At 35.2% G+C, this 56031-nt stretch overlaps 3 protein-coding genes and 1 long non-coding RNA gene across 5 annotated transcripts; 2 read left to right on the plus strand and 2 right to left on the minus strand.

The window, feature by feature from the left end:
- Window positions 1–10577: 10577 nt before the first annotated feature.
- Window positions 10578–44189, plus strand: LOC125671101 (degenerin mec-10-like). Of its 2 annotated transcripts, XM_048906560.2 has the most exons (14): window positions 10598–10986; window positions 15646–16068; window positions 19020–19055; window positions 25083–25255; window positions 26692–26772; window positions 26909–27000; window positions 39370–39533; window positions 39698–39787; window positions 40674–40800; window positions 41085–41160; window positions 41309–41366; window positions 41631–41716; window positions 41804–41879; window positions 43659–44189. In XM_048906560.2, the coding sequence occupies exons 1-14, from the start codon at window positions 10768–10770 to the stop codon at window positions 43926–43928; spliced, it is 1971 nt and encodes a 656-aa protein (XP_048762517.1). In that variant the 5' UTR covers window positions 10598–10767; the 3' UTR covers window positions 43929–44189. The 2 variants fall into 2 exon arrangements, with proteins under 2 accessions (XP_048762516.1, XP_048762517.1); XM_048906559.2 differs by lacking the exon at window positions 19020–19055 and having other exon boundaries at window positions 10578–10986.
- Window positions 29327–30563, minus strand: LOC125671107 (uncharacterized). Its single transcript, XM_048906573.2, has 5 exons — window positions 30440–30563; window positions 30070–30331; window positions 29770–29878; window positions 29610–29693; window positions 29327–29505 (listed from the first exon to the last, which is right to left on the minus strand). Exons 1-5 carry the CDS (start codon window positions 30547–30549, stop codon window positions 29351–29353), a joined length of 720 nt encoding a protein of 239 aa, XP_048762530.1. The 5' UTR covers window positions 30550–30563; the 3' UTR covers window positions 29327–29350.
- On the minus strand, window positions 30440–33730 carry LOC130046331 (zinc finger protein 862-like). Its single transcript, XM_048906572.2, has 5 exons — window positions 32892–33730; window positions 32470–32769; window positions 31731–32194; window positions 31402–31520; window positions 30440–30569 (listed from the first exon to the last, which is right to left on the minus strand). The coding sequence occupies exons 1-5, from the start codon at window positions 33430–33432 to the stop codon at window positions 30560–30562; spliced, it is 1434 nt and encodes a 477-aa protein (XP_048762529.2). The 5' UTR covers window positions 33433–33730; the 3' UTR covers window positions 30440–30559.
- On the plus strand, window positions 34284–38351 carry LOC130054106 (uncharacterized). The gene is made up of 2 exons (XR_008802378.1): window positions 34284–35992; window positions 36051–38351. It is a non-coding gene; the product is annotated as an uncharacterized LOC130054106 (long non-coding RNA).
- Window positions 44190–56031: the final 11842 nt, after the last annotated feature.

Consider the following 56031-nt stretch of genomic DNA (forward strand, 5'->3'; position numbering starts at 1 on the left):
TTCTTAAATGTAAGGAAACACTGCACTTTCCAGGATTCAACACATAAAAACCCAGTTCTCAGTATATTGCTGAGGGACACGTCATAAAAAACGCCATCCACCGTAATCCTTACCTGCAGCATGGGCTTACCTACTACACTGTTGACTTGGGAACAGTATCTCTCCAGTGCCTTGTCATATTGAAATACATCCACTTTGAAAGTGGAAGTATTAGGAAACATACATATTTGTGGGGAATTGATGGTTTAATCAATTGCTGGCATTTGGAATAATTAACCAAAATGTATGCAGAGGAATGCCCCACTCTCCAAGATCATACCCACATTGAAAATTAAATTTCCTATTCCTCAAGATATAAACATTTTTCTTGTAGTTGAAGCATTTCAAACCAGGGTATCTCAGCCACCAGATCCACATGCAAAACTCCCTTTACTCAACCAAAAAGCTGGGAAAGCTAGCTCAAAGACGGTTGAATCAATACACCATCCTTTAGCATTACCTGTTTCTGCAATATTTATGGCATGATTGAAACAAGTAACTAAACAATATGGAAATTGATGCTGTAGCAATTAATAAACCACAATACCCCAAAAATTGGGTCCAATTTAAACACAAGGCAAAGCCACACAAAATACAATCCTCTCTTAGTTTTCCCTATATATTTGGACAGTTAATGGACCTTCAATATACTCCATACAAGGCATGATTTTAGACTTTCATCGCCCCGTTTCATCATGGGGTTTCATAGGCATTGAAGCACACTCCTGTAGGACACTAAACATCTAAAATATGGGCTTCATGAACCTTTAAGGATCTTGTCAAGATAAAAAAGCACATCATCCTAATTTTGCATTTACTAGAAACCAATAGTCATGAACTCTGGCTACCCAATAAGAGCAACTTTAACTTTACAAGTAAGCTACTAACTGTACAACATGGTTTACTACGTCGCCCAGATCAGCAGATGCGAGATAACTATGCTTTTAAATTGAACTGGGACTTGTTTTATTCAATTTCTAGCAACTGAGATATTTTTATTTCATAGTCTATGAATGAAGTTGATTGACTCCTGCAAATTGAGAATCGTACTCTATATTTGGTGTCGAACATGCACCGGAGATGGCAATATTTAATAGAAATTTCAACACAAAATGTGTCCCCAATTCTAATACCTTCTTAGAATTCTAGCTCTATTACTATGCTTTTAAATTGAACTGGGACTTGTTTTATTCAATTTCTAGCAACTGAGATATTTTTATTTCATAGTCTATGAATGAAGTTGATTGACTCCTGCAAATTGAGAATCGTACTCTATATTTGGTGTCGAACATGCACCGGAGATGGCAATATTTAATAGAAATTTCAACACAAAATGTGTCCCCAATTCTAATACCTTCTTAGAATTCTAGCTCTATTACTAAACACTAACCAATGAAAGATATTAACAAGATACCATAACTGCTGTCACCACTATGGATAATATCTTGAAAAAGGTAATGTTCAACTTCTACATAACATCGTGATTATCCAATATTTAGGCAATGGAAGAAACACACATCCCAGAAAAAAGGCCCCACATCCTATATCAGACATTTGATCCAGCAGTGTCCCTGACAAATTCAAGACTGTAAAAGCAATAACCACATGATCTGATCCTTTGATACTAGACTTCTACTATGATAATATGGTTCACGGACCCCGCACATAGGGTCATACCCTCTCCTAAGGAATGTATGCTTGATCTGACCGCCATGGTGGTCTAAAGGTAGAGCGCTCGTCCCACATGCGGGAGGTCAGAGGCCCGAACCCCGGTCGCGAAAGACCCTAGTCACCAAAAATAGGCAGTAACAGCTACATCACCAAACGTTCGGCATTAGGCGCGAACGCCATAGGATAGGTCCCCGGATGCAATCTAAACAAAAAAACCTGATGTCCCGCGTCACAGCAGGCGTGGCACGCCAAAGAACCCCCATTGATCAATGGCTGCAAGAGCCGAGCACAGGCCCAAATTCAAAGCCCCCCCCCTCCCCCTGCAAAACTCTCGAGAGGGACGCCAAACAAGACACAATCAACCAATCTGCTTGATCTAAATGATTTGCAAGGGAGATTGGTCCCAACTAAGGACTTCTTAAATAGGACTTTTCTCCTACCCATTGAAATTAAATTATATCAACTATAATATCTTGGGTTGTATGGACGCAAATGGTAATCTCACTGCATCAAATAAAAAAATGCATGGCTGCGGATCTATGAATTACCAGTTCCAGCCCAACTAGATATTTTTTGAACAGATGAATATACCTGAACAATAAAAAGTCAGTAATATAAATGTTAGCATTAATTAATTAAAATATGATACAATTACATTTAAAGGGCATCAATGCACTTTGTTACGTAGGACTTATATCTTATTGTATACAATTTCATAAATAACATATATACAGTAAGGCGTAGTGCAGGAGTGCAATGTGCAGATGATACAATAATCACAATCAGTATTTCACAGACACTTAGGATGGGTTTTGAAAGGGGGGGTTGGCAGAAATATACATATATGTAATTCAAAACTCTTATCTAAACTATAGCTGACAAGCCAATAAAAAGAATTTCATGAACACGAAAATTCGCTTTCGGTTTAATTTTTTGGAAGGGTGGGAGGGTTGGGGAACCAGCCTGTCAACGAACATTTTCATTTTAAATTAAAAGTATAATTTGCAAAATATGCTTGGAGAAAAGGAAGCACATCCCCTTGGTATACGGACGGAAAGTCACAAGACAAAAAGTCACTAAATCGGTAGGACAAAAAGTCACAATGATGATTTTTGATTAGAGGCGGGTTTTCTTTTGTAAAAAAAAAAGTAGGGACATTTATGGTTATATTTCTTGGTGCGAAAATGTCTTGGACATTAAATCCCTTATCAGCCATAATACTATCATATGGATCACAATTGTGGAGCAAAGAGATGTGTTCAGTAATCTGTCTGTCGCTTGCACTACCTCCATATGCAATTGACACAAAGGAAACTAGTCCACCAGGTGTTGTACCAACAAGAACTTTGGACTTGTTAGGATTTTTATAACAAGAAAAAATTGACTGTTGTGCTTTCGAATTTGTAGGTTTTTTGATAGGACATTCTGTCCCGTCGATTATAACTCTAGTTTTAGGGTACGACCTTTTTTAAAAATCCAGACGGGGTAAAATGGCGAACTAGTTCTTGTATGGGCTAGATATTTACTTGTCGCCATTGATGTGATAAGAAATTAATCCACGTAATTATGATATTTTGAATTACTGTCTCCGATATGCCAAACATGCACGATAGCGCAAAATTTGTGGTATTTCTTCGTAATTTCATCAGCGAAAGAAAAATTGATTTGGAACATCCAACTTTACAACCTTGTTATGCATGTAAATTAGGCAATATGCCACAGGACCCAAAGTGTGTTAAATAAAATAAAACTTGTTAATACCCTCTAAACCAGTGTAAAAATGTACACCAGTAGGATCATTGTCAAAATTTTCTATACTGAACATGGGTAGTTTAGTTGTTTGAGTTTCGGGGGGGGGGGGGGGGGGGAGAGAGAGAGAGAGTGGGAGGGCTGGAGTCGTACTTCAGAATGACCGTTTCATATTTTGTCAGAACTGACTAGTGTATGGTTTATAAAAGGTGCAAATAGGTGGCGGTTTGATTTGAACTAGATAATCTAAGTGTAGTTTCAGAATTCGGGAGAGAAAAAAATGGGAAAAATAATTATTTTGAATTAATTATGAGCGTCGGTGACTGGAGTCGCACTTCAGAATGACCGTTTCATATTTTGTCAGAACTGACTAGTATATGGTCTGTAAAAGGTGCAAATAGGTGGCGGTTTGATTTGAACTAGATAATCTAAGTGTAGTTTCAGAATTCGGGAGAAAAAAATGCGAAAAATAATTATTTTGAATTAATTATGAGCGTCGGTGACTGGAGTCGCACTTCAGAATGACCGTTTCATATTTTGTCAGAACTGACTAGTGTATGGTCTGTAAAAGTTGTAAAAAGTGCAAATAGGTGGCGGTTTGATTTGAACTAGATAATCCAAGTGTAGTTTAAGAATTTGGGAGAAAAAAATGGGAAAAATAATTATTTTGAATTAATTATGAGCGTCGGTGACTGGAGTCGCACTTCAGTATGACCGTTTCATATTGTGTCAGAACTGACTAGTGTACGGTCTGTAAAAGTTGTAAAAGGTGCAAATAGGTGGCGGTTTGATTTGAACTAGATAATCTAAGTGGAGTTTCAGAACTCGGGAGGAAAAAAAATGGGAAAAATAATTATTTTGAATTAATTATGAGCGTCGGTGACTGTAGTCGTACTTCAGAATGACCGTTTCATATTTTGTCAGCTGATCCAGCTGCTGGGTCACAGTGCAGTTCAATGGCATACACATCTGTATTGTATGCCTCAGTAACAAATATTTTCACTTGGTCTGCAGTTGTTGTCAACTGTGTTATGTTTCAAGGCCATACCCTGCATACTAATCAATTAATTTCTTTACACAGGGATTTGCCCCACTCGGACCTTCGGCTAGCCATTGATGAATTGCCAACACAGCCAACCATCCTCATTGACAAGTCACCCTTTTCTTTCCAGGTTGAAAAATCATGTCCAGCATTCTTTCTTTTTCAGGATTTTCAGTCGGAGTTCATCCCAGTCTGTACTAAGTTTTAACCCAATTTCGAACACTGCTTTTCTGTTACTATAATTCAGAAAAATATACTGACATCAGCATATTTCAGTGGGGGGGGGGGTCTTCTTTTTTGTTTTACCACACCCAAACATATAAAAGATGTGGTGACTACAAATGAAGGGAAGAAAGAAAAAGAATTTCAGTCTAAAATGCATTAAAATGCACCATTTTAAATCATTCTTTTTAAATGGGTTAACCTCACCCCCAACCCCACAGTAAGGTATACATCTGCCACTGTATTTGAGTGCAACCTGATGTTATAATAGAACAGACGTAGCTCAAGAATTGCAAATTCACATGAAATTATGCTACTCTAAAGATTTCTTCGAAAAAATGTATAATTCAAATCCAACAAAAAATCAACAGACTGATTGAAATGGATCACAGATTAAAATGTATCACAATGAGGGAAATTGGGATGTTTTGGAGAATTGACAAATTCAATGCAGAAAGAATTAAAAGAATCAGTAAATGATGCCATAATACTTGCCCTTTGACCTCTAAATATCAGGTCTTACCATATAGAAATCTCATGCAAATGAGTAAGCACATTTTATAATGTAGGCTCGAGAATGTCCAATATATATGATGTTTTCTATTCGTTTTTCACAGGGTAAATAATTCATATTGTTCATTCCAAATATAACTGATTATTGCATTAGTATACATTTTTTCTAGCATGTTTTCAAAGAAATTAATTTAAACTAATTTCAAGTGTTTTGAACTACGTGAAGTAAATTACTTTAATGGAGTATGAACTTCACATCTCCATTCTTAACATTAATTCATCATAACTTATCCACATTTTCGAATATATACTGAATGTCTGATATCATCATTGAAAAACACTAGATATCTATAGATATTATGTTTACCTAGAAATGTAAACCTGAGTCGGACAAAAACAGGCACCTATCTTCTTAGTCAGGTTAGTGTTACATAACCATGATAAGTTAATTGGATTGGCTAGTTGTGCTTTGTGCTCATTTAATTACAAATGAAAATTAGTCATGGGGAATCGATTATTCTGACCACAAACTATGTCGAAAATCTGCTTTAAATTCATAACTAATTGCGCAAAAAACTAAAACTAAATACCTAAGCATTTCAACACCTATATAAAAATACTTCATTAACATAGTTGATATGAAATTAAGAAATAAGATATCATTTTTGAATGTTGTTGGAATATGACATGAAGTTGGTCACGTGATCAAATCCTATAACGCCCGAAGGGCGTTATAGTAGATTTGATCACGTACCAACTTCATGTCATATCCCAATAACATTCAAAAATGATATTTTATTTCTTATATCTATATTTTCTATTTTGACTTGTGTTCTTACCGAGCTTCCATGATTATGTAGCAGATGACCAAAATAACGATTGTAGAACACAAAATATAGTTCGTAAGAGTTTTATCGAATAAAAAATTAGGAACAATATAAAAGAGAATATAAGATAGAGATATTTAATTTAAAATGTTAAAAAAAAGACGAAGCATGTGTAAAAATAAAGGTAATTTAGAGCGTAAAGTTAACTGAAATGACAAGAAGAGCTGAGTAAACTACACCCGTGTTGTGATTTGGTCGCGATCAGCGATGGAGAAACTGGCGTCGGTCTAGCTTACTAAGTTGAAAACGCTATTGTTGATCACAGATTTCGACAGAAATTCAAAGGATCTGAGAGAATTGATGGTGGATATGATGGGTCAAGTTAACGTTAAGCTCTTAGTCAGGTTTTTGGAAAGAAACAACGGTATGTTCATCGTTAGGACTCGCGGTTGTAGCCATGCAGGAGACCATTCAAGACAGTAGGACAGATTTAGACCAAGTGCAGGTACAAATGTAGGTTGCGTCTTTTATTTACCTTCAGTGTGTGTAAAATAAAATAAAAATGAACTGACGGAGTTTTTGTTCACTTGAGAGATTTCTGTTGTAGGATTTTAATGAAGACTCGCACCGGTACCCTGACATGAACATGTAAATTTTTCGAGCCTCAAAACCAGCCTCGCTTATAATCATGCCAAGTCATAGTCGTGATGGAAGTTGCCAGGAAACAACAGGTTAACTTATCATCATGAAGTAAATACATGTAGGCTTATAACTCTGCCTACATGTTTTTGCTTCCAATATCATAGAACTTTATTTTATAAATTCGCCATGCAGAAGTTGCAGACGGTATTTAAAACTGTATAAAATGAAACAACAGAACGATATATGTTTAATGTTTCTCTTTTATAAATTGATGAAATTCTTATTTTTTACAAAATAAACTATAAATACCCTGCTGCGTTTATTTCTGTTATGATGTCATTGCAGTGGCGGATCCAGGGTTTACGAAAGGGTGTGTGTGAAAGTCAAGTATTAGCCCAAATGCTTAGCCATTTTGGGTGCCAATCTGGAATTTTACTAATCTGGAATTTTACTCACACTATATGTATTATTTAAATTTGTGACGAGAGGGGGGGGGGGTTCTAAATCCCCCACTGCATTACATAAGCAAGAAGCCAGGTGAAAATACAGGAACTGACTTTTGAAGCGGTGATTGTATTCATACGCAAGAACAAACTGATCACATGACCAAATTCATGTCACACGAAATTGAACATCAATTTCATTAGTACTGTCATATAAGAAAGTGCATTGGCAAATGTAAATATAAGGTAATTGCTTTTCGATATTAAAAATCACAATAGAGGAAATTCGAGTCACAACTTTGTTTAGAATTAAGACTGGTACAGTGTGATCATGATTTGCATTTATTCATACTAGCAATTAAATCATCGACAATATAAACAATACTATTTACTTTTTCTGTTTAAACCACTATCTTACTTTCAAGTTATTGTTACCGTAATCATAATGGAATAAATCAGTCGAGACTCGAGTACAGGACGACATTGGTGGGATGCCGATCTCGATGATTCTTGCATGTAAAATGAATAATTCTTAGTAAGTTTCTGTTGATTTTTTTCTCTAAAGAAGCTGCACTAGTTATATAATTTAATATATTAGTTAAAATACACGTCTTCTCATTAAAATATGTACATAAATGTAGTTCATATGCCGATCACAATTTCAGATGTAGAATTAAAAACCAAAGCATTTTCTGGTTTTTTAAAACAAAATAATTTAATAATACAAATTGTTTTATTGTCTTTTGTTTTTTTTCCATCACATACTCCAAAAGAATTGCTGATTATAACCATATAAAATGTTTACAATTACCTATGGGTCGAATTATGCGAGCGTCGAACAGCAGGGCTACCGCTATATTTAGAGCGACCCTGATCACCAGCGACAGCAATCACCGCTACACCGGTATTTCTATATTTGGTAAAAAGGAGTGTTGTAAAGCGGACTGACAAATTACACCTACCATTAACATCCATAGAGTAAGACTTCCAAGTGATAACATAGGCGTAGCTTGGGTTCGAATATTACCGAGGCATTTCAAATAGATGTGTTCCCAAATAAAGTAAATATAAATATTGTATTTCATATTGTATGTGGTAGTGACTAACAGTGCACCGAGGATGATGTCAAAGTATCATTTGTGACCAATAAGAAAAGTTGGATTCCATGAATTCTACTGAGGCACGCATTTGGTCAGCTCTTTGATTCACCTTAATAAGGTGAGGGACCATCTCGCGCACACATGGGATATTCAGAGGTGTGATTTTTCCTCTTTTCAGAGGGAATCCTCTGATTTGCTCAATTTTCGAAAAAATGAAACACTCTGGATTTGATCTAAAGTGGCAGAAAATGATATTTTTCCAGGTAGGGTGAGGTGTTTTCCTCCCTTTTGGACCACTTTTCCTCTGATTTCTGAGGAATTCAGTCACATCCCTGAATATTTTGCCTTAGTAGATTTATCGTTTAGACGGTACCCTTACAGCATCATATGACGGCAGCTGCATTAATGACGTCTTTCACTGCTGCCAGTGGCGGGATTCCCGCTTAAAGATTGTCCATGGTATGTGTATGCTAAAGCAGGGTGTCAAACCACGCTTATGGTCTAAAAAAAATATAGGATTTTTTTAGGGTAGTATTTAGGGCAAATATAGGTATTTTTACAACAGATTTATAGGAATAAATAGGGTTTTTATTAAAGAATTTGTATAAAAGTTTATTGTTTCTGCATAAAAAAATTCTAGCAAGCATAGTATCTTACTGGAGAAGAAATAATATTAAAAATAAACAAAGGCAAAATCCTCTCAGATGTAGACAGTTTTCCATCCAATAGACAGTTCTTATACAATCATCAGTGTTATTCTCTTCATAACAATCTAATTAATATCAATCTAGCATCAGCTCCTGGATTTTTTTTTTTTTAATGACTTATAGGGAACATATAGGAACCTTAAAGTTTATAGGAATAAATAGGGACATGATACCCTCCTGAGTAAAGATCTAGTGATATTCTAATGCTTTTCTGTCATCTGTAATTGTTTAAAAATCTGTATTTTAGGCTTCATTCCTTAATCTGCACAAAAACTGGCATGCTCTGCGCTGAGTCGTAACGTCATCAAACGTCACCATTTTCTGTCTGTCTATTTTATTATTACAGCATTCTTACATGTTCGGTAAACTGCCAAAAAATGACGCAAATTCTCAAAATGGCGTCATCTTGACTTACTTGACTTAATTCCTTCTCTCCTCGTGGAGAATAGGGCCATGAACAAGTCCTCTCCATTTACTTCTGTCCTGGGCTGATCTTGCTGCCTCTGTCCATGACCCAAAACCTAGTTCTTTCCTCTCTCTTTCTATTGTTCTTCTCCACGTTTCCTTCAGTTTTCCTCTCTTTCTTTTTCCTTCTGGTGTCCAACTAAGGGTTACATATGGATGTGTTCTTTTATCCATCCGTAGCACATGTCCAATCCACTGCCATCTGCGTGTTTTTATCATAGTGCTGATCTTTGCTACTCCTGCTATCTCTTTGGTATTTTCATTGGCCAGTAGATCTTTAAGATTTTCCTAAGACATTTGTGCTGGAAGGTATCTACAAGTTTTTCATCTCCTTTTGTCATTTTCCAGGTATCGCTGCCATACAATAACACAGCTATTATGTGGCGTCATCATAGTGCCAAAATATGATAATTTTATCGCAATCTAAGACGTCATTGCACCACACGGTACGAAAATACACTTTAAGTGGTGAAGCACCATACAGGAAGAAGAAGAGTCTGATTTATTTGATTCGTTTAATTTTTAAATATTACTCGTGTTTTCTCAGATGAAACCTTGGTTTCTTCTCTCTCTCTCTCTCTCTCTCTCTCTCTCTCTCTCTCTCTCTCTCTCTCTCTGCCGTGCGCCGTAAGACCGTACCTTGTGCACATTTCTTATTTTTGTCTATATTTTAAAACGTTATACTCAAATATGATGGATAAACACTAGCTAAAATTTTCAGCTTATTGTGTGCTTCTTTCATTAAAAATGTACTGTCCATGATTTTATGGCACAACCCTCGTTGATGTATTAATCATACACAAATAAGCCAGGTCGCAGGGATTTTTATTGTATTATGTAAGCCAGGGATAAAAGAACTTCGGTTTTGTTAATTAACTAGTTAACATAATGAAACTATGGATTTTCCCCTTTTTTTGATCATTAATGGCTGAAATCAGCATTGTGTTGTTTACTTTTCCCCCCGCTTTTAAGAGTCATTCGTTTGTTGTGATCAATCATAGTGGAGATCGCTGATAAGATAATTATAAAACGTCATCAAAACACTTTATTTTTCTTCTGGTCGTGTTTCCAATTTCTATATTTACAACTGGTAACGGTTGAGTACACAGAACAATAGAAGAATCCGGGCGTAATACAAGACTTTTAAACATATAACTAGTGCTTCTCTGAGAAGTAATCGGTCAAAAAGTGATGAGGTGTTGGCTTATAAACATTTTGGCACAAGTCGCCCTTCGTGAAATAAGAAAGCAGTGCATAGCGGATTTTCGTGCCGTAGATATTTTCCATTGAGGGACCAATGTTATTCTAGTAACACAACGAAATTGCCGGGACATCTGATTAGTAAATATGTACCCCCATAGCAATCGTAGTGGTCGAGGTGGATTACACAAGGCTGAGAGGGAGGTGGAATACACGAAACCAAGATACTCCGAGTCTCGGGACTTCCCACTCTCTGGCTATCAGGAATCTTTAAGAGGCCCTGCCTCGTCGCGGGGATCGTCTGACCAGTTTTATAGACCGTACAGCATTGAACCCCCAGCAGACTACCGGGAGATGAGGAGAGAGGTTAGTACACATGACATTTCGTAGCTTTAACTTACACAACATTACATTTTCATGAATGCTGAATTGATTTTATTCAATCGCTCATGTTTAAAATATCTCAAACATGCTTAGACTGTAGTAAACAAATGAGACCTTTTTTTTTTTTGTATCACCCATCATCCGTTCCTATAAAGCATACCATTTGGGTATGGCGATAACGCTAAATCATTGTGATTTTTAAGAGCTCAGTTTACTCAACCAAAGACATACAATGACCCGGTACAATAGACAAACGCAACCCAAGACGTATATAGAAAATATTACACTTGTGTCGCATGTGTGTCTGGTCTGCGATTTTAAGTAGTCCATTTGCACATACTGTGTAGTATGAAGGAATTAAGACATCTTAGCATGTTTTTCACTGCGAAGAAAAACGATTGATAGTATTTCATAGCTGCAAGGGTCAGTGTGCGGAAACATTTAAAGAACATGAATGTAAATTTCACATTTGTGCGTTCATCAGCGGTTATCGCGGTGTCATGTATTAAAACACACCTCATCCAGTACAAAAATATTACCTTTTCTAAAGATAATTATATCATTCACGGTAGTTCGCTCTAACAATTTCATCTGATATCCAGACTGCCAAGGTTTCTTGTCTACCTATTTCTGTATGACAAAATAAGGTCATGTTATGAAGCCTTTGGGTGAGTATACATGCGCCCGAGGTCCTTAGCCACAAAAAGTATTCAGTCCAGATTTTCATTATTACATGTAGTGTGGTGTTTGGAGCACTTTGTTTTATCCTTCATCTGCTTTATATACTCCGTTTCATATACTCTCGAGACAGTCCGGAAATTCGGACCTCATCTAGGAAACACATCTTCGGTGTCCTCGCCCCCTCTAAAAATTCTTAGTTACCAGTAGACTCTGACGCACAAGCTTCAGTTATATCATTTTACCAATATGGGGAAATATAAATTAATGCGTTTAGTAATCAAAGTACTGAAAGTACTGATGGGAGTTGATTTTATGTAGATTTGCACCGAATGCTTCTGGGATTGAGAATTATTCCAAAATACTAATAAACAAAAATAGAGACGTACATTCCAAAGTCATAAACTTATGTTGTTTCTCTATAACAATCAACGGGCAGTTATTTATGTCTACATACATATAGACACTGGTAAGTTAACACATTGTCTGGATTCTATTTTACTCTTCCAACATATTATATAGTAATACTCTTAAAATTGCTCATTTTTGTCAAAATATGTCACTACACTAGTATTCTAGCACAAGAACATGTTTGAAAAACTCCACACATAACTTAATAATTATTTGGTTTATGCTAATTTTTCATTTTTTTTTCTACAACTCCTCTTAAAGATTGACACGACTTACACAAACTAAACAATTCCCCATTGCTTGAAGTGCAAGAACTTTTACTTAAACATCAGGCATTTACGTATTCTTTATCTTTAAAATTGTGTATGGTCTTACTTAAAATTTGAAATTCAATTCCTAGAGCTCTATGCAAATCATCTAAGAAAATCTCGACGTACATAACTTCGTATGCATAAAGAATTGACAGTAAAATAGCTATATTTTATTCAATTTACAAAAATAGCCATGTGGTATTAATTTTGCACATGAACGGACAGTGATCAATTTAATAAATTCTAAAAGGAATACAAAATTAAGAGTTGGACAAACACGTAGTCTTGTACATAATATATATATACGGGTGTGACCGTTGGACCGAGCGAAGCATGATATGGTCATTGGCGTGTCCCAAGTGATAGTCATAATTCTATTCAGTACGGTAAATTAAAATTCATTTAAAAATATGTATTATTTATGAAATTCCCCTTGCGCTAAACGCCCAGTATCAAAGGGGGATATCTATGAGGATAATTACAGGATCCGCCTATTCCTTTAACGCGGAGAATATAACTCCAGCCGACGTAAATCATGAATTGTGACGTCACATTTAGCCTCGACATTTTTCTCTTTCAAATCAAACAATTATAAACAACAATAATTCCAGAATGTGAGTGTGATTGATTCTGCACAATATTAGTAATGAAAAAGTCTAATTGAATATTAATTAATAAGATATTATGGAGAGTTATTTCACCATTATGACTCTAAAAGGCAATAAAATCAATTAAGAACTTGGTCGCGGCCCACGGGAAAATGTGTATTTTTTTAAATGGAAAGTTTTTTCACTATTATTATGAATCTAAATGGCAATGAAATAATATGATCTCTCTATTTAACAAAGGAAAACTAAATTGACATTTTATTGGGTTTTTTGTTGTTTTTTTTTTTGTTTTTTTTTTTTTTTTAACATATTTTATTGTACATACATAATATACAAAAGGATCAGAAACAAGTTTAAATAACTTACGAGTTCTTCTCCTTAAATATATAACAATATATTATTGTAGAAAATTAATGTACAAAAAATATAAATTGAACATCAATTGAATCTTTTGGTTTCATGAATAAACGACTGAACATAAGAAAAAATACACTTGTTTAACTCAGAAGATAAAGCATTATTACCCCAAAGTAGAAGGTGGACATCGATAATAACTAGATCATTTAACCTCAGCAAGCTATCCATTAATTTATATCTAGCATTTGAATATTTACTGCAAATAAAGAAGAAATGATAAGCGTCTTCTTTCATACTACAAGAACATAACGGATAATCAACAATATTGCGTCTATATAGATCGTAATTCAAAATACAGGTGTGTCTAAGTTTGGTATGAATTATATTCAGAAAACGAGTACCATAGGAAAAATATGCCGGTGGTTTGGGATTGTTGATATTTTTGGAGCTAACACTCTTACAAAATTGCTTAACTGAAGTAGCTTGTCTTGATTCTAAATCAAGTGAATTCCATTTTGATAAAGCATCAGGTACAAATGATTTCTTATAAAGTTCAAGTCGGTATTTTGGTATTTTATAATTGTCTCCATAACGGAGATTGTACTTGGATGTATTGTTTATTTTTCTTGGGATCGTTTCTTGTAGATACTCAGGAACATCATTATTATGAACTCTGAATATGGTAACTAATTTAGCGGTTGTTCGTCTAAAAGACAGAGGCTCTAAGCCAGTTTCTAAATATAAAGAATCTCTAGATGCTAATATAGGAAGGCCAGTAATTATTCGCGCTGCACATAGTTGGACTTTTTCTAACAAATCACTATCATATGCATTACAACCATACATTTTATTCATTACATGTACCGAATTTCTAATTTTCATTGTTACACACGAACTGATGCTTGCTGCTTAAGAACTTGGTCGCAGCCCAAGGGAAAATGTGTATCAAAAAAACCTGAAATTTTATGGCGTGTAGTTTGATTTTCAAATTTAACTTATGACAATTTTTTTTTGAAAACAACAAAATATTTGGGTTTTTCATCAATATTTAATTTGATTCAGCATTAAATGTGACTATTCACGATATTTTCGGTTCGCTTCAATTAGAGGCTAACATCCAAATCAGTTGACGCTACTATCATTGCCAATCGTTTGTTTTCCCGATTGTGGACAGTGTGTATATGAATGTATCTTTGAATTTGAAAGGTCCACGTAAATGCTATAGAATACGCAGAAACCGCAATTTCAAAGACATCGACTTTTTTCTAGGCCCATTTTCAGTCCGCTGGGCCCGTGTTTTTGACCTGTACTGTATATTATGATCGGTGATATTCTGTCTGTAGGATTTTTTTAATAGTGTGAAATATCGGTGTTGACATTAGACTGTATTTCTAGTGATATGTTGGTCATTTTTCAATGTACATACTCAATTGACCGACGGTGGAAATGTACATTTTACAGAAACTCTGCATTTAAACGTGTAATACGTAAACAGTTCACGAACTATTTCCTTCTAGCGCTGAACATTACATCTGTTTGTAAAGAAGTGCTCAGGTCCACACCACCTTGAGCCGAGTGACTACATAGAGGAGTTGATCAAATCAACTACCAAAAATAAATGAATACAGTCGGAATGAGTTTCATAATTTCCGCCAAGATTCGATGCCATCTGCTCATCAACCTGACAGACGTGACGGTCATTTTCATCAAAAGATTGATTGTACTTGTTTAACGTCTCTCTAGAGAATGTTTCATTCATGTGGAACCTCACCAAGACAGGTGAAGGACTTCAAATTTAGGCCTTTGCTCGGCACTTACGGCCATTGAGCAGCGAGGGTTTTTTTTAGCGTGACACACCTACTCCGCTGTGATACGGGACATCCGATTTTAAATTCATCTCCGAGAACCCATGACATTCACACCTGATGCCGAGCGTTTGGCGATGGAACTGTCACTATCTGATTTAACGATTTATGTTTGTCGAGGCTGGGATTCGAACCCGGATTTCCGCATGCGGGGCAAACGCTTTTACCTCTAAACCACCGTGGCGGTTTTCATTAAAAGAATGTGGTTGACTGTTTATGTCTCGTCAAGAATTTTTTACTAATACTGAGAGGTCACCAGCTGTAGGTGAAGTACCACAAATTTAGACCTATGTTCAGCGATCAGGGCCGTAACAGTGAATTTTATTTGGGGTCAGTTTATCATATACATACATTGCGGTATTCCATGCACATGTAGTTTTTACGTCAGTTTTATGTACTGTGTGATTCTAGGATAAAGCGTCCAGCAGCAGATCTGATGAGGAGGACAATGGATCGTTTGCCAACTCCATCGAACAAAGAAAATCTCTTCGGAAGTTACTGGGGCGTTTTGCCGATAAAACGGCCATGCAGGGAGTTGGTTACATAAACTCAGCGAGATATTGGTACTCAAAAGCTCTGTGGTTGTTTCTACTGTTGGTAGCCGTTGGCTGGATGGTGTTTCATCTCATTTATTTAATAACACAATTTGTGGAGCTTCCCGTTCAAACCAAAATTTCTCTTGGATTCAACAATCTTCAGTTCCCGGCCGTCACACTGTGCAATATGAACACAGTGAAATTATCAGAACTACCGACTACCTCAGTTGCGTTGCAGAACTTCGTCGCCCTCACCGACCCCAGTAAATTCAAACCCGAGGAAAACATTCCTGGCGGGGTAAGTCTAATGATGAGAATAAGCCGCATGATCTAATAAACACACCTTTGATATGGAATCGTTCAGGGCTTCATTGTGATACTATGAATAACTTGGTTTGTAAAGCATTAGACTCTGTCCCTGTAGTCATAAGGAATTCTCGTCAAGACGACAAGCTATTACATACGCTTCAAGATGAGTTGATTTGTGGGGGTTTTCCACGAAAAATATCAAATTCGTTAATTAAATCATTCAGCAGTGAGCATGATAAAGTAGGATGACGGGACGAATAACTTGATGTCTGAAGTAACACAAATCTACATAATGATTTCATTATATGGCCACAATTGCCATCTTATGATATTTAAAAATTTGTATTTTAATCTATCTAATTATCTAAACTTAAAATGTGTCCTAAAGAAGCAGTTTCTTAATATTTCTTATCTCATAAATACATTTTAGTACGATATTATACTGTTCATGTTGAATTATTGAATCACTTTCTTCAGATCTTTATCGATAAAGAATGGGTCTCTTTAACTTTGTGATCTGGCCTTTTTTTAAATCGTAGTTATCCACACTCATATGTGTCTGTCTACCCTACTTGTTCGTTATTGGAACTCCTCATACATTTGTAAGAGTAGCAAAACTTGTTTTTGTACACGTTTGGGTATATTTTGTAGGTATATGAGAAGTTTACAAATTTTAATTTAGGTCCCGGGAATCTGAGAACGGGTCATTGCATTGACTGTTTTGTTATAGGAGTCCCTTTACAGTTACTCTAAATGGTTTAGAACTGGAACGTTTTGGTACATGTATACTGGTTTTGTTTAGCCTGTTAAGGAGATATGCTAAACCAGAGAAATTTGATATGAGTGAAAAGTGGAAGATATGTACAACAATATTTTGAAATTGAAAACTTTCAAATCTACTTTATTTAGTAAAAAATTGCAGTTTTAGGTGATAGCAATCTGAGAAAAATTTAAAACCCCTGCTGAACTCGAACCCGCGATCTACATTTCAGCAGTCGACGTGCTAACCTACTTGGCTAATAGCTGCTCACCTAGGCGATGCTTTTTTAAATGAATAGACAAATATTGCTAATATTTATATTTTCATCCATGTTTTAAAAGGACGTCAGCCATTATGACGATGAAGGGTACCCCCCTTAATGTGCAAAATGTTTCCGTATGCAGCAAATGATCTAGTTTTCCTAATGAATGACTCGAGTTAAATGTTTTCGCGGCATTGTTAATTCCAAGTAACTATACGTAAGGAATGTGAATGAAACTTGCCAGCATCATATTTGAAAGGATGCGATTAATGTCATTACATGTTTGCTTAAAATGTTGTAATTGACCTGCATTTTCTGCATGGCTGACCAGGTTTAATTTTCGGGGATCCCAGTAACTATACACGGTTAAGAAACTTGCGTACATAATATCTGTTTAGATACATTGTATCAAAGAGCCTGGCTCAAAAAGTGCCAAAAATGGCCCATGCTTAAAACAAATAAATATTACTGTAAAATACATCTAGAGACTTCAAACTTTCTCTAGCTATCTTTCATTTTTCTGATAACGCTAAAGTTTTCTTTGAAACCGGTCTTCAAAATAGCGTGTATTACAACGATTTTGTCGTTAAACGTCGCAGTTGAGATGCGAAATCTTCTAAGTTGCCGCTTCTACCATGAATAATATTTACACGGTGACACTCGTCAACAGCCCTTCACCGACAATGGTGACGTCTCCATATGAGTGAAATATTTTCGAGAGGGACGTTAAACAAGATACAATCAATCAATCATCGTCAACAGTATTGATGAAAAATTGTGCATGGCTATGCTCATGTTTCATTTGGATTCTACATGTAGAAAGGGATGCATGGTTTAATTGGATTGAAAATTAAGCTCAGTTTAAATGTAAATTTTCAGAGTGAAAAATAATTATCTTAATTATGGAAACATTAAAAATCAAATTCAGATAAAATTATGTAAGAACTTTTAATACCCCCCCCCTCCCCGCTCGTTTTACTTATGACTCACACTTCACCGTCCCCCAATTATGACATCATTAAGGTGGCTATTTACGGGATCTGCAGTTATAAATATCTTGGTCTTTTTTTAAAACATGGCTCTAGTGAATTGATCGTCACGATTTTTTTTAAAGCGCAATACTAAAGACAGCGAAAAGGAAGGAGGGCATTGAGAGGCCACGAAGTCGTGACGAAGAGAAATTTAAAAATCTGTTGAATAAAGAAACGGGGACAAGAACACAAAAGCGCTTTAAAGGCGCCACACAATGATTCCCTCTTCTCGTTCCAAACCCTATTATGAGCTGTAACGTGGCTTTAAAAGTTACATGTGTACATTGTAAACCTTTGTTATAGTTGATCATTAAAAATCTCGATGTGTTTAGTTTAAGTTAATTAGAACTGTTTGTTTTACCAGAATGTACACAGGGATTTAGATTACATCATGCGCTGTCAATATAATGTACACAAAGGTCGATTAATATCAAGGGGAAAAAATTATCGTAACTTATGAAATGTTGATCTCTTTTTATACGAGACAATATCTCGTACCTCCGAATGAACGTTCTCGTTATTATTTTTAAAAAAGAGTCTCATAATTACAAAATAATGTTAGATTAACATTTCAAATTATTACATGAAAATAATTATCAATAAACTGTCATTTTTTAAAGCATTTGACAAAATTAAAGGAGATGATTTTCTCATAACACCCATCTTTTATTGATACCATCAAATGTAGCATATTCATTGATGCGCTAAGGCACTAACGTTTTTGATCATTTATGAACCACGGTCTAATGAATTTTTTTGTGATACAAAAGAATGGAAAGGCCCATGGGCCTCTTATTGAAAACCTAGTTTATCCATTGACATAGGCAACCGTTTGTAATATTTCCACTGTATTGCAATAGACAAAACAAAAGTTGTGATTTTTGCAGCCTCCCGGACCACCTCCTGGGCCGTCTGGTAGAAAGGTAACAAACACCTTCCCTCCAGATCTCATCACGTGATCACCACTTGATCCCAACATATTAACATGTAACTTTATTAATAACCATAGTGTTGTGTTAAGGTATTCTATGTATAATTACCTATCTTTTTTATTTATTTTTTATAAATGTGTATAAATAAAGGTAGATCACTACAGTCACGGTATTCATTTGAGGGCTTTATCATTTTTTCCAAAACAATACTTTTCTACTAAAATACATGCACTGCTTAATTAATTTCCTATTGAAGTCTATGGGGAACGTGTTCAAACTTCTTACACGTGGAAAGCGTAATTTCTGCTGACGCATGTAACCTGGAGACAGACAAATTACAGAGAAATCTCTTTTGAAATGTAATTTCATAAAGTCATCATTTCTTAAAATTCGGAAAGAAATAGGAATTAAGGTTTAAAAACATATTTTGAGAATTATGATAATGTTATATCATTCATCACGTACATATAATCCACACCCATAAATAAAAGTACAGAATGTTCACAGTATTTATAGTAGTCAATGGAAAGCAGACTTGTTGTTATCAAAACATCATTTACGCTGACCATCCTCTAACTAATTATCAAATATGCGCAAAACAGGACCACTCGTAAGGATGCTGAATTCTAATGATTTCATTATTATGATAACCAACTAATGTAGTTTATTGAAACCTTGAGAAACATCTCATGATAATCAAATAACAAACAATATACTAGTCAGTAAAATCATATGACCAAATATGGAGGATGGACAAACATATGATATCTTTATGAGTTTCTTATTATGATAACAACAGTGTATGTTGAAATATAATGAATTATGCATTGAATACCTTAAGACTACCGTAACGTTTAAACGTTACATGCGTGCATGTGTAGCGGTGTGTTGTAAAGCATGTTCATACCCTCTTTAAGCATGCAGGTCACATTGTTTATTATTTCGTAGCAGACGGGGATTTGGGGTTTCAGTGCTACTTTTCAGCATCTCTCGGCATGCGGGTAACATTAATTTATCTTTTTATTTCTTATCAAAGCGGGATTTCAGGTTCCTTGATGGTGGACGTCTTCATCTATAGAGATCTTACTCTGGTGGTAGTAACTTCAATTCAAACTGGGAACAAGAAATACAAAATCCACAAACTAAACTGAAAATCAGGCTGAAGTTTGATTACTTACCGCTCAAACTACTAACACTTTTCCCATTTTTAGTGCGGGGGGATATATCCCTCAGACCGGCCTTTTATAAAGGTCCACGTGGTGTGGAGGTAACATGCTTAGAGTGGGAGTGACTGGTTTGTATTTGGCCTACACCGGAGGCGAGATTTATCTTTAAAGGTCAAGCAAACAATCTGAACTGGACATGATACTTTTTATCCCTGATAAATCTCAAAATATAATCAAATTCCATTATGAAAGTTATTATACTCAGGTTCGTAGTTAAAACCTTAAAGGGACTGATTCACTTTCTTTTAAAATATTTTTCTTTTTTGAAAATATAACTCATTTAAAATTGACAACTTAGGTAAAAGATTGTGCTACTTATCAATTCTAATTATCGAAATAAATCATTAAAGCCTGAATAACCTTGAACGTCAGGGAACATCACTGTCATTTCGCAAATTCTATGGTCGTTATAACGATCTAGTTTGCCAGTACAACCTACCATTGGGTCAAATGCTGTCTGACGTGTTTCATACCGATTGTTAGGCAATTCTTGGCACATTGATTTCGACTACGGATAACTCCGTGTATCTGATCAAGATATAGGGCTCATGGCGGGTGTGACCGGTCGACAGGGGATGCTTACTCCTCCTAGATACCTGATCCCACCTCTGGGAGATCCAGGGGTCCGTATTTGCCCAAATCTCTTGTTTTGTATTGCTTATAGGAGTTATGAAATTGATCACTGTTCGTTATCTTCGCCTATCATCCTTAACTACTCTACATTAAAACTATTTATACCTAATAAATCTAAAATAAAAATTTCAAACTATCATCGTAGTTTAAAACAATTTTCATCGGTTATCTCACGGCAATGTCTTCTTAAAGGGACTGGTTCACGTTTTATTTTGTTGGGGTTTTTTTAAAAGTATTTTTCATTTTTGAAAATATAACTTATTTAAAGTTGACAACCACAATTTAGACCTTCTTAATGTAATGATAAGAACATTAATATTTTAACCTTAGAATTAACTCTGTGTTAAGTAAACGAGACTTGAGCCTTGTCTTCGCCTACAAACAAACCAGTGAAATGTTAATTTTGTAATATAAAGCATCTTCATTTTGCACGGTCACAAATTTTAACTTATTGATGGCACATATACATCTAGAGAATGCTTGAAATATGATAGATATAATAAACTTAGATCGATAACCATTTCTTTTGAAAACTTCATAAACAATAGTACACCTCAATCGTTTATGGTGTTTGATCAATAATTTGATGGTGTTGGGCGGCAGGCTTAGCCTAAATGTTTACATAACAAATGATGAACTCTCTACAAATGAGCTTCCATCATAATGTATAACTTTATTTTTTGTGAAACCTTTTAAACACATTCGAATTTAGATTTTTATCAAGTGATAAACAAAATATGGGGGTAAATCGTGTATCAGTCCTTTTAAATTGAAACCAGTCGCATCAATAAAACGCATCGTCATTGATGTTCGCCAGCGATGCAATAAAACTGGGAATATTCTTTTCTGTCTTTCCAAAATCAATCACCTATTTGGTTAGTCGTCAAGCAGGCAACTTGTATAAATCGAGTGTTCGAGTTTCACAGTGATCTTGGGATTTTCCAGAATGATTTAAAGCTAAATTTGAAAATTCTCGGTACGTAACGTAATATCAAAACTTTACTACACCTATTTTTTATTCATGACAATTTTGATCGCTATGTTATACCGTCTTCAAACAGCAAGGGAGGAGCAAACGGCGAGGGAGGGACAAACAGCAAGGGAGGGGCAAAACGACGAGGGAGGGGCAAACAGCAAGGGAGGGGCAAACGGCAAGGGAGGGGCAAACAGCAAGGGAGGAGCAAACAGCCAGGGAGGGGCAAACGGCGAGGGAGGGGCAAACAGCAAGGGAGGGGCAAACGGCGAGGGAGGGGCAAACAGCAAGGAAGGGGCAAACGGCGAGGGAGGGGCAAACAGCAAGGGAGGGGCAAACGGCGAGGAAGGGACAAACGGCAAGGGAGGGGCAAACGGCAAGGGAGGGGCAAACAGCAAGGGAGGAGCACACAGCAAGGGAGGGGCAAACAGCAAGAGGGGGGCAAACGGCAAGGGAGGGGCAACCAGCAAGGGAGGGGCAAACGGCAAGGGAGGGGCAACCAGCAAGAGAGGAACAAACAGTAAGGGAGGGGCAAACGGCAAGGGAGGGGCAAACAGCAAGAGAGGAGCAAACAGCCAGGGAGGGGCAAACGGCGAGGGAGGGGCAAACAGCAAGGGAGGGGCAAACAGCAAGGGAGGGGCAACACACGAGAAGTACCACAAGGGCTAAAAGTGTAAAGCACAAATACGCTTGTGTGAAGGAACAAATTGCGAATATGGTATACACCAACGAAGCAAACTTGCAGACATGATAGTTCGTAGGGTCAAGAAGACGATTTTGTAGAATCTTACAGGGACTGACTCACGATTTTCCTTCAGATTTTGTTTTTCACTTTAAATGATCAAAATCTACAGTCTAATGTGTTTAGAAGGTTTCACAAAACAATTAAGGTTATTCATCATGACAGAAGCTCATTATAGAGAGTTTATCATTTGTTTTGAAAACAAAGATTGAGGTGTGTTATTGTTTACGAAGCTTTCAAATGGATATTGATCCACATATATTATATATATCATGTCTCACGTATACTTTAGGTAAAATGTGTCTTTTAAAAGTTAGAATTTTTTATTGTACAACATGAAGATGCTTTAAATTACAAAATTAAGGTTTCGCTGGTTTGTTTGTTTACATAAAAAGACGAGAGTCTTTGTTTACATAACACAGAATCAAAGCTAAAGTATTGCTCTTATCCTTACATTCAGACAGTTCAAATTGTGGTTGTCAACATTAAATGAGGTATAGTTTTAATTTTTAACATCCAAAATGAAAAACATTTCTTTTGAAAAACGTGATCCAGTCCTTTTAAGGCGAAGGAACAAATGACTGAAAAACAAATAATGTTGGTGCGAAAATAAGAGGGCGATAATAAGTATATTGGAAACAATTTAGCGAATCATAAAAGACTTGGGGTTATGGATAAAAGGACGAAAAATGGGAAAAGAGTAAATAAAACTCTATGTTGGTGTGAATCTGTGCTTCATTACGTTTATTTTCTGTAGCTTACTGCTCAAACATGGCTGGCCCAAACAGAACGATCATACTCCAGGACCGTACAGTGAACTCGTATCATCCAGTGATCATTATATCCTATAGAACATTCTGAATTGGATTAGGAAATTATTTTCAACCGCGTTTGACCTGTGGTTATTTTTCTCTTTTGTCTGATATTTTGGTTTTGCAGGAATCGATGGGAAAACTATGCTAAATAATTCCATTTTCATCAGAAAAATCTTTGCTTGTAATTTTTGTATATAGAAAAAATAGCAAAACACTGCACAGACATTCTACTGTGAGTTAGTAGACAGTGTCTCCACATATCACGCGATGTCGCGGGTCTAATTGTACTGCAGGTGTAATTTGGTATATGACGTCGCAAATGTGCGGAAAGTTTCTTACTGTTTTTCGTTTAAAAATCACGGGTCACATGCATCGACCAGGACCCAGTTGCACAAACGTTGGTTAAATTTAACTGACAGATAACGTCTAGTTATCACTATATAAATGAAAGAGTTAACGACAAGTTGACTGTTAGTTAAAGTTAACTACCTTTGTGCAATTGGGTCCAGTTGTTACAACTATTCTCAAACATTTTGAAAAATTTAAATGTATAGCATATTTTACATGATAGACACATCTAAAGCCGAGCAGCTTTGAGAATAGTTATTTTTTATCAGTTCAATTTCAAAAGTAGGAAACGGGCGTGTTTGTGACATCTTGCACGGTAAATTCATTCCTGAAATCACAATTAGTTTTATTTATCTCAGATGTATGTAAACATTTATGTATTCCTGTAATTTGATTTACAATCACTATTAAGACCAAATTAGACTTAAAAATGAATGCTGTTTTGTATGAAGTTTAATTTTTGAAGATGAACTTTTAAGAAAAACAATTTCAAAATTTTCAACTTTCATATCGAAAAACAAGTAGTTGATATTATCGTGGTTTTAATACATCGATTCCAAACAATAATTTTATCATTCCTGCCTTACAAATTAACAATATCATGATATTTGATTGAAGTGTATATATAACTACATGTATCCTTAGGATGTCATGCCGTGGGGATCCGGGTTAGAATAGGTCCTCAGTACCCCTTGCTTGTCGTAAGAGACGACTAAATGGGGCGGTCTTTCGGATGAGACCGTAAAATCCAAGGTCCCATGTCACAGCAGGTGTGGCACCATAAGGATCTCTCCTTGTTCAAAGGCCGTAAGCACCGAGTATAGGCCTAAATTTTGCAGCCCTTCACCGGCAATGGTGACATCTCTGTATCAGTGAAATATTCGCGAGAGGGAGTTAAGCAATACACAGTCAATCAATCTATAGGATTATGGGACACATAGAAGAATTCCTTCATATGCAATACAATCCTATCATGGCAACATCAGCACACGAGACACCGTCACAAAAAAGGAACACCATTACATGCTTTGCATATTCGTTTTTTAGTGTTTTCAAGTCTTAATAGTAAGTAGAGATTGTTGTGCATTTATGAACGTACCTACACGAACCCTTTTGGACACAATATGATACGTAGATCTAGATGCACGTTTTGAGTGATGGTTTTTCCATTCGCTTCGTCAACAGATGCTGTAGTATGCGCTTTAATCATTATTGTGAGGCTGCAGTATTTGTGAGACTTGATACATAGTCACTAATCTTTTGATGATTTCTTTGCTGTAGAGGAAGAAAAGGTTTATCAAAGAATTTGATAACGTAAATTTCGACAACCTGACGGATTATGGAGATTACTATGACGACCCTAGTAACAGGGATGAAGCGTTTAAGGACGCTCAGAAGGACAACCTGTATCAGGTCGAGAACACGTTCAAGAATCTCTATCTCACAATGCCAAGGTAATATATTCAAAAATCTATCTTACAATGCCAAGGGAACACGTTCAAGAATCTCCATTTCATTATACGGTACGTTCAAAAAATTCCATCTCAAATTGCCAAAGTACTCTATCTTATATTACCACGGAAACAGTGCAAAAATCTCTTATCTCATATTGCCAAAGGGATACGTTCAAAATCTCCATCTTATATTGCCAAGGATACAAGTTCAAAAAATATTTATCTCACAAGGTAACACCCATCAAGGATGTATATCTCACATTATCAAGGTAATTCGTCTATATCTCATATTTCACTAATGATGTGAGTATATATCACAATGCCATGGCAACACGTTTAATAATCTCTTTCTCACAATACCATGGCAACACGTTTAATAATCTCTATCTCACAATACCATGGTAACACGTTCAAAAATCTCTATCTCACAAGGTAACACCCATCAAGGATGTCTACCTCACAATATCAGAATATAGGGCTCACGGCGAGTGTAACCAGTCGACAGGGGATGCTTACTCTTCCTAGGCGCCTGATCCCACCTCTGGTGTGTTCAGGGGTCCGTGTTTGCCCAACTATCTATTTTGTACTGTTTATAGGAGTTATGAGATTGGTTGATTGATTGTATCTTGCTTAACGTCTCGCTCGATAATTTTTCACTCATATGGAGACGTCACCAAGACCGGTGAAGGGTTCAAATTTCACCGGTCTTGGTGACGTCTCCATATGAGTGAAAAAATCTCGAGCGAGACGTAAAGCAAGATACAATCAATCTCATAACTCGTTATATTTACCTTTCATCAAGGTAATTCGGACCCCAGTAAACACCAGAGGTGGGTTCGGGAATAAGCATCCCCACTTAACCGGTCACACCCGCCGTGACCTCTTTATCTTGATCAGCTAAATGGAGTAATTTCTAGTTAAAATCAGTATGTTAAAAGGGCATAACAATTGATATGAAATACGTCAACATTCGATTTAATGACAGGTTATATTTGCAAGTAAGATCAAAATAATGTTCAAACACCAATAACATCAACTTATTTGTCGTCAGTAGCCTCCCTCCATTTAAGAATTGATCATACGCAGAATATGCCCTCACGTATAGAATCAAATGAGAGATATAAACACCATGATATCCAAATATGAATAAGATATTTATCATACGTTTATGGATGCAAATTTGTAGCTCTCTGGAGGGGATGGTATATACCAGAGAGCTACAAATCCACTTAGTTCAGAATGGAAGCTGTAAATATTTTCCAATATCATAAAAAATATTTGTAACAGGTCCATTTCCTAGAGCTATCTTGTAAGGATAATAGTTTCCACTGCATGTTTGTAATTCTTGTATATACGGCTGCCAATGCTTAGATGAATAACGTGATATCACAATATGTAATATCATTGGATTGCATATTATTTTTCTTTTCTTTCAGGGGTGTTAGAGTCAATTCTGGACACCAAATTCGTGATATGCTGTTGGGATGTTCCTTCAATGGCTACAAGTGTTTTTCTGTGTAAGATATTGTGAATAAACTGAATGTTTCTTTTTTTCAAATGTAAAAGTACGTGTATAACATATGGCGAAAATTAGATTTTGATTAATTTGTGTGGATCTGATTAGGCGCTTACTTAGTTTGTTTGTCATTTCAGAAATTTCACTTTGGTGAACACCCAGGACTATGGGAACTGTTTCACAATACAATCTAGTAGTTATATAACAAAAAACCCTGGTCCAAAATCAGGTCAGTAGATTAGAGCATCTATAGATCTTCTCTTTTTTATGCAGTCAACTATTAAATCACCATTGTGACATTGAGTACACATAAATCATTATACTAATATAAACTTCCATACAATATTTGTATGTTTGATGAAATCTACGTGACGCCGCCGAGTGAGTAAATAGTACAAAGTAGATAAATTGATGTGGTTATTGTAATAATGAACACTATACTCTCTGTGTAAGGTACAGGTCTCCCGGGACACAAACCAAAGCTTTATGTCGCTCTCTGACAGAGAGGCGATGCAATAACAAACACATGATCAATCTAAATCGCTAACTTTGGTATTTCATTCGTCCAGTTCCTTAAAAGGGGCATGAACACTATTTTGGTACAAAAATTATCTAGATATTCAATTAATAACATGGTAGTTTTTGATTTGTGTAAAACATAGCAACAAACATAAATTTCAAACACTGGTGCAAAAATCTGTTTAAGACAATTATAAACTTTTCATCTTCAAAACAAGGCACAAGCCCTGTTTATGTTTACCTGAAAGGTGAAGATAACGAACAGTGATCAATCTCATAACTCCTATAAGGAATACGAAATAAAAGAGTTGGCCAAACACGGACCCCTGGAAATACAAGAAGTGGGATCGGGTGTCTAGGAGAAGTAAGCATTCCCTATCGACCGGTCACACCCACCGTGAGCCCTATATCTTGATCAGGTAAACGGAGTAATCCGTAGTCAAAATAATGTCAAGTGACTGAACTATCAGTTGACGGCTTCGGTGAAAAAAAGCTTCTACAACGACAATTTTCTGTTCTTTGCTTGCCCCCTAAATTGATTTATCATTAACTTATGTAGAAAATGTTGAATACTTTTGGCATGTTCTTTAGAAACCTTGGTGTTCTCACCTCCGCACGTGATTTCAAGCGACAAGCGTGTTGATAAACAAGGTGTTCGGAGCCGGATGTTATGTCAATTCAAAGTATATCTTGTGTAAAAATATTTTAATCCACTTATTTACATAAGATCTTTATTTCTATAACAAAACATTTAATTTCAATTATCAAACGATCCTTTTTAAAGATTAAAGATTTGCCGGCAATAATTCTCGTGTGTGTGTGTAACAGAGCAACGCTGGATCCATCGTTGTATAAAGTCAAAAGCATGACATTGTCGATTTCAAGAAATAAATCGCCTATTTTTATTAGTGGGGATGGACGACATGTACAGTATATATATATATATATATATATATATATATATATATATATATATAAAATATATATTATATATTCTCCAACGCTTTTAGGTATACGACATCTCTCGTGTTTTAAATTACACGCGTTGAGATGTGACATTTGTACTTATAGGAATATACTCCTGAAGAATTAAAGTATATATATATATATATATATATATATATATATATATATATATATATATAGAAATAGAATAAACAGTACACAAAGTTAAAAATTTAACGCAAGCGCTTTCATTTTATAATCCTATAGTGATATTATTGTAAATAATATGTTTTATGCATTTATATGTAACAATACACCGGTACATTATTTTGCTGGCTTTGTGACGTAACAATGCACTAGTACATGTGTGACGTTAGATTATCTCTTGACGTAATAAATTACTGTATGACGTTATCAGTATATTGTTATTATCGTTAGACGTTTCACTTGTATTAAACGAATCATAAGAAAAGATAAGAGAAGATTCAGATAACACTTCAACATGTAAGTGCTGATATCTTTCTGTTTTGATTCGTTTTTTCTTCATCGGAACTTGGGTACTGTGAAGGGTGAAATCCGGCGTTTTTACATTAATTATGGCAGATCTAACTGTGGTAGCGGCGATTGGACATTCATACATCAGAAGACTTTCAGACACGTTTTTAAAAGTTAATTCGGGTTATGTAAATCTTTGTTTAGACCAAAGTCGATTCTCTGTAACAATTCGTGGTCAAGGAGAATTAGCAGTGAGAGGCTTAGCGACATCTAATCTGTGCAAATTTCCCGAGCCCCAGACATTTGCTTTTTTGCAAATCGGGAGCAACGATGTGTTACTACATTCACCTGCAAGGATTGTAAGATACAGCATTTCTCTTACGGACTTTCTGATCCATGGTACGGGAGTCAAACACATGATTGTAGGTCAACTTATTCGTCGTGACCCCAAGAAATCACCGCTAGGATATAACGACAGTGTTCGCGAAGGTCTAAATTATATTACCAGTCATTCGGTCTGGTAAAATTTCTGTTTTTACCAGACCGAATGATGATTTACCAGACCGAACGAAAGTCATATACAAATAAACAAAAACTGACAGTGCACCAATATTTATTATTTAATCTCTAACTAGCTCAAACATCAATGCCCAATTATCATGTTCATCTCGAAATTCATCACAATAATGATCGTTTTCGTCATCATCCTTGGACTCATAAATTTCTTCTAGAGCAAACATGTCGTCGTTGTCCATAACTGCGTTTTCTGCTGAGCCTGGAAATTAATAAATTGTAGTGTAGTTGTTATTAAATTTGACTTGTGATACTTATGAATATTGTCAAAAATCATAAAATTATATGCGAAATTACTATACATACCTTGAAATTCATCAGCTTCAGAATCAGTTGTGTCTTTGTCCATGCTCTCAGGAATGTTATTTATGTCTGTGTTTTCTGACAAATCTAGGGGAAAAAATAAGCTTTTCAATATTGAGAGATTAGAAAGAAATTGGGGGGAGGGGGATTTAAGTTTACCAACCTTGAAGTTCAGTGATGTCAATGGAGGATCCCACATCAATCACATTGGTGGACTGACCAGCTTTCTTTGCCCTCTGGTAGTTTGGCAGACGTGGCTTCAGAGCTAAGGACTGTGGTAGAAAATGTGAAGCAACTGATAACAAATAGAGAATAATGCATTTGTATCAGCTAGTATGAAATTCCATCACTTGACAAAGTTGTTTTGAGAGAAAAAAAAAATCAATTAATTCATGTATATTCAAATATTGTTTCTTTAATTTGATAATGCAAATTATGTCATTCAATACTAAATTTGAATTACCAGCCATTTGTCAATAGATGACGTAGGGTCAAATTCTGTAACTCGTGGACTTTGAAGTTTGACCATGAGAATATCGTTGAGGGTAGAGGTTTGAAGGCGTGTTCGTCTACTTGTCTTAACAAGTTTCATGTGAGAAAAAGTAGTCTCACAGCTGACGCTTGTAGGGGGAATGCATCCTAGAAGCTCAATCACGGCCATCAGCATTGGAAACTCAGGATCATGAGCATCACACCATTTCAATTCCTGAACTTTACTTCCATGTCTGTAATTATATTGATTAATTTATGATGATACTGAAATTTTATTTTGGCATACCAGTCATAACATTATGATATTTAGTTTTAATATCACCACTGGGATAGGAACCTACTTTCTGTAGAGAATTTTCTTGAAAAGCCTGAGCTCATTCATGGTCTCCTGAACAGAAAAATCTGGTATGGCTCTTAGAAGAGTTTTGCTGTAATGGTTGGCAATGGTCATTATTTCTGTTTCAGCAAAGACTGAAATGAAATAAACAATAATAAATCAGAGGTCTTTTATTTGTACATGGTGATGCCAAATGGTTAAGTCAATAAGTGAATATTAAAATTACAGAGTCACACAATACTATTACAGCATATATTGTGTCATTGTTATTGTAAATAATGTACATAATTATAAAGTATATGATCATCATAATGCGAATCGCACTTTATCAGAACAACCATATCTTACCAGTTTACTTAATAACTTGATTTCATATCAATTGAATGCGTATGTTGAAGAATATAAAGTCTTTTACACTACAGTCTACATTAATTTGTAAACAGACAAACACATTCATATGAATAACACAGAAGCAGTAACATTTATGATTAATTGAATAAAACCAAAACGTGTCAACTAAAACAAAACATCAACAAAGAACTTTAACAAAGTTTGTTGATATAACCTCCTAAATCTGGACTTTCAACTGTTGGCCAATTCTTAAAGTGCAGAATTCTTGTTGAGTTCATAACATTCGTTTCAGAAACGCCCAACTCAAATCTCTCTTTCAGTGCATCTATGAGCCCACTAAGAATTTCATTCTTGTATGACAACGAAGGTGTATTACCCCGCAGAGTAATGCCCTCATATGTGCCTGCTTCCATAATTTCGGAAACACTTTTAAGGTCCCTAAATGACAAAGTAATTTTTGATCTACTTATGTTATTGCTTTTTGATTAAGAAGCAAAGCAAAACATTTTTCACATGCATCTCAGTATTATTTAAAGAGACAAATGAGATTGATTTTATTTTATACATAAAATTTACATGAATGATTCAGAGTGTTAACACTTCAGTGAGTCTTACCTGGTCTTGAACTCTTCCAACAACTCTATGGTGGATTCTGCCCAAATAACACTATCAGCCACAGTGGATTCTGTTTTTTGCAGTTTAAGCGACAGTCTCATGAGAGGTTCTAAAGCTTCCTGTTAATAAAATTTGATGACAACACACATGAAGATGATGGAATGTGGAGATTTGCTTTATGCATGTATGATGATGTTTGATACAGTTTAATTTAAAGAATTTATCAGCTCTCAGTTATTGTCGTAATTATGAGACATTTGATTTCTTGAATAGTTACCATATCTACCAATTGTCGGACTAATGTTTGATTTATTCTATAAAGTACAAACCTGGAGAAAAAGAACAAAGCACACAAGGTCTTTCCTCAACAAGATCTTTGCCAGGCCCTCTGCTTTAGGATTCTTGTGGCTCAGGCTACAGAGATGTGCCTCATATGCTTGGAAAGTACGCATCATGTTGTTCATCCCACGGAACAAATGGGCTAGCCAACGTGTTCCGGTCACCTTTGTAGGCACCACACCCTTCACATTTAAAGCTCTGATAGCATCAAGTAGCCCCCGCTTGTTTTTGTACTGTTTTGTGTAAAAATAGTACAGACCTATCAGTAACGTCATAAGTCTATCGTACAGTTTGCTTTTTTTGAGTACATCCCTGAACGCCAGTTCAAGTCTATGCGCAAAGCAATGGACATTAACAAGTTCATCGTTAATGTTGTTTTTCAACAGAGCAGAGAGTCCTCCTTTTTTCCCCACCATGTTTGAGGCCCCATCACTCCCCATTCCAACCAGTTTTGCTGTAAATAGTAATTGCAACCAAATGTTATCATGTTTCTAATTCTATACATTGTTTTTTGATAAAATTTAATTATTAACTTTCGTTTCGTCATGTCTCTGCTGAAATAGTGGCAGGACTGACTGAATGAACTAAATTCCTTTTCTTTTAGATATTTGAATGTTATGCATAATTTACGTAGTGATTTCAGATTAGTCACTGCATATTGTGACAGAGCATATATATGTAATTTCAACAATAACATAGACATGTACCACTACCTTCAAAAAGATGTACCTTTATCAATCCTGCAATCAGTAAACACCTTCATCAAAAAGGATTCCAAGTCAACTGCACAGGTGCTATTTGGTGTTCCAATTGCTAGGAATCTCTCTGTGACTTTTCCATGCAAGGAGAACCGCAAATAAAGTGCCTCCTGTTCATCACCACTGATGTCAGTTGATCCGTCCATCATGATAGAGAAAAAGTTGACTTTGCTGAGAAAATCTACAGTGTTGTCTCTCTCGGTAGCAGCTATTGACTTCACAAATTCAATGGCAGCTTTGTCGTTGATATATGTGCCGCCTAGATCAATACCTTAAAGATATAATATTACATAAGCTATTTTAGGTTGATATTTCATAACAAGAAAACACAAGTTCTAGAGATTTTTTAGACGTAAGACCAGCATATAATATAAAAATTTACATGTACTTTACCTTTAACTTGATCCAATGAACACAACCATGTGTAGTCACGCATTGGCCGATTGTGCTTCATAACAGCATGAGCATTTCGAAATAAAAAAACAAGTCTGTCTTTTTCAGCTTTTCTTAACGACTGTAAAGCTTTGCCGGCAGAAGTGTTGGTCAAAATATCCGACCCTGTCTTAGCAGACGCATTTTGAAATTCTATGGCCTTTTTATGAGCAACGCTGGACTCGTGGTCGACCACAGCAGTCACTCTGAAATTTGTGCATCCGTCTAAAAAGGTGTTCTGACCTTTTAAGTTTGAGCTTATTCCAGTTGGGGTACGATTGGAACCTGACTTTGAAGCATAACGCTCGACACACACTGAACAAGTCATTGCACTTTTCTCGTCGTTGTAAGTCAGCCATGATCGCCCCTCCTTCCATTTTGGGTTAAATTTTCGTGGAGGTCTTTTCGCCTCGTAATTCTTGTTGTTTTTCGTTGAATCGGGATTGCTAAGCTTTAGTTTTTTTCCTGGTATAGCACCCTCAACAAATTTCAGTCCCAACATTTCACGGTTTATACCGGAACTAAAATACTGTATGTAAATGTCGAACCCGATATATTTAGAAGCGACGATCCCGTGTTGGAGTACGATAACAACGACACTTTTTGAAAACCATTTTAGGAATCCATGGAAAAGATGAACATGTTTTGAATTTCAATTTTATTTTATTCATTTATCATTATTCTCCCAGTTTTCATTGCCTCTACATTACCGGACATTTGGTCCGTCACGATTCTAACTTTTACCGGACCGAGTCTATTTTTACCGGACTTGTCCGACGGTCCGACGAACCTTCGGAAACACTGTAACGACGCGGTCGTTGAAATAAACCAGATCCTGTACTCTGCGTGTGCATCCTTACTAAATGTGACATTTTGGAAACACAAGGGATTTTGGGATAACCTCCAGTACCTTGGGCCCGAAGGAGTACATCTGTCTACAAAATCTGTTAACAATGACCCAGTACCTATGGTCAAATACCTGAGCAGCATTAAATATGCGGTGATCAACACTTGCAGGCAACTAAGGCCAGTATATAAATTAATTAGATTATGTTGAAGTATGACATCTTCTTGCATCGCATGTAGCTCTTAAGTTTACAAATTGCAAGACAAGTTTATAGATTTTAAGAACATTTAGGTTGTGATGTAAATAATATTAATGTCATGGGTCAATGACAATACAAACATTTAAAATATATATGAAGTTGGCTCTCGAAATGCATTGAGAATAAGGATTTCTAAGTAATCGATATCATTTGTCCAAGATGTTACATATGTAGTTCATAATATACAGGTGTACGATCTCTAAGTAATTCATGTTGCTTTTTTAAAGAAATTGGTTTGCTATGTGAACTGTCAGTACATGATCTCTAAGTAATTCGTGTTACTGTTTCTAAGAAATTGGTTTGCTATGTGAGCTGCCAGTACATGATCTCTATGTAATTCGTGTTACTGTTCTAAGTTGTTAGTTCACTATGCCTCAGTACATGATCTCTAAGTAATTCATGTTACTGTTTCTAAGTTGTTAGTTCACTATGCCTCAGTACATGATCTCTAAGTAATTCATGTTACTGTTTCTAAGATGTTAGTTCACTATGCCTCAGTACATGATCTCTAAGTAATTCATGGTACTGTTTCTAAGAAATTGATTTGCTATGTGAACTGCCGGTACATGATCTCTAAGTAATTCGTGTTACTGTTTCTAAGTTGTTAGTTCACTATGCCTCAGTACATGATCTCTAAGTAATTCATGTTACTGTTTCTAAGTTGTTAGTTCACTATGCCTCAGTACATGATCTCTAAGTAATTCATGTTACTGTTTCTAAGATGTTAGTTCACTATGCCTCAGTACATGATCTCTAAGTAATTCATGGTACTGTTTCTAAGAAATTGATTTGCTATGTGAACTGCCGGTACATGATCTCTAAGTAATTCGTGTTACTGTTTCTAAGTTGTTAGTTCATTATGCCTCAGTACATGATCTCTAAGTAATTCATGTGACTGTTTCTAAGAAAATGGTTTGCTATGTGAACTGCCAGTACATGATCTCTAAGTAATTCATGTGACTGTTTCTAAGTTGTAAGTTCACTATGCCTCAGTACATGATCTCTAAGTAATTCATGTGACTGTTTCTAAGTTGTTAGTTTACTATGCCTCAGTACATGATCTCTAAGTAATTCATGGGACTGTTTCTAAGAAATTGGTTTGCTATGTGAACTGCCAGTACATGATCTCTAAGTAATTCGTGTTACTGTTTCTAAGATGTTAGTTCACTATATATCAGTACATGATCTCTAAGTAATTTATGTTACTGTTTCTAAGAAATTGGTTTCCTATATGAACTGCCAGTACATGATCTCTAAGTAATTCATGTTACTGTTTCTAAGTTGTTAGTTCACTATGCCTCAGTACATGATCTCTAAGTAATTCATGTTACTGTTTCTAAGTTGTTAGTTCATTATGCTTCAGTACATAATCTCTTATGTAATTCATGTGACTGTTTCTAAGAAATTGGTTTGCTATGTGAACTGCCAGTACATGAACTCTAAGTAATTCACGTTACTGTTTCTAAGTTGTTAGTTCACTATGTCTCAGTACATGATCTCTAAGTAATTCATGTTACTGTTTCTAAGTTGTTAGTTCATTATGCTTCAGTACATAATCTCTATGTAATTCATGTGACTGTTTCTAAGAAATTGGTTTGCTATGTGAACTGCCAGTACATGATCTCTAAGTAATTCGTGTTACTGTTTCTAAGTTGTTAGTTCACTATGCCTCAGTACATGATCTCTAAGTAATTCATTTTACTGTTTCTAAGTTGTTAGTTCACTATGCCTCAGTACATGATCTCTAAGTAATTCATATTACTGTTTCTAAGATGTTAGTTCACTATATCTCAGTACATAATCGCTAAGTAATTCATGGTACTGTTTCTAAGAAATTGGTTTACTATGTGAACTGCCAGTACATGATCTCTAAGTATTTCTTATAACTGTTTCTAAGAAAGTGTTTTGCTATGTGATCTGACAATTCATGATATAAGTAAGTACTGTTTCCAATATGTTAGTTCACTATGTCTCGGTACATGATCTATAAGTAATTCATACTACTGTTTCTAAGATTAGTTCACTATGTCTCAGTACTATATCTCAAGTTATTCCTGTTACTGTTTAAATAAAAAATGGTTTACTAGGTACCAGCATATGATATGTTCTTTTAGTAATCGGGGTTACTGTTTCTAAGTAATTGGTTATTTTGTGGACTGCCAATACGAGCTGTTTAAGTAATTACAGGCATCGAATCTAAAATGTAATATCATGTAATTGTAGCAGGGGCTATTTTCCTTATAATTTTGAATTCATACATACATTTTAACTATAATAATAGTTGCATTTTCCTCAGTTGTAACCATGCCGAGGAAGCGGCCAGCCGCACACGAGTCTGCCAAACAAAATCAAAAAGAACGAAAATTGATAACCAGTCGGCGAAAGCAGTCAATCAGCCACTAAACATCGATTACGAGAAATTAGCTGCAGATATTTTGAAACGGCAAAATGACAGCAAGAATCAAAACCATGTAGAAACGGAGGAATCAGCAGAGTCAACTGTAGCTCAGTCCTCTGGCACTGTGGATTAGCCGAATAGTCCTGACACTAGCAATAACATCTCTACTTTAATTAACCAAATATTTAATACAGAGAGCTTTCAGGGAAGCTCCATACTTGGCCAAACAACCAACACACGTTCCATGCCAGCTTTGCACATTTGACACCGATAGCATGCGACTTAATACAAGCCTCTCTCAACCCTGCTACAAAAAGGCATATCTACATACATGGGATAAGCTGTGTCATTGGTCAGCATCAAAGCTTACTCTCCCATTACAAATCTCTACAATTTGTAACTTTTTGGCTCACCTATATGAAAACAATTATTCGGCAAGCACGTTAGCATCACAGGTTTCCGCCATTTCATTTCTTCATAAAATTTTAAACTTGCCAAACCCATTTTCTAGTACAAAAATTGTTAAAAGGCTGTCAAAAATCATGTCATGGGGCAGACTCGCGATTCCCAATAACAGGAAATTCTCATGAAACTCATCAATGCCACACATCATACATGCTCCAATTTTCTTCACCGTGTTTTATTGAAAGCATTGTTTCTCACTGCCTTTTTCGGATTTTTCATACTAGGGGAATTAGTTACGAAGTCAAAACAGGCTATAGTTCAAGTAATACAAAAGTCAGACGTCCATTTCGAAGCAAAAGAAGAGAAGTTAACCAGTGTAAGCTTAATTTTACGTCATGCAAAAACTATGCAAGCTGACCAATCAATTACTATATGCTTAGAGGTCAAGCCTGACAAGGAATTCTGTCCAGTTTTTGCTCTCTTTCACTATTTCCGTAAATTCAAACATTCAAGTGGTCCCCTTTTTCAGTTTATTAACGGGGCCCCAGTTTTACATTCATTTGTTTCAAAACAATTAGAGGCAGCTATTTCATTCATGGGTTTGAATCCAAAATTGTACAAAGGTCACAGTTTTCGAATCGGAGCAGCAACACATGCAGCTAGGTTAGGTTTTTCTGAAAACGCGATACAGCGAATGGGTCGATGGAAGTCCGATGCTGTTAAGAGATATATAAGGACGGGTTCTTTTACTCTTTTAATCTAATGAGTCAGATTATGTCTGTCATATTCCCCTGTAGGTGTCACTAGATCACTCAACATTAGATGGGTCAGATTATGTCTGTCATCCTCCCATGCAGAGACCGTCTTCATATCAACATTAGATGGGTCAGATTATGTCTGCCATCCTCCCATAGACCGTCTTCAGATCAACATTAGATGGGTCAGATTATGTCTGCCATCCTCCCATAGACCGTCTTTATATCAACATTAGATGGGTCAGATTATGTCTGCCATCATTCTATGACTCTTAGTATATGTAAGTTGTTAGTGATGAGTAGGCCAGATTATGTCTGCTACTTTCTCCGACACCTGTGCTGCTAGTATACATGTACTCCTGTATGTGCTAAATAGGTGACACTGATGTAATCCAGGTCATAGAATCAGGAGTTTTGCTGGCTATTTGAAATTGTATAAGTATTCTGTTGTGTTATGTATTATTGAATTTCCTTTTCTCAAGATTTTCTGATATCAAAGAGGATTTTCTTTCCTCTGGCATGTTTATATGTTGTTTCCCTTGGGTGGCGGAAAATCCAATGTTTATTGGATTTTGGTGGCCTATTGTTTGTTGCCACCTTATTTTTCATCATAGTGATTATAATTTTCACACTATATCTTAACATGTAACTTTGGGAGATCCTAAACCAAGTCTATGTACAATTTGATAAGAAAGTAGGATCTCCCTAATTGTTTATCTTGATATCTTCTTGTCATTAATAAATGACAGTTTTACAACTACAATAATTACTTGTTTGTTGAGATGAAAAATAACTAGCTGCGGGAAACATGTTTTAACTTCTAGATTTATCATATAGAAGGCATAACGTGATATTATTGTAAATAATATGTTTTATGCATTTATATGTAACAATACACCGGTACATTATTTTGCTGGCTTTGTGACGTAACAATGCACTAGTACATGTGTGACGTTAGATTATCTCTTGACGTAATAAATTACTGTATGACGTTATCAGTATATTGTTATTATCGTTAGACGTTTCACTTGTATTAAACGAATCATAAGAAAAGATACCCACCGCCACCCCTTCAACCATCCTGCTGTATATATTTTACACGTTGTCATTTGCCTATAGTTGTGGCCTATTGTTTGTTGCCACCTTATTTTTCATCATAGTGATTATAATTTTCACACTATATCTTAACATGTAACTTTGGGAGATCCTAAACCAAGTCTATGTACAATTTGATAAGAAAGTAGGATCTCCCTAATTGTTTATCTTGATATCTTCTTGTCATTAATAAATGACAGTTTTACAACTACAATAATTACTTGTTTGTTGAGATGAAAAATAACTAGCTGCGGGAAACATGTTTTAACTTCTAGATTTATCATATAGAAGGCATAAATATATATACATTTTTCCGTGGGGGACATGGGTTAGAATAGATCATCAATGCCCCTTGCTTGTCGTAAGAGGCGACTAAATGAGGGCGGTCCTTCCGCAAAACCGAGACCTGGTGCCACAGCAGGTGTAGCACGATGAAGAATCCTCCCTGCTCAAAGGCTGTAACAGCCGAGTATTAGCCAAAATTTTGCAGCCCTTCACCGGCAGTGGTGACGTCTCCATATGAGTGAAAAATTCTCGAGGATGACATTAAACAATATACAATCAATCGATAATATTCTAACATGTATACAAAAGTTACACAATTGGCTTTTGGCCTGCTTTACAAGACTTCTAGGTAACCAACAGGAGTTATATAAAACATATTTTTTATATTCTTTCAGGATTGTCTCTGATATTATACACTGAAAATGATGAATACCTCAACGGTATCAGTCAGGGTCATGGCATGCGTTTACTAATCCATGAGCAAGGCACATTCCCGATGCCAAACGACGAAGGGATATTAATTTCTTCCTCCTTTGAAACAAATATTGGGTTGCGTTTGGTAAGATATTATTTTCCAGATTGGCTCTGTACTTGCATAAGATTTTCTATACGAATCTATGGAATGATAAATACTAGATTTTCCAGCAGTCAGTCTCGAATTAATTTAGTTAAGGTTAGCTTAAATGGTAGCTTTAAGTTATTACTTTACTTTTACTTAACTAGACGGATATAACCCGCGCCACGCCCCCTCATAGGTACTGCGAAGATGGTGTACAATTCAAACAGCGATACAACGTTGGATACTCCAGATCGGTGAGCTCTGCCGTTTTTTAATCAGTTCAAAACTATAAAAGTTAGCAGTTCCAACAGACATATGTTCATAAATAGTGTTTATTATGCGAATTAGGATACAGATTTCTAATAAATTAATAGTATATACACAATTTATGTTTGTTCTGATAGAATTCCAAGAACGTACGTTTGGTATGGGAAAAAATTGGACCTTGATATAACCTTGACACAAGAACATTTTCTATGTGTTCAAAGATGTGTACATTTTACAGTTGATACAAAATATCACATTCCAAAGGGTCGAATGAAATCCTTAAAGGGGCTCTGTACACTGCTTATTTTCTTTCTGGTTGCATAACAAAATTCGAGAAAACATGGCAAATCTTGTTTAATTCAAACTTCCCTAAATACTACAAAAAATAGAAATTATACTTTAAAGCTAATCACATTTAATACAGTTGTGATGATATTGTTTGGGATTCATTGATGTAATTTGATTATTTTACAGGACGATTGTTCCTTTTTACAATGCGAATTAGCTTATTCAGGGCGAAATCATTTTTGTGTAGGAGTAATTTTTTTAAACAACGTCATTAAGATTTTTATGTAGGAACCTTATAAGGACATATTGTCTGGATTTTTCTAAAAACGGTACGTCACAAATGCATTGATAATTCACAGTCCTTTCAAATTTTGGTACATAATTAGATTGAGAATGCGAATGTATCAGGTCCTGTATGTTTTTCAGTGATTTCATACTAAATTTACCTTAATAAGATAGATTTTAAAGTTTCCAATACGAAATGTTTCTCAGACTCGTGAGTCAGACATAAGTATGTATATGTAATATCTTTTTAATCATAACAGGAGTGTCATACCTTCATTTACACGTGTCTATCTATTTTAGGTGTGTCGTATATTCTGTGAGCAAAATACCTTGTTGGCAGAGTGTGGCTGTTTTTCCCACGAATACAAGGAATTCTTTTTCTTTGCCAATAACACTAACCAAAATAAATGGTGTCGCACACAGAAAGGTACATAATGTAGCAACTCCATTTACAAAATAAAAATCACAGCAGATAACAAGCTGATGAAACTATTCATTTCGTGTTCATTGTATTCAGTGTCAATTTTGTTTTAGCTTCAATTTCTTTTTCATTCATGTAAAACATCTTCGAACAAATAATCACTTGCCTAAAGGTGTTTGATTCAATTTTAACCGTTCATGTGTACAAATCTTTGAATATATCTACATATACATATCAATTTTATACAAATTTGACAACTTAGTTAAAACATTTATCTCGAATAATTTCAGAAATTTCCTGTATCGGAAAGATTGTGAGGGAATTTAATTCCCAGAAGAGACAATGTACATGTTTGAACCCTTGCACGTAAGAACTCTGAAGTAGTTCTTGAAAACCTCTGATTTCATGCAAATAAATTGTAAATATGATATGAGAATACTGCAATTGTTCCTACTTAACATGAATATGTTGGCTATAGTAAGGAGTATCTATAAATTTATTTTTTATTTTTCAGGGAGAAAAAGTATTCGTTGTTTCCAAGTAGTCGACAGTGGCCAACAGAATCGTACGCAGTAAGACGTATTTATCAATTTCATTAAGTCAGGGTTTTTTTCTTTTCGATATTGAAACGAATGTGAAAATGTATTCCTTTTCATCTCCGAATTCTTCTTTGAAATTGGGGGGGGGGGGGGGATACTTGATATTGAAACGAATGAATACATTTATTTGTGCTTACAAGCATGTGTTCATTTTCATTTCCAGTGTAAGTTTCAGGTCAGACTGACTTGGTCAAACAAAATATTTGAATATGAACAAACTGTTTTATTCCGTTTCAGACTACATTAATGCAAGGACTTTGTGAACAGTTTCCTGGAAAATGTCAAAGGATAGTTAACTTGAGATCAGATCCGCGATCACTAAGGTAAATGGAGCCTGTATATCATTCTTTTGAAGAAATAAAGTGAGTGATTTTGTCTACTTTTTCTCATTCTGGTTTATATTTTTACAGTTTGAATTTTGTGAAAGTCACTATCTATTATGAGGATCTTAACTACGAGGAATTAAAAGAGGAACCTGAAATATCGGTATGTTTATATTTATAGATATTTTTAGTTTGAGTTCAACAGAGCAACAAGGATCGTTACTGAATTTGTTATACAAACGCCAAGTCACAAAACAAGGAGCTACGTTCCTTTTGTTGTCATAATAATGAGACTGCGAAAATGGTCACATTTACTTTCAAATGATTACGGCAAAATTGACTTTTCTAGAAGGAATGCATGTTGTACGTCACTAAAGTTTGCATATGTCTTCTCCTATTCGCCTTGTTGCAGCGTACAGTATGATATACTGGGTTTTTGAGGGATATGAATGATTTGGTAATTGATGTGACTGGCTAGCCTGGTTGTCGATATCATTATGTATAAATAATGATTCAATATCCTGTTGATTTATTCACCTTTCCCATTCTTTTCTCTGTGATGAAGCTCCAGTGAGTCAGTTTCCCCACGCACTACACCAGCACGTAAATTTCTTACTTGCATGCAACTCATGATCCTACTTATCACGACAGAAGTGGGTGGGGGCTATGGAAATTAACGTGAAATGTCTTTCATATATAAGAAGGGTTTTTGATGTGTCGATTTTGAATTTTTAATTCAAATAATAAGTATAAGGAATCACTGTCTAATTTAATTGTTGGGTATGTGAGGTGATTATGTAGAATGGAAAACATGATAATTCATGCATAGCAGCTTCACCACTATGCAGATTACCACGTTTACCATTGTCGATAACCACCTCACATGACCCAGTAAATTTTAAATAACCTCTCTCGTCGAAAGAGTTAACGCTGGCATTGTCACTTCCGGTAATTATATACTTTCTTTTACATTCATCGAATTAAATGATATGAACCTTATTTTGTGTTGACACATCATCACAACATTAAAACAAAAATCGGTTGTTCTTCAACTTAGAGTTATATACTGAGGAATCATCATTGTTCGTGGGGGACTGATGTTCGTGGATTTCGTGGGTCACGACTTTACGTGTCCTCGAACATTTTTTTTAAAAACCCAGTAGAGTTATCTCTCCTAGTGACATCGTATTGCTTACCCACGAAATTATGTTTCCTCGAAGCAGAAAAATTTTGCTTACCCACGAACATTGGTCCCCACAAATTAAAATGATCCCACAGTATCTGCCTAAACGGGATACCGGAAGTGACGTTGTTCATGGCCACCAAGACAAACAAGGGAATGAGTGGGCGACGATAAAAGCCGAATTTTAGAGCTATTTTGAATCTTGCAGACAACATTACCGGTTCCTGTGAGACACGTTAGTCTTCATTCTCTCACCAGAGGGCGCGCTACGCAAGCTTCACTTTCACTTCTGTTATCGTCTGATAATAGTTCGGCTAACCACATGATTTCGCACGGACAAAATGGCGTCTTTGACTCCAACAGAAAGACACTTTTCTGTTCTTTGTGTAATATCAGATTTTCATCATTATAATCTCGCTAGTTTTTCTAATGTAGAGTCCATAGTTACGAAGTGAAAGTGAAATTAATACATTTGACAAGATAAAATAGTTCCATAAATATGGAGGTTTCACTAACGTAATACAGCGTTTCGATACCTACCAATGTGTTTTTAACTCATAAATTTATGTTTTATATATGAAAATGATGCAGATTTATTTTATTTTCAAAGACGCTCTGTTTTACAAAAATATTGTAAATCAGATGATAATAGGTGTTGTGGAGCGTAGCGTAACGCCCTCTGGTGAGACATTGGTTAGCCTTCTCTCTCCCAAATTGAACTAAACTGTGTTTAAATATATGTATGTAACTTGATTTCAGAATGCTCAGTTTGCCTCTGACGTGGGTGGAGCCATTGGGTTGTGGATTGGTTTGTCCATTTTAGCTATATTTGAAGTAGTCCAATTATTCCTTGAACTTTGTGCATATGGAGTACACGTGTACCGCTACAAGAAAAGGAAAGCCGAAAATGTGAGAAGGAAGAGGGAGGAAAAAGCAAAGAAACAAAACGGACAAATTCCAAAAACAAATTTTGTGGAATATGACAAAACATACAAACAAAATTGGGACCATCAGTTTCACATGCGTTAACAAACACTTTTGTCTCAACCAAACACAGCTGTCATTCCCAAATTTCAATTCAGTAGTATCAGTCATGTTACAATATATGTTTAAGTTTCTATTTTTAAATATATTCGTTTTAATATGAATCTTGAATGGTAGCCAATAACTTTAATCTCTTTGTATATCAAAAGAGTGATAATAATGTTCTAATGATACACGCTATGTTGTGCGAAATTCAATATCAGACGCAAAATACTTGGAAATTTTATAAAACGTCTACGCCTTGTATGCCATTATAAGTTCTCATTTACTTACATTAGACAGGTCATCTCATGAATCATTCAAATCCACTCCCTAAAGGTACATACTTACTAATAATCTATTTTCATCACAAAAATATTATCTCCAACCTAACGTGCTTACTGTATCTATAATGACAATATATGATAACTTTTGCAGCGTAAATTATTTAATTTCATCCCAGATCAAATTTAGTTCATTCCTGGCTAGTTTAACTCTCGGACATCTTCGGTTGGGCTTATTTGCATAATGTATACATTGCCATCGTCACAGGTTGTCGGAAAGTTAACATTGGTGTCAGTAAGTGTTGATATCGAGTTCTAGGAGTTACTAAATTCATTATGCTAGATCAGGTGTAAAATACTAAAGAGTATTATGTATACACAAATCCAAGAATTACCGGGAAAGCAGCAAGTATTATGCTAATAAGACAGTCATGTGGTCAGCACTCGGCTTGTTTCGGAAAGAGTGTAAAATTTGAAATCATTTTGATTTATATCTCTACAACCGTTTATTTTATTCATAGAATACAATGGTATTGATGTCTTTATTAAAATCTAACATTAACTGCATCGAAGCCGATGTCCCTCTAATTAATGGCAGCAGATTATGACATTTCAATAATAATGCCCCCATGATCGACTTGTAGGACATATTGCTTTTGGCTTGTCTTTCTTCCCTCAACTTTAACAATGATCACCTGCCTGGAGCCACCGAAATATGGTGCTCATTCAACAGTCATACTAAAACCAAAGATAGAGAGTCACACTTCGCTTGTTGATTGTGATGGTTGGTGTTGTGGTAGAGGGTGTGAAACATACGTGCTTTCTGAAAAGTGGCACACACATGTCAGCTGTAACAGACATCTGTTTTCAGGCCAGCTGCCAGACAAGATATTCACTGACATTCAACATTTCTAAGGTCAATGGATATGCAAAAACATCTCGAGAAAACGTATCTACTTGTAAAGGTGTTTTCATCACACACGAAATCTCTTATTAATTTTATGAAAATCTATAGGGAACTTTTTTTTACCTATTTCACATGTTATTGAACTGAATTTCAATAGAAATATGAAAATGTTACTTTTGATGGCATGCAAGAACATGGATTGATTCAAAGAAAAAATTGGCTATCCTCTACCTCTTATTGACAAATCATTGAAAATTATCTCGCGCATCTTGTAGTATGCGGTCAACCGGAACAAAGAGAGAGAGAGAGAAAATGTCCCGTGATTGAATAGCACAAAGTTTCAAACTTTATACATGAACATGTAAGTGGCGAATGACGAAAACGTTTGGTTTTCTATGAGGAGACAAATGTGAAATTTTGAAATAGTGGTAGGAATTCACGAGTTATTCAAGCAAGTGTATAAAAAACAAAGATAAGTTACTCATCCCGGGCACCTACGCACACATAGAAAGGTGAAAGGGAACAAAAATTGTTAATGTGATCTCTCTGGAGCGTGATGGGTGTGGTCAAAACCATCAAAATTAATATAATCTTCAAAAACCTTTTTCCTGGACTGTTAGAATGATTACAATAAACAATGAGCCCTCCTCCAAAATTATGAACTTCATGATCCCTGGAACCAGGGTTCATGCCTAAAGGCGGGATTAAGTTGGTCATGTATTGAAAATGCATTATATCTTAGAAAATCTTTATCAATCAGTTAAACTGTCAGCATGATTATAATGAGCAGTGGACCCTATACCAAAACTGAAATCCATGACCCCAGGGTCATGAAATATTTTAATCTTGAGTCAAAATGTGAATATTGCGATGAAATGATTGAGAAGTCAGTCATTCCACAATAGACTTGTTATTCGATATTGTTCCATCTTTCTAGTGTCTGCAAAAAGTTTCAGTTCAAAATGAACATCTTCCTGGTGATTGAAATTTTGACTTAAGTCTGAGTTTGTTTCACGGTCGTGGGGCTGGGTCCTAAGGTGGAGCTAAGTTGGTATTATATTAAGAATGCGTTATCTTAGAAAATCCCCTTCTTTACTTCTGGACATCATGGAGGCGAAATGTTTGCATGATTATAACAGGCATTTAGCACTCTACCAAAATGGTGAAGTTCATGACCCCAGGATTAAGGTACCAGGGTGGGGCTAGATTGGTTATACGCATTATAAAATGAAATAGAGAACCTTCTTTACTGCTGGATATCAATCATACAAACTGTATTGATGAAAGTTTATTTCTGGAGGTTTTAATTAGAAAAGAAAAGCTACAAGGTCACATGATAAGGTCTCGTGCACGTTGGATAGAGGAAGGGGAAAAACGTTCAAAATACTTTTATAATTTAGAATCCCGAAATTATTTAAATAAAACTATCAAAAAAATTCAGTTGGATACTGGTACAATTTACAAACAGTCAGATATTTTAGAAGGTGTCAAGAAATATTATGAAGCCTTATATACTAATAATGACTTTAACTTAATTGATGTCGACCTGGAAAGCATCATCTCAGATTACAATTCTCCTAAGTTAGATATACATGCAACCAAAAAACTGGAGGATGATATTGAAGAAGCAGAGGTTCTTGAAGTATTAAAAAATATGAAAAACAACAAATCCCCTGGTAGCGATGGTTATACAACTGAATTCTTTAAAAACAATTTGGAATGACATTAAATATTACGTTGTTAGAGCTATTAATTATATATACCATAAGAGGGAACTTCCTATTTCGCAAAGACTAGGAATCATTTCATGCTTACCTAAAGGGGATAAACCAAGACAGTTTTTAAAAAACTGGCGACCAATTACACTTTTAAATGTATTATACAAAATTATTTCTGGTTGTCTCAGCTTTAGAATTAAACAAGTTTTTGATTATATAATATCCGATACACAGTCTGGTTTTTTAAAAGGTAGATATATAGGGGAGAATACTCGATTTATCTATGATATTATGTCATACACTGAAAGAAATAATATCCCAGGCCTTCTAGTTCTCATTGATTTTGAAAAGGCCTTCGACTCAATGTCATGGTCATTCATATATAAAGTTTTAAAGTATTTTGGTTTTGGGGAAAACTTTATTCAATGGATAAAGATCTTAAACACAAATTTCAGAGCCTCAGTTTTACAGAGTGGCTTTTTATCTGAACAGCTTGATATACAAAGGGGATGTAGGCAGGGGGATCCCATTGCGCCTTATTTATTCATCCTATGTGCAGAAATTCTTGCAATATTAATTAAACAAAAGTATAAAAGGCATATGTATAGAAAACATAGAACTCAAAATATCGCAATATGCAGATGATTCTTCACTAGCCCTTGACGGTTCACCTGAATCGCTTTTTGCAGCTCTAGATACGATAGAATTTTTTTCCAGTTTTTCTGGTCTAAGGGTTAATTCTTCTAAAACAAAAATTGTTTGAATTGGTTCAAAGAAATATTCAGATCAAGTTTTTCACCATACAAGATGGAAATTAGATTGGGGATCAACAACTTTTAATTTATTGGGTATTAATTTTTCAGTTGATCTTACAGAAATTGAAGATATAAATTCCAAAAATCGTTGTTCTTATTGAACAGTGGAAAAGAAGGATTCTTACTCCCATTGGGCGGGCTACTGTCATTAAAACCTTGCTTATTCCAAAATTGAATTATTTGTTTATATCACTTCCTACTCCAAAGAAAGAAACAATCTCTTATTTATACAAAATTATTTTTGAATTCCTATTGAAATCTAGTGTAGATAAAGTTAGAGATCTGTGATAACACAAGACTATGTATCGGGTGATATCAAGATGGTTGATATAAGCAACTTTATTACATCATTGAAATGCTCTTGGATTAAAAGGCTTACTAGGTCCAATTGTCAGAAACCATGGATGAATATTTTTTTGCCATGTATGGAAATGATATTTTAAAGAAATTATATGACTTTGGAGATAGTTTTATTGTGGAGCAATTACGTGTTAAAAGCAATGTTTTTTGGAAGGATGTTTTTAATGCTTGGTTTTTTTATTTGAAGACTAGTCAAAATCTTCCAAATATTAAAAATAATTTTCATAATATTCCAGTGTGGTACAATTCTAATATTTGAATTGCGGGAAAACCTGTGTTTTATGAGAAATGGTATGAAAAGGGGATTAAAGTTGTTCAAGATTTTTTTGATACTGAGTGTAACTTCTATACCGTAGAAAAATTTCAGTGTTTATACAATCTTCAAGAAGTATGTGTAATGAAATACAATAGCATTATTACTGCAATTTCAAAATATTTAAAATGTCTGTCAATTGATAGACACTCAACCAAACAAAATGTTAATCTATGTATGCCTATATTTTTTGAACCAGTTTTATTGCATGAAAGATGTTCTAATATTATTTACAATATTTTAAATGCAAAAGAAGATATCCCAACTTCTATGGGCAAGTGGAAAACTGAACTATCTTCATATGGAGTAGATGATATTTCAGTGCAAGATGTGTTTAAAATTTGTTTCAAAACATCTAGCGATTCTTCTGTTCAGTGGCTACAGTTTAGAATTTTACATAGAATTCTTCCTGTTGGTTATTATTTGAAAAATATTAGTGTTAAAACAAATGATCTCTGTAGATTTTGTAAAAGTAATATTGAAACAATAACACATATTTTTACTTGTAATAAGACCCAAACATTGTGGAGTAAGTTAAGTCTTCATATATATAGAAAATTTTCAGAAAGAATTGGTTTTAATGTGTCAAATATAATATTTGGTGAAATTCCACTGTCTTTAAATAATAAAGCTATAAACTTCATAATTCTGTATGCTAAACAATACATATTTATCTGTTTAATGCAGAATAAAGAACCAAATCTTGTTGGATTACTATGTCACTTAAAGTTTAAATATCATGTTGAGAAATATGCTGCAATTCAAACATTTAAAATACATAACTTTGATAAAATATGGATGAAGGGGGAAAATATTTTTGCAATTGATTAATTATTACTACATGTACTTGTCATTATTTTTAGTACATGTATTATTGTTATTATTATTACTTTCACTACTGTACAGCAAGTAACCTAAACCACAGGGAGATTGAAGTATGTATGCATGTATGAAAGGTATGTTTGTGTAAGTGTCTGGTGTATTGTATGTGACCAAAAAAAATAAATTATAAAAAAAAAATCATACAAACTGTTGGTGAAATTTACTATCCGTGGGTTCAGAGTTGAGGTCCCATGGTGGGGCTTAGTTTATCATCAGTTGAAAATATGCTATATATATTACTATTAAGAAAAACTTTCCTCCTGGGCATCAAGTAGACAAACTGTTTGCATGATTAATGATAATGAGCAACCATAACTGAAATGGAGAATTGTATTTCGCTATGACGTGATAAAACTTCCTCGGCTAATAGAGAATTATATTTCGCTATGACGTGATAAAACTTCATCGGCTATGAAAGAATTCTAAATAATCAAATGTGTATGATGGTTATACCAATATATGAGATTGATCACTGTTCGTTATCTTCGCCTTTCATCTATCATCTAATTTATAATTTATAAAATTGGAAAAATATAAAAAGGTGATAGGTAACAAAAATGTTTTTATAGAGTAGACAATGTGTATACCCAGGTGACCGTTAAAGCTCATGGGCTTCTTGTTCGGTGTTTTTAACCCGTCTTCAATTCATATTTTTATTATCATCCAAATCAGTAGCTATATTCTTTAATTTTCCTATATTTTCGTAGTTTTTGATGTTCAGGTTTTCCAACAGTCTGTTGGAATTCCCATTGGCATGAATTGTGCTCCTTTACTAGCTGATCTGTTTTGATATTTTTATGTGACAAAATTTATTCAAAAGCTTTTACATGAGAAAAAATTCTTGCTGTCACCTTCAATATGACATTTAGATATATCGACGACGTTTTATCTATTAACAATGATCATTTTCATTCATTTGTCGATTCAAAATATCCCAGTGAATTCGAAATATAAGAAACCACAGTCTTCAACATCTGTTTCTTAGTTAGGTATTTTATATGGATGAAAAGTGGAGGATATGTACACCAATATTTAGAAATTGAAAATTTTAGATCTACTTTATTTAGTCAAAAAATGCAGTTTTAGTAGAAAGCAATCTGAAAAGAATTTAAAACCCATGCTGGACTAGAACCCGCGATCTACAGTTCAGCAATCGACATGCTAACCTACTGAGCCACTCAGCAAGGCGATGGTTTTGGAAATGAATAGACAAAAATTGCTGATATTTAAATTTTCATACATGTTTTAAAAGGAAGTCATCTACTGTGACGATGTAGGGTGCCACCTTAACACACATATTCAAGGCAAACTAGCAAATCAACTTTATAAATAACGGGATGACCTCATCTTCTCAATCGTCAATTTCTCACATTTATTTAGAAATATTCATTATCACCTGCATATGGTGTTTATGTCTCTTAACTGATTCGATACACAAGAGCTTGATCTGCGTATGATCAGTTTTGAAATAGAGGCAGGTTACTTATAAACAAGTTATTGTTGCAGGGATTTCAACAATCTCATTTAAAGTCAGCATTTTGCAAATTCTATGGTTGATATAACGATGTAGATTGTCAATACAACCTGTCATTGGGTCAAACACTGTCTAACGTGTTTCGTACCAATTGTTAGGTCATTCTTTACACACTGGTTTTGACTACGGATTACTCCGTTTATCTGATCAAGATATAGGACTCACAGCGGGTGTGACCGGTCGTCAGAGAATGTTTACTCCTAGGCACCTGATCCCATCTCTGATGTGCTCAGGGGTCCGTGTTTGCCCAACTCTTAATTTTGTATTTCTTAGAGGAATTATGAGATTGATCATTGTTCGTTATATTTACCTTTTTATCGGGCCCATCTTTGTTGGGTGGTATGATTTGTTTTTATTATGAATGTCCATGAATAGTTACTTCCACACAGGTAAGCAGATCAGCAAATTAACAGGTATTCTATTCGGAAAGCCGACTGGTGTGCTAGTCAGCAGATCGACAAGTCAGCAAGTCGACAGGTATGTTATAGTCAGCAGGTCGACAAGTCAGCAAGTCGACAGGTATGTTATAGTCAGCAGGTCGACAAGTCAGTAAGTCGACAGGTATGTTATAGTCAGCAGGTCGACAAGTCAGTAAGTCGACAGGTATGTTATAGTCAGCAGGTCAGCAAGTCGACAGGTATGTTATAGTCAGCAGGTCGACAAGTCAGCAAGTCGACAGGTATGTTATAGTCAGCAGGTCGACAGGTATGTTATAGTCAACAGATCGACAGGTTAATTCTTTAACGGTATTTGTTATTTGGATTAAAAGCAGACATGATATATTATATATTACACTGAACACACACGTCTGCCTTCTGAGTTTTTACTAGTTTATGTATTGACTTTTCGACCTGCTGACCTGTCGACCTGGTGACATATCGACCTACTTCTTTGCTTCTATTTGTATTTTGAATGACATGTAATTATGGCTATGAATGGTTTTGGGTTTCTCAATAAATTGAATATTCATTACTGATAAAAGGAGATTGTTTACTCATTTTTAAAACTCAGAAATCCACAGGAGCTACAATACCGTATAATATACTTGACCCGAAAGATGTATAGTCATTTTGAATTAACAAAATTAATAGATAAAACATAGTAAATATTCAACAATATCAAACTCATGTAATTTACAGTAAGAGTTGACTACTTATATGATTGTTATCGAAATAAGTTTCACACATTGTCCTATGGAAAAAGTGTAAAACTGAGACACATCTGCTGTCATATAAATTGTTTTCACCTCACTAGGAGCTGTATATATAGCCATAGGTCTCGGATTCTGATGCAACCATACAAAGAAGTAAGCTATTTTTACAATGCTAAAAAGTAAAACATGAACTTATTTCAATGATATGTATAAATTGTAAATATTAACGTTGAAGTATTACCCAAGTCAAATGGGTGGTAACAGTTTTCATCGGTTCGAGGTAGAATGAAAAATGTCAAGTTTGCTGTTCACAAATATTGAGAAATTATGCGACATCGCGACGCCCTGATTCTGTTTCTCCCATAGGGATCCCTGGTCGGCGTCCTTGAGACCCCTTTATAGGCGGGAGCCCTGTAGTGATCAGCCTAAGTGCCTTTGAATTCGGTTTCCCTGGCATTTTTAGCTATCCCTGCAGCTATTGATTTGAGAATTTATATATTGAGTTACAGATCAAGTTTGGACTTTGTTTACCCTTATTTGGAAGAGATTTAGTAAATAACGCCACAAAGCAGGGTACCTTTGTGATGCTTTCCACCACAGTGATATCTAGTTTGTTTTGTTTGTTGTTTTTATATTGGGAGATCGCGATAGACTAATGGTTATGGCGCTCGCTTCGTGTTTGTTTAAACTTCTATCTCTGTCTCTATCTTTCAAATCCAATATAATTCTATTGCCATTACAATGGAAGGATACATGTATACAGAAACTGCATGTTAAAGAGGAAAGCGATCAATAGTCCAGTCATTAGGAATTAACATTGAATTCATTGCTGTTTTATGCATGACTCACAACTGGCTATTGATGTACAATGACCTGAAACAAAATTTCTTTGTCTTTAATGTTGGACCGACTGGTAATCCTTCTTAAAGGACACATCTCATGTTTTCAAAGTATATAACATTACATGCATTTCGTATTCTTTATGCTTATAGTAATTAATTCTAATAGTTCGTTCGTCGAAATTTTGCGATAATTAACCACAATACAGACTTAAATCTAAGCCCCGATTTCAAAAAGTCTAGTTAATTAGGTAAGTAGTCACGTGGTACAGTGACGTCACATGCGCACTTCGGATTGTGAAAGTACTGCGAGATATTATTAAAAACTCAACTTTTAGGAGCCTAATTTATTTACCATGGGCAACATTTAAATCGATGTTGATAAATTGTCCGAGTTTTATATGTGTTCGCCACCAGTGCACACATATAACGATGTAAATACCCAAATATAGCGAGTAAAGCGTGTATGAAATCGGCAATATTGTGAGTAAATAATGTTTATATGGGTCGCTGTCTACAAACTGTTTGGTGATGTTATTCCTTTATACCTCTGTAATTGGCGCTGTTTTTCTAAAATAAACAGTGCAGTCATTATTTATTTTTGGATTAGACAAATTATGATACGTTAAATTGTTGACAACTAGGTCCTATGCCAATTTAAGCTAATGTCACGAGTGCATTTCGGAAAGAAAGAAAAAGACAACACACACAAATCAATAAAAATATTCAAATTTAAAGTGGTAATCACATTATTTTATTTTGTTTAAGCAATCATATTACTATTTTTGAATTGTGATCTGCACGTCTTTTGGAAGTACGAAGTGGAAGCACGGCGTTATAGCCTACTGACGCACTCAAGATGCTACGAGTTCAATAAGGAAATAATTTCATAATTCAATTTAAAGTTAGGAAATACAATATTATATTATTTGTATAATTAAAAGTTCAATTATTTTGCATCTTTAATGTTTGTTGTTGTAAATCTACCAGTTGGTAGAAGCTACATTGTATCTTAGATATATGTTGTTACAAGGTGAAGGTCAGTTGATCCGAATGTGTATTGAATTTGAAGAGCAAAACAGAATGTATGCTATATATGCTATAGGCCTACCAGTGCTTATAGCTTCGATATATCCATTTTCTCGCAGTTTATCAGAGTCTCTGTCTAAGCGGTTTTTGAAAAGGTGACTGGGTGTGGTTTTTAGGTAAAGTTCTTGCTCCAACAAAAAATTATCCACGTCTTTTTTCTCGTACCTTCCTTCGAAAAATTGAAAAATACTCAGTCTAAATCCTTTCTATCGACAACTAGTACACCCGAGCACGGCACAAAACATCTTATAAAATGCATTATTATTTACAAGCCGTTAACATGATAATTGGTATCTAATCTGTTTATGAAATGGCTAATAGATGTTTTCAAACCCGAGGGCGCATATGACGTCATGCATAATGGTGCGTAAACTAGCGAAAGAAAATATGCATATCGCAAGATTTGAATTTCATCGCTTTCAAACTCGAAAACTACGCAAAAATATTTCATTTAAAACACATTTAAAGTAGTTTTAGGCATAAAAAGAGTTAATTTTGCTGAAAAAAATTAAAAAGTTTAGATGAAAAATATACCAATTCCGCAATAAGACAAATAGTTTCGTCAATCTGTTTAATCTAATCATACGTGTATAATGAACCATTCTTTCACGAGAGATTTCTAGCACATTTCTTGGGGAAAATAGATACGCACTTTGATGGTTTAAATACCTAGAAAATAAGGGCAAACTTAGCACACTTGAAAAATCAAATTTCAATAAAAATAGACATGCAATGATATTAAGAACCTATTTTTACATGCATGGAAGGTGAAGATAACGAACAGTGATCAATCTTATAACTCCTATAAGTAATACAAGAGAGAGAGTTTGGCAAACACAGACCCTTGGATATATCAGAGGTGGGATCAGGTGCCTAGGAGGAGTAAACATCCCCTGTCGACCGGTTACACCCACCGTGAGCCCTATATCTTCACAAGTATAGTTTTTTAACAAAGCTTGCCGACTTTAGGAACAACCTTATACAGTATAATATGCTTTAAGTATTTATATCTTTATCAAATGACCACATAATCAAACTTTTCTAAACTGGTAAATCTTATATAAAATCAAGTTTTGAAAAACACCTACTAGAAACTACTGTACAATAATTTTTCTAGATTGACTTTGAAGTAGACATGATATTTGAACTAAAAATAGAAAGCATTGTTTCTTCTCAGCCCAAAGAAAACAGTGAAAAGCAGATGTTCAGCGTGTTTAATTTTTCACAAAGCAAGAAACAAAAACTACTACATGTAAATAGCTGAAAATTGCCAAAACTTTATCAAGAAGAACTTTAAGAAAAAGACCATTTCTGTTATTTGTTGAATTATAGAAACGTTTTTGATAGTTTTTATGAATAAGATTAAAATGTCAGTTTCATTATATTGCAATTTTTCTTCTTTCTTCTCTTCGTTTTCTCTTTCTTTTTTAAGATTGAAAATCCTGTAAAATTGTTAAGTCGAACGTAAATTAGATCATCAGGGTATTATCTACCTTGCGTTAAACAGAATTTCAACCAATGAAATAAATTAGAATTTTCACATCATACATTTTCTACCAATCACAAAGGAAAGGAAGTGCATTGTCCGAAGACTGCAAAATACTTCAACTATTTGATACCTTGGAAGACAGTAATCAGTTAAACGGAATAAAACACGGAAGACAGCATGCAAGGTGAAGATAACGAACAGTGATCAATCTCATAACTCCTACAAGCAATACAAAATAGATAGTTGGGCAAACACGGACCCCTGGACACACCAGAGGTGGGATCAGGTGCCTAGGAGGAGTAAGCATCCCCTGTTGACTGGTCACACCCGCCGTGACCCAATGCTAGGTTTAAGTGGCAAACTAGATTGTTATAACGACCATAGAATTACGAAATGTTGACTATAATGCATGTTTCCTATCCATTGTCAGAAATAGCGGATACTTTTTAGCCGGGGCTACTTGATATATACAATGTGATTTAGCGGGAAATACTTGATATATACAATGTGATTTAGCCGACACTACTTGATACATACAATGTGATTTAGTCGGCATACTTGATACATACAATGTGATTTAGTCGGCATACTTGATACATACAATCGGAGTTATCCGGCAATGTTTTTATCGTTGTAAAGGTTATACGGGAAAAACTGTTCGATCGAATTCTGTTTTAATCTAATATCATTATGCTATACCTGGGTTTTTTTCAAAATATTTTCTGT

The sequence above is a fragment of the Ostrea edulis genome, chromosome 4, assembly GCF_947568905.1.
Source record: "Ostrea edulis chromosome 4, xbOstEdul1.1, whole genome shotgun sequence".
Taxonomy (NCBI): Eukaryota; Metazoa; Mollusca; class Bivalvia; order Ostreida; family Ostreidae; genus Ostrea; species Ostrea edulis.

What these genes read in the sequence shown, in the direction of transcription:
- LOC125671107 (XM_048906573.2), bottom strand. Translation starts at nt 30,549, where the DNA reads ATGACCATTGCCAACCATTACAGCAAAACTCTTCTAAGAGCCATACCA. An exon ending in AAGAAAATTCTCTACAGAAA is followed by an intron (nt 30,332 to 30,439) that starts GTAGGTTCCTAT and finishes ATATAATTACAG; the next exon opens with ACATGGAAGTAAAGTTCAGG. An exon ending in TGAAGCTGATGAATTTCAAG is followed by an intron (nt 29,506 to 29,609) that starts GTATGTATAGTA and finishes ATTAATTTCCAG; the next exon opens with GCTCAGCAGAAAACGCAGTT.
- LOC130046331 (XM_048906572.2), bottom strand. Translation starts at nt 33,432, where the DNA reads ATGTTGGGACTGAAATTTGTTGAGGGTGCTATACCAGGAAAAAAACTA. An exon ending in TGATTGCAGGATTGATAAAG is followed by an intron (nt 32,195 to 32,469) that starts GTACATCTTTTT and finishes TACTATTTACAG; the next exon opens with CAAAACTGGTTGGAATGGGG. An exon ending in GCTTTGTTCTTTTTCTCCAG is followed by an intron (nt 31,521 to 31,730) that starts GTTTGTACTTTA and finishes TTTTATTAACAG; the next exon opens with GAAGCTTTAGAACCTCTCAT.
- LOC125671101 (XM_048906560.2), top strand. Translation starts at nt 10,768, where the DNA reads ATGTACCCCCATAGCAATCGTAGTGGTCGAGGTGGATTACACAAGGCT. An exon ending in ACCGGGAGATGAGGAGAGAG is followed by an intron (nt 10,987 to 15,645) that starts GTTAGTACACAT and finishes GTGTGATTCTAG; the next exon opens with GATAAAGCGTCCAGCAGCAG. An exon ending in ATGGTGTCGCACACAGAAAG is followed by an intron (nt 40,801 to 41,084) that starts GTACATAATGTA and finishes GAATAATTTCAG; the next exon opens with AAATTTCCTGTATCGGAAAG.